Source organism: Pelodiscus sinensis, chromosome 5 (assembly GCF_052426305.1).
Source record: "Pelodiscus sinensis isolate ZL-2025 chromosome 5, ASM5242630v1, whole genome shotgun sequence".
Lineage (NCBI taxonomy): Eukaryota > Metazoa > Chordata > Testudines > Trionychidae > Pelodiscus > Pelodiscus sinensis.
The window spans coordinates 89,731,821-89,803,909 of NC_143056.1; the positions used below are offsets into that span (position 1 = coordinate 89,731,821).

General features: G+C 41.4%; 1 long non-coding RNA gene across 1 annotated transcript; it reads right to left on the reverse strand.

Annotated features, from left to right (window-relative positions):
- Positions 1–3,192: 3,192 nt before the first annotated feature.
- On the reverse strand, positions 3,193–28,163 carry LOC106732090 (uncharacterized). Its single transcript, XR_012903558.2, has 3 exons — positions 27,920–28,163; positions 10,181–10,285; positions 3,193–9,481 (listed from the first exon to the last, which is right to left on the reverse strand). It is a non-coding gene; the product is annotated as an uncharacterized LOC106732090 (long non-coding RNA).
- Positions 28,164–72,089: the final 43,926 nt, after the last annotated feature.

The window sequence follows — 72,089 nt, forward strand, 5'->3', positions numbered from 1 at the left end:
TTTTGAATGGCCCTGAAGAGTAGTCATTTCAAAATAGCAGCACTGGAGCACCCACACTACTGCTATTTCGAAATAAGCGTTAGTCCTCGTGGAAAGCAGGAGTTATTTCGAAATAACCAGCCCCTTATTACAAAATAACGGGCTTGGTAGTGTGGATGCACCACTTGTTATTTTGAAATAAGGGGAATTATTTTGAAATAACTTCCTCGTGTAGACCAGGGCCCCGTGATCTACGTAAACCATCTCCACATGGGGAGTAGCTAACAGCACAGGAGCACGGCCCCCAGAGCTGCAACTTGCTGAGCTGGTGGGGGGAGAGCGGTAGGGAGAGAGGTTTTTTCACACTCCTGAGCCAGAAAACTGTAGCACAGTAAAGTAGGAGTGTAGACATAGCCAGCGTTTCTTGCCATTTTTCAGTCTGCAGAACAGATCAGATGAAAGCATTCTATTTTCATAGCTCTTCCTTCCTCATCGCTCCCAACTTCTCAATTCCCCCACCTTCTCCATAGCTTCCTGTTTCTGGTGAACCTCCAAGAAGATTATAAATTACAGCTGTCATCTACATTTGAAAAATATTACACTTTAACATTTGCTTGCTTAACCATATGTAAAACCTGGGCTATGCACTCTGAACTTGGCAGGATTCTCAAGTCGTACTGAGAAACAGGCACTGCAAGTCTGGATGGGATAGTATAAGGTAGCTTTAAACCACCTTTGCCCCAACCTCCCAGATTATATGCTGCTTAGTGCTGGTCTGGTTTAAGCATGTAAATTAGAGCTACCTGAAGCATTGCTGCTGCTAGTCTCCAGGTAGTACTATGGCAGGGGTAGGGACACCCAACCACATCTCCTTTTTCCTGACCATATTCCTATACCAGCAGCCAACAGGGTAACAGCACACAGAGATTCTCTGTGCCACTCAGATTCATATACACTGTGGGAATCCTCCAGTGGCCAGGTCTTCCAGCTCTAAGGCTATTAAGTCCCACCCTGGAAGCAGCTGGACAGCCACCACCAGCTTCCCCAGGGCTAGGAGCTGGCATCAGCTGAAGGTAGAAAGACGCGTCCCACTCATGCCCCTTACTTCATCACCAGAAAACCAAAGCCTCCATTAACTATCGGCTAGTTAAACTCAACAGTAAATAGCATGGCAATACTCTCTATCTGCAGGAGCGGCCTAGACTAGCTGCCAGCAACTGGCGCCTTAGGCGAACCATGCAATCGGCGCCCCCACCTCCAAACCCCTCAATGATATTGCGCCACCATTTGGCGCCCCTTTACGCCCCATTTAACTTGGTGCCCTAGATGACCGCCTAGTTCACCTATATGGATGGGCCGCCCCTGTCTATCTGCAATCCAGCCATGAAACTGAAAAAAGGATGATGGGTAAATACAAATTAGGAGTGAATTCAGTTGTGCATGGATATCACACAAACAGAAGGGAAGGCTAATCATTGTACAGACATGGACACTGAAGCGGAGAGAAACTGAGCCAAAGCGACACTGAAAATCAGTGTTAGCGCCTAGGTTAGAAATCAGCAGCTCCTAGTCCAGTGCGCAGAGCATGAGGCTGGTTTTTTTTTATTTATACCCCTGGGTATCAGCTTTGGCTTCATATTGTTCTAGAATTCTGAGGGTCAAAAAACTAACAAGGCCAAGGCTTTGGTCTAGGTTTGTGTCAAATTCTCGAGTAAGTCCATTCCTGAAGACAGTCTGGCTTCTGATTTTTCTGAAAATGTGCCCCAGGATGTTGTACTTATGATGAGGAAAACAGGCTTAATTTTCCAAAGATTCAGAAGAGTGATGGGTTTCTGTTATGTGGAAAGTTGTTAATTTTAATCCCAGCAGTTGATACGAAAAGAATTTTAAAAAGAGTTCTGGCATTACCTTTGCTACTGCGCTCAGACTCTTTCTCAAAATATATATAAGAACTTTATATGTCAACCTTGTTAAATTTGTCTTGAAAGGTTAACATTTATTCTTAGCTTGATGTGAAAGGATTGAGGAGATTTTTCTCAAAGCGACAGAGTGATTTCCCACAGCAAGAGGAAAAAATATTTTATTTAACATCACATATCAAAATACTGTTTTGCTTACATGGTGACTCACAAATATAAAAGGAACCTACAGTATCTTTTAATGTGAATGGTTGGCGGAGGGGGGGGGGGGAGGGGGGAGGCTTGGGTGACTTAAAGCAGGTGTTAGTCTTCAATAACAAAATAAGTGGAAATTAGATTGGGGGAGTGCATCTGAAAGGGACAAACACTTTGTCCCTAAATACTGTAGCATTAAAGAAAGGAAGTCATTGACATTCCAACGGAGGCAGGGTTAATCAGTAACGTACCTGATTAGTCTCTCAGTACTCCACTCTGTAACAAAGCCTCCTTTCTGTTATTGTTCAGATCACCAGAACCCATTTGTAAGCGGTGGAGTAGCAGGCATTTGGGATTGATTAAAAGTTTCTATATTGTACAGGACAACATCACTGGGTAAATGCTGGGTGGCAAAAACAGGGTATAGGGCAGTTAGTTGTGTTGGCCCTGATTTAATATGGAAATTATCTCCTCTCAGATCATCACCATGAGACTTGTAATCTCCAGAAGGCTTACCTCATTATTAAAATTGAAGATGACTGAAATCACCTCAGACATCCTCCAGTTTGTCATTATGACTCTCACATGAACTAAGTTAGGATATCCTTTGGATACTGAAGAAATCCTGGAATATTAAAAACAAATCAGTATTCATAAGTCACAAAAACCAGGCAATTTTCTTGTTAGTAAACATGAGTGAAGCTACGGAAAATGTTCTGATTATTGATAACCCCTCCCCATTGGGTTCCTTGTTGCCTTGAAATTTGCATGAAAGTAGAAATAAAACTATTGAAATACACTGTGGCTTAAGATTTTTCTTCAGAGACAACTGATAAATCTGCACAGACTTTCCTTTTTTTTCTCCTGAGGACTTAGGGAGCTTATATTCTCCTTCTGAAGAGAAATCCGAAAACTCTTCCAAAATACAAGTTACGACGGAATTTTTATTTGTGTATGAGGTTTACATAAAAATTTTGGTTTTTCTAAGTAACACAGTAAAGTAGTTGAATTCAAAGTATTTAATGTACCCAGAGAATTTTTATAATTCAGTAGAAGTTCCAACTTTCCCTGGAAGAAGCTTAACACACAACTTGCTGTTTCAGTGTTTAATACTGGTCCTCACAACCCTGTTGCAGACAAAAGAGATATTTACAATTCTTGCAATGTGTTCACAGACCCAAAGATGACAGACCTTCAGATTTAGACACTCTTGATTGACTGTAACCTTTTGCCTTCTCCAGGTATTTCCCAGCACCTTGTAGCTATTAGGCTAGCAAAGCAAAAATGTTTAAAGGACAACAATTTAATCCTTTCCAGTGCATGTATCTGTCTCATTAAAGCATTCTCCTGTAGCAGTGTAATGATACATTAAATGGAATCCATTTCAAGGTAAAATGAGTGCTGCTGATGTCTAACATACTGTTCCTGAGGCCTGGTTTAGGTCCCAGTCCTAGTGCAGCCTAGCACTGAAGTAGATTAAATATCAACCCGGGTCACGTTCTCATGGCCCAGGCACAAGTGCCAACATTCTTCCAATTATTCAAGGCCAAAGAAAGAGCAACCTGCCTGACAGAGTTGTGACACAGCTTGATTAGATTTAGCTTAGAAGCCTGCCGAAAAGGATACTGTGGTATTTAACTCAGATGGGGAAAGGAATGGCATCTCTGTTTAAACGAACAGAAGAAAAGAAAGAGAACATTTATGTCATGAGTGAGTGTGCATATGTTTTAAACTTAAAATGATCATTTCACCATGTTGTGGTCAGTGTATTTCACATAGTTTCACTATAAGAGGCGCTATAGCAGGTCCCTTATTTAAGAAAATTATCTTAAGCATTTAGTGCATCTTTCATCCCATTGGACTTTACAGATTTAATACATTTATCCACCATGGAAATGAAATGACCTCTGAGGGAAGTGCAGCAGCAGGTGAACAGTGCACAATAACATTATATAGCAATCACAGGGGGTCCTAGTTTCCGTCTAGGCCTCCTAGAGCAATGTAAGCAGTAAATGTTACTACTACTACTGCTATGCTATGACTAAGAATGAATGAGGAGAGCAAGTGAAGGAGAATAATATCCCTGCATAGGGAAATTATATGGCAGATTTAGGTAGGCAGAACAGAATTACACAACTGAAAGAAGTCTAGAAACTCCAAATTTGTTAAAGTATGGAGTTTATGATGGTCCCACTGTGGTCAAGAACTGAATTTTGTATCTTATTTAAAAGCCTGCACTTGGGAGAGACATAGTGAATTCTAACATCCTATCCAGGTACTAGTGCAATGCTGACTAAAGGGAGGAAAAGTACCACCAGCACAATAGAGATCTGAAAGACTCTTATTAGCACTGGGTTCCTTCCCACAAAAGGTTATGCCTGAATAAATGTGTTAGTCTTTTGGGTGCCACTTTTAGTTGTCTTTTAGAACTCCTCATTTTTATTAGCACTCGTTGCCTTTTTTTTGTGGGAAATTTTTTTTGAGCAAATTTAATTCCCCCCCCCCCCCCATGCATGCATGCACACACAGAGTATTCACTAAAACAAAAACATTAATAAAAAATTGTAAAAAAAAAAATCAAATTTTTTCCTTGGAACAATGAAAAAAAATCCCCCAAAATTTCCATACAAAATAATTGGATTTTTAAAAATGTTCTCTACCATTTTGTTTGTAAGATAGCACTAGATCACAGCACAAGTTGGTATGGCTGCAGATTTGACATCAGTATTCGCCTTCCTACAATTTGTGCAATTAATCACATTTCTGGGTACAGAGTTTCTCCTCCACAGAATGTGAACAATACAGCAAAAAAGTCAAGGAACTACCCCTCCTAAACAACTCATATTATTCCCTGCAAAAGTAGGACTCACAAATAATTAGCCTATAATATACGCATTACTTCAGATTAAGCCTGATGCATGCAAAGTAGATGAGAGCAGGTTTTATTACACCCAAATTTAGAGCAGTCTATAAAAAAATCACACAATTTAACTATGCTGGTACAGTTAAAGTAGTACAAGTTTCTAGCAGGGGCACAGTTACAAAAGTAAAAATAATGTTATTGATTTAGTTGTTCCCATATGACAGGGCTTTGGAACCTACGGTCCAGGAGCCGGATGCAGCCCCTGGGTTGCCTGAATCTGACCCCTGAGGCTTAGGGCCTCCCCCAGCATTGGGGAGTCTACACTGGCACTCCAATCCCCTCCCCGTCTCTCCGCAGTGCCCAGCCGCTGACTGATTTTTCTGTGGGTCAGCAGCCCCCGACCCAAAAATGTTACCCACCCCTGCCATCTGAGGAGAATAAACTATATGAATGTAAGGCACTTTTATACCAAAATAATTTCCACACAAGTAGCAGAACTTATATAACTCCCCTAACCAAAACATTTCTTTCCCATGGTACAGGAACTCTTTGTAGATCAGGGCTAAGCGGAGATGTAATAAAGCATGGATTAATGTGAAGACCAATCCTCCACCCCTAAAATCTTCCTTCCAGTATTGCTCCAGTCTCTGATCATTCTGTGTTGACTTCATTAAAAACTCAAACAAGAAGAAATAATTTCATAAAGCATTATCCTGGTACAAAAATAGTATTTAGTTATTTTAAAAATCTGTTCAAAGGGGGATAGAAACTGCAGCTAGTCTTTGTGTAATAACATCAGTGTTATCTTCCCCAGTTTCTCACCTATTTTATGATCAGACATGCAGTTTGCCTCACTGGCTAATACCCCTTTCCCCATCCTAATTTGTGGAATGAGCTGTTTTACAATGTGCTGTCAATACCATGTCCATGCATTGTACAATGTCTTTCTCTGCCTGAAGGCTCTTCCATGCTTTCTGATATCAGCTTGCCTTAATTTTGTTTTTGTTCCTATCTTCCTTTTGGTTGTTATGCTAATTTTCCCCCCTCTGGGTTTTATCTGTTCCATTTCAATAGCTTTAAGTACTGATTTCAAATTTTTGTTGCTCGAAGATTGATAGATAGAACTCTTCTGTTTGAGAAAACATGATCAAGGTTGTTGTTGAAAATAGGAGGCTCTGAAACAGTCATTAGTGCCACTGCAAATAGTCCATTTGAAACCAGAGCTTAGGAAACATTCTTTTGTCTGAAATAGGGGGAGAGAGAGTTCATTCTCAGCATTCAGTATCAGTCATTACATTTTTAAGGGTTATTGCGATCCAATAACCCTTTAATCTCCTCTTTGCCTTTTCAGGATTTTTCAGGGGCTTTAGGAGATGTGAATTTTTGCCTCCTGACTATGTTCTGCTATTTTTTTCTGTGTAAGCATCATGTGGAATGTGAAACTCAACCAAGCATACAGTCGAGAGAAGAGCCGCAAAGAGCGGAGGTGCACCAATTTGCAAAACAGGAGGTTCATTTTCATAGTGGAGGGTCCACTGTGCCCTGAAGCTGCCTGTGAAAGGAGCAGCCACATTGGTTACAGTCCACGTTCTCAACTTCATTCAAGCAGAAGAACCCATAAGTCTTGACATTCTGCCCCTGGCAAACTCAGATCCCCTCCCTTGTCCCAAGGCCACTAGGCTAGTATTTAACAAAGCTTAGGGTTAGTTAATGAATGGTTCAAAGAAAGAACATCTTCTCCTTGCTCCCCCTACTAGGCTTCCAAAAGGGCACCGAGGAACATTCAAGGAATTGGATTAAATAATATTGTTATGGTAAATATGTTGAGGTTATAATTATTGATTATTGCCTTCAAACATATCAGTTGATTTATCTGCACAAGTTCTTGCACAAAATCTTGTGGAGCGTCTACACTGCACGTGCATTCTTGCACAAGTAAATTTACAGTAAAACATCAGAAAAGAGGGCTTCTTATGCAAGAGTTATTCCTCTCCCCACAAGGAATAAGCCCTCTTGCACAAGAAGGCAGTGTGGACGGGCAACAGGAGTTTCTTGTGCAAGAAACCCTTCTGGCTAAAATGGCCATCAGAGCTTTCTTGTGCAAGAGAGTGTCCACACGGCCATGGATGCTCTTGCGCAAAAGCACATGGCAGTGTGGACGCGCTTTTGTGCCAGACCTTTTGTGCAAGAACTCTTGTGCAAAACAGTTCTTGTGCAAGGAGCCTGCAATGTAGATGTAGCCATAGAGTTTTATGCAGTGAAAAGGCCCCATCCAACAATCAATCCTTGCTTATTCAAGTAGTCCATTTGGCTGGAATGAGATTATTCATTTGAATATTGGTTGCACAATATCTCTAGTTCCTTTATTTCTTACCGTAATCCATGTTTTATCTTGTGAAGCAAACGGGAACAAGAAATCTCACGCAGCCTGTGACTAGGATTAGCTAAATTGTAAATTGTACAGTTTACTCCCTTCTGAAATAGATTAGTTGCATTTCTGGGCCCACTCTTGCTCTTAGGAATGTTAGTAGGACTTTTGCCAGTTATGTGGCGGGGCTTGTATACTGTCAGTTAAAAGTACATGCACAAAGACGCACATATGCACAAATTCCCTGCGCACGTAAATTTCTGACAGCAAAGATACCTAGTGCCTCACTTTCTGCCAGAGGGGGTGAGCAATGTTGCCTAGGTCCCAATACCAACAAGCTGCTCAGAGCCCTGGTTCATACTTAAGTCCCAACAGGAGTCACAAGCTAGGCATTCCCCCACCTATCTCACCTGCAGGGCCCGATCTGGTAGTTCTTAGAGCATGCCGACTGGGTTGGCTGTCACACAAAAGACAGATGAGGGCAACCAGATCAGGAATGTTTGGTACTGGGGCAGTGGCACTCATGTCCCAGAATATCCACTAGTCCAGACACTCGACTGTGCTGTGAGAAATCAGTTTTCAAAAGCCCTCCTCTGCCTGACTTGGAGCAGGTCAATGTCCTGTTTACTATGTTTACTGGAATTTGGGTAGTCTCCCTTTCTCTGTTTTTTCCTGAGAAAAGGCTGACCTGGCATAGGCACTTGACATTCGTGGCTATGAACACAGAGTGAAGATAGGCACCATTCCAGAGTCATGGGACTAAGATCCACCCCTCGCCACAGTATTTTCTTTTGGATAATTAAAGTGGTTCCTCATTTATCTTGCTGACTTCTGAGAATACTATTCTTGCTCTCCCCATTCATTGCATGGGGAGTCTGGACACCTAATTTAAAGGTTCAGGAGTTCAGTGGGCATGAGGACACCTAAAAGTTAGGCATTGCAATGCCTATGTTCATTTGCAGATTTAGCCCTACAACCTACTGACTTTCAATAGTGCTTCTAAATCATTTAAGCATGTGGAAAATCTCTCCTTGCCATGCCTTTTGTCGTTAGAGGACAGGAAGTAGGTTGTGGTATAAATTGACAGCTAGATTCTCAACAAGTATAAATCAACAAAGCTCTACTGATTTCAGTGGAGTTATGCCAATGAGTATCAGCTCAGCACCTAACTGAGCCCTGATTTTGATCTCCCTCTGGATGTTTGTGTGTATAACTTCACTGGTTTTCAGAAATGCTGGGCACCTACCTACTGCAAATCAGATTCCTTTTAAAATGTCTCAGATTGGGCAACCAAAAGCTGAGGGACTTATTTCACTAATCACTTTTTCAAATCTTAGCTCACCACTGTGAAATCAAAATCAGACCACTAGGGTAAAGTTTTAAAGCACCTAAGTCACAAAGGCTATGTCTAGACAGTGTCGCTATTTTGGAATACTGGAAGTATCCTGAAATAGCTATTCCGCATCTTTAAACGCGCCTATTATTTCAAAATAGATTTTGAAATAATGGGTGCACTATTCTGGCGTTCCTGTAACAGTTGTTCTGCGAGGGTTAAAGGGAGGTTTCGGAATAGCGCTTTATTCGAAATAACTATTTTGAAATGAGATTGAAATAAGATAGGCAATTTGTGTAGCTCAAATTACATATCTTATTTCAACCTGCAGGTGCAGTTTAGATGCACGCATAGGGTAATATCTACAAAGCAAAGAAAAACCCATGGCTGGCCCGTGTTGGCTGACTTGGCCTTGTGCTCTCAGGCTGCAGGGCTATTGCTGTGTTGATGTCTAGGTTCCCGCTGGAGTCCAGAAGTCTATACTGCTGTGAAACAGTCCCACTGCCTGAACCTTACAAGCCTAGGTTGGCTGGAACAGGCTAGCCGTACTGTCGAATCGCTGTTTAGGCATACCCATTGAAGCCTACGTCTCTCTGATCTTCAATGTGACTTAAGATCCAAAATGACTTAGAGACAGTTGAAAATTTTACTTAAAACTTTAGAGAAAGTTTGGATCCAAAGTCCTGTTTCAGGACCATCATAGAGGTGAATCTTCTTATCTCAATCTCAATATTCAGGCTGGGAGGAAAGACTGTTGCCAGTTTGGTCCGTCTCCAAGTCATCCCTCCTCCTCTTTCTTTTTTTGAGGGGTGAAGGGTGGCTAGCTAAAAAAGAAACAAGTTGCAGTAAAAAGGATAATTAGGCAGTGAGAGTTATACACCCTTCAGGCATGCAACTGAAATTCCTCTTAAATAATATCATAGGTAGCAGATATGATAGAAATCTTAGATATCTTAAGGCAGATCTCAATTAGCATAACTTGTCATAGCTGTGTTGACATCACTGGCGTTATAACAATTTATGTTAGGTGAAGATCTGCTCTGCTATTTTTTATCTGGCTCATAACTGACCTCTAGATTGGGGAGGAATAGGGAGAGAGAAATAACTAAGCTAAGTATTTCCAGTCTGTTCCCTCCATCTCTTCCATAGAAGATGTTATAGCCCAAAGAAAGCCTCCTCAGTTGATGAGTTTGGTTTTAAATGGAAAATACTTTGTTTGGATGAAATCCAGAAGGAAAAATACTAAACCCTTGTAACTCTGTTTGGAAATACCATTGAAATGCATACATTAGAAAAGAGACTGTAGCATGTTTAGCTTTTGGTAGGAGGCTGTGTTAATTATCTCATCTGATGATGAATGTCCTTTGAATTTTAACATGATACAGAAAATATTGAATGGAATGTTTACAGCAGAGAAAATGTTTAAAAGAAACCCCAGAGCAACTAGAAGGCTGGTTTAATAGTTACATTAAATTTATATAGGCAAATGAATTTGAATATTATATTTATGAGAATGTACATACCCCTGCTATGCCTGCTGATTTGCTTCTCCAATATGCAATTATTGGAAGCTTTCCCAGTGGTCAATAGGTTGGATTTCAGTTCTTGTACAGGGTATTAGAGAAAGTCTGTTTAAATAACAGAAGAAATGACCATGGCTGAGCGGAACATAATAGTAACGGCACTAATGGTAAGTAATTTAACACTATTTGCTGCTCAGTTCAGAAACTCAATGGAATTTAAGTGAATGCTTAAAGCTAAGCACATGGCTTTGGCTCTGAGCCTGTGTGTACATTTACTGAATCAGGGCCTTTGTCTCACGTTGACTTTTTTCCCTTAGGTGCGTAACCTAATTGAGCTAACGTTTTTGATTCATGTACCAAAAAATAAATAAAAGTATGTTGAATAATTATACAATTATTATTTAAATGATTATTTTTAACAAACTTGGGGCCAGACTGTGATTTTCTATTTCCCATTTACTCATACAAGCCATTCCATTAAAGTCAATGGAACTGCATCTGTGAGTAGCTGCTCACCAAAAGGAGCAAGGAGCTCACACTCTGGCCTATACGTGTGATATAATGATTATTAGCAGCAGCACTGCATAATAGTTATGGATGAGATAGCGATATCTTATTCACAGTTAGAAGTACCCAAACTTGTGAATAGCCCCATTGATTTCATTAGGCCTTCATATGGAAAAAAATGCAATTAAGTGTGCATAAGGTTCCTGTGTATAGAGGTGGCTGACAGTTTTTTGAATTTTTTCTGAAGAATATTCCTGCCTCCGCCCTTATAACCAACTAAATATTCTGATTCAGGAAAGCATCCTTATTTGGGAAAGGTGCTTCAGCACATGCTCAATTCCCATTGTGTAAGTGCTTTCCTGAAGTGGGACACTAGATATTTTCCTGTGTCTCGGTAGAAAACTTTAGGTAAGATAGATCTCCTCAGCAGTAGTTGCATGCACATTTTATTATCCTATTTGCTAATAAAAGCACATTGAAGTCAGGCCACAGTGCTATCACAGAATGAGCTTGTCATCGGTACCAAGAACTTTTGGAAAATCTATGTCTGTCAAACTAAAATTTCCCTATAGTTTCAGAGGGATATATTCCCTTTCCTTTCTGACATAAATGACTTGTAGCATTACTGCATACTACTAAAAAACTACAATCTCTTTCACCCCCTCCAAAAAAAGATTGCTGTATTTTAGTAGTTGGTGTAGTAATTGACATTCCCACAGCCTCCCAAATCCATTCTTTCCATTTCCTTTACTCTGATTGCCCATCTCTCTCATCCCTGTTCCAACTTTTTCAAGTATTCACCCCCAGCTGCCCTATCCATTCTCTAGAGCTGTCTCCTGCAGTGGATTTCCCACACAAGGGCTTGAGCTAGCTAGAGTATCTACAATTCTTAATGAATTCAAACAAAGATGTGGATGCTTGGTACCACAGATGATGAGATCACAAGGCTCTGAAATATGGCATTCTGGGCAGCTGCCTGTCTACTCTAAAACAGATCCTGAAAAAAAAACCCAAACAGTCACTAATGCAGTAAAATGCTCTTATTTGCTGATGTAACAGCATAGGGATGTCTGCCAAGAGTTGCGGACCTTACATGTGGTCCTTTGATAAATATCTTTGTGTGTGTTTAGTATTAACAAAAGTATTACCATCTGTTTACCTTGCACAAATACACATTGCATTTTTGCAAAAATCCTAGCTTGCATTGCATAAGCTAAGCTAGGCATTGTATCCATCAGAATGGGTGACAACGGTTTAAATCAAGTGGGCCATGTTTCAGTGTGTTGTTCATAAAACTAGGTCATGGGATAAATGTACTTCTGGAACACAGCTTTATACTAATTTTCCCAGTAAGATGCATCATAAATATTAACTGTCCTGAACACATACACACAGACTCATGGCTTTGGCTATGAGCCCATCACGTGGAAGCTAGAGAATGAGCTCTGACTTAAGGAAGTGAGAATGCGATGAACTCTGAGTTATCATCAGCAATGGATTCTTTACTGCCTCAAGCTCTGTCAGTCAAATACAAACACAACTTTTAACTGGGGAAGAACTCAGCCTACAAGTCCTTACTCACATGAGTAGTCCTACTGACTATAATAAGATTGTTCTGCATCAGAAAGAATTATTTGCATTACGGATGTAAAATTGCAGTTAATTGTCTAGTTGAGAAGTGGATGGAATTTCCATTGACTACTCAACTAGTTGATAGGCACTTCAACATTCCTCCTTTGAAATGCTCCAGCGAGGGCTCTTGTATGTTTCAGAGGAGGAATGGGGAACTCCACATACAGCCTGGGGCCAGTGGAAAGTCCTGCTGACTCTGGGCTGCATGCAGGTGCCTGCTTTGAAATGTACAAGAGTCCCCAGCAGGAGCTCTTGTGCATTTCAAAGCCATGGAGCCTGGGGTCAGAGGGGGACTCCCCATGCCACGGTCTATGGGGGACTGCTCAGCAGAACCCACAATCACATGGGGACTCCCCAGCTGACCCCGGGTTCTTGGGAAATGTCGCACGGAGGGGATCATCTGGGGAATCCCCAGCTGACCCCAGACTCCATGGTTGCCCCTTTGAAACATAGAGGTGGCATTTCAAAGGGGCATCCACCACACGGCTGATCCTGGATTCAGCTGTGCGATGATGCCCCTTTGAAATGCCAAAGCAGCATTTTAAAGGGGCAGTGCCATGAAGCCCGAGGGCAGCTGAGGACTCCCCAGCTGATCCTGGGCTTCGTGTGGCATTTCCCCAGAATCCAGGGTCAATTGGGAACTCCAGCTGACTCCGGGGTCCATGGCACTTCAGGTTTTAAAGGGGCAGAGCCGTGGATCTGCTGTACGGTGGCTGCCCCTTTGAAATGCCGCCTTAGAGTTTCAAAGTGGCAGCATCGCACAGTTGATCGCTGGCTCACCTGTGTGGTGCTGCCACTTTGAAGTATCCCTCCCTCCCCCACTTTGCTGCCTCTATCTCATAGAGGCATGATGAAGCAATTACTTTGAGCCAGGTCTGAAGCTGGTATAAATTGGTGTAGTTTCATTAACTTAAATGTGGCTTTTCCAATCTCACCAGTTCTATTCATAGAGCCCTGCACAGATACAAAATTTGTATCCACATCTACAACCATATCTGCAAAAATGAGCCGCAGCTATTAGCATTAATATCTGCAGATGCAGCTATCTATGGATATCCATTGCTATCTATTCATGGTCAGCACTATTGTGCTATCATCCCAGAATAGGGCATTTTTTGACTCAGCAGATATGTTTGTAAAATATGCGGAGGGAGTGTTCACAAGGGATCTTGTATCAGTCTTGCCACTTACTGTTGTGGCACAAGAATTTTACAGTAAGTATCTTACTCTCTCAGCTCTCATGCTATGTCCTGCCTGACTCAAAGGAGAAACTACCAGAAATCCACTGAGAAAGTCTGTCTCAGTATTTTTCTTCTATTGTTTTCTAAGTGTTTTACCAAGACAGGTGAGCATAAGTATCTTTATTTTACAGACTATAGCACTCGTATAGTCTGTAACCGAGCCAATGAAAGAACCAAGAATGGAACCCCGATCTTCTGAATCTCTGCCACTGGACCTTGCTATATATTGTTTGAAGTTTACGACCCATATTCAGAATAACATTTAAGTATATGCTTAGCTTTTAAGCATGTGCTTTCCTGAATCATGATAATAATGCAATTTTTTAGATGATTATCCAAATCAAACCTAGATTTCATTTAAACTTATAAAGGTGGAGGAAGTTCAGATTGAGTGCGTCTGTTTTGCCCTTCAGCCATCCTGTTGTGCCTAAGTGTTACAGTCACAGCTCTGAAAAGTTTCTAGTTATTGCAGTCAAATTAAGCAATGTTAATGGAATCTTACCAAAAAGTATAAATGTTCAGTGCCAAACGTCACCCAATTTGACTGAACTTTCAAAATACACCCGCATTTCCAATTTCACTTTCCCAGATTTCTATTATATTGTTAAAACCCAATTTATAGTGGAATAAATCTTAGAAGACGGCTCACATTTCATTGGGTAATGTTACTGTGTACTTGTGAAACCCTACATTTAGCTAACCAGTAGCAAGGACCGCTGACAGGGGAGGAGTGGGAGGAAGGACTGCAATGGGGACAACTGACCAGGAGCAGGCAGCAGCAGCAGAAGCCCAGAGCCCTTTAAATTACTGCTGGAGCCCCAGGGGAAGGGGGGCACTGAAGGGCTGGCAGAAGGAGACAAACTCAGCCCTATCCCTTCCACTTGAGGCCTCAGTCCTTCTGACACATTACCCAGGGGCTCAGCACCCTGTTGGCCTCCCGCCAATGCCTGTATAGTATCATCTATTTTCTTAATAATAACAATCAATTCTTCTTTATTACTTACATTTGGAATACCCAATCAAGTCTCATTCCTCTCCTAATTTTCTCCCCCAACTTCTTAGGTGTTTTATTGACCCAACAATCCTATCTCCCTAGCTTCTGTAATGACGTACACTTCCATTTCTCTTACCTGACCATCTTAACATTATTTTTTCACTTGAGTTTTAAAGTTGGTGAAATGCCTGAAACTGATACTTGATTATAATGAGTAGAGTGATGATTACTTTATTATGTGGATAAGCATGACTATCATTAGAGATTAGAGAAATTCTTGGAATTTGAGATTTTACATGCTCATCATATTATTTAGGATAATCCACAAGACCAGTTTGAGTTTGTCAACCTTTTTTTTTTTTTTTTTTGGTAATTTAAACTCTGATTTTTTTCCATGAGTAATTCATCTTTTGAAATTCCTCCTTCAACATATTGTTATGATTCAAGTGAAACTTGTTTTATATATTGGAAAGAGAACATCTCTCAGCTGGAATAAACTGGGACCCTTTAACTGGTATGTATTCTGGCTTGATCTAATTCTTTGTTGAGCTATTTCCTGTGCATTTCCAGTGAGGTCAAACAGATTGCACAAGGTGTAATTTAGTATAGATTATGTTCCCATTTGTTTCTTCAGATTTTTTTTTCTGTCTTACCCATCTCTTCATTTTTCAGTTTCTAGATTTGTTCTTCATGGTGCCTGTTCTATGCTCCATTCTTGTACAGCTCTGATTGCACTGTTTTGTCTTTTTCCCTCTATGCTTCTCCCCTATAACTTCTTCAAAGTAGTTTGCAAACCCAATTATATTTGAGTCAAGGTTTAAAATCAACAGTGATACCGAACAGAGCTTTTTCTGTATTCCATGTGTAAACTGTACTTCCGACAGATCCCATTCATTCATAAATCATCCTCAGTCCACTCCATGCGAAAGCCTCTTCAGTATTTATCCTGTTGTCCTGAAGAAGAGTTTGGGTGGAACTTTCCTATATTTGGTCCATACGAGATGAAAAGGATGTGATAGTCTTAATCCGGTCTGTTTATCCAATAGATGTACTCTATTGGATAAAGAAAACTACCAGGGATATTTTACAACATTTTTTAGTTATTATTAGTCAGACTTACTAGAAAACAAGCCTAAATAAGATAAACTTTAAAACGACAAATAGTCTGGTAGCACTTTATAGACTAACAAAACATGCAGATGGTATCATGAGCTTTCATGGGCACAACCCAGTTCTTCAGATGACCCTCATGATACCATCTACATGTTTTATTAGTCTATAAAGTGCTACCAGACTATTTGTTATTTTTAAAATTTATCCCGTACAGACTAACTCGGCTACCCCCTGAAGCTTCTAACTAGCAGGGACAAACACACCAGCAGGACTGGCCACTATAAAAACACATCCCAGAACGTGTTGGGCCACTGAGCTGCCAGCTCTAGTAAAGTCTCTGATTTTTTTGGTCAGAACTTTCATGTAGCACTTTTTATACCAAAGGATCTTGGATTGTTTTAAAACTGACACATTCCACTCTAAAAATATCACCTCTAAGGTGCAGTGCCTCTGGCAAGATGGGCAGCTTCAGTTTTACTGGACAACAGAGCAGATATCTTGGCCAAAGACACCAAGATAAAATCTAACCTTTTGGAAAGTCCCCTGGGCAAGTCAGTGTTTTTAGGCTTTGTTCAGAATACACACACACACACACAAAATAAATGGGATGGTAACTAATTTATCAGCCACAGAATGTAGAAAAGCTGAGTCAAACCAGCTGTCACTCATGACAATCTAACTATTCCTGATGCTTACACCTCTTAAAGCCACGGATGAAAGCAGGGTCTTATTGGTACTCAGGGTCACTGTACTCGGGGACCTCTCAGGCAAAGGGAGTGGGGGAGACACTGGGCAGAAAGGGTGGGGATGGGGGGGCCAGTTGCCCCCAGCCAGCCCTTCAGTGTTGTTTGGCCCTTGCCCCCTGTGGCTCTAGCTGCTGCTGCATCACCAGGACTCAGATCAGTTGCCTCTCCTTCCCCTACCCCCACCGAATTGGCAGCCCTGCCGGCATGGTCATCAGCTGTGTACCAGCACATACTGATAGCCACTTTCTTTCAAGTTTGCCATACCAGCTCACTTTCACCTCTGATTAAAGCATCCCTCCCAGCTAATATCTGCGACTTGATTACTGTTCTAAAGGTATTGCCAACCTTAATATACCAAGGATCTGCATCTAGGACAGATTTCACCTGACAAGTGTGTAAACAAGCTTTGTACAGCATGACCATTTTACAGTGCTGTACATCCCTGCTCTAGAGAGGTTGCTGAATAACCTGAGACTGCCTAATTTCTCTTTTTCTCCCTCTTTTTCTTATATAACATCTACAGATACAAATTCATGGGAGCCCACTTATCGTGAACTCAGATATATTGAAATCTCATACAATCACATGCAGGTCCTGAATAGTTTCCCTTGTACTGTCATGTACACATGGCAATTCCAGTTATCATCATGACCTTTTCCACACAGGGGCTTAAGAATGCACCTAATTGTAAACTCCTGAGTACTCCCACTGAAGCCAAAGGGACTACTCATGAAGTTAAAGTTAGATTTAGATTCTATTCTGAATTGGGGCCAGGATAAGTTATACTGAAAATAAGTTACTTCATGATAAGACATTCTTACTCTGCAAATAGACGGAAAGAAAAACAAAGACAATGTCAATTTAAAAGCTATAACCAAATACTCGGGTTAAGAAAATCGGTGTGGCTCTACTTCCATCGACTTCAGTGGAGCCACACTGATTTACACCAGTTCAGGATGTGGCCCACCATTTTCTTGTTGATATAGTTCTTTTAACACAAGCATGATGAATATTTTCACAAAGGCAAAAGCAGCTTGAAAGCCTTTCTAGGTGAACAGGGAAGAAAAGGAAGTTGTAGCACCAACAGCCATTATTTTATCTCGGGTTTTACTACAATTAAAAAGGATCTGGAGTGTGCTGCTATCCTGACCATATACTTTTACATTTTTAGCCTTGGAAAACATACAGACTCTGGCTCCTTGTGTCAGAGTAAGGGCCTCCACACATTGTCCTTGCTTTACACTTTTTGATCCTGTTCATAAATGTTACCCTGTGCAGCTCCATGCATCAAAGGAGCACTTGTACACACTGGGATCTATTTCAGCCCTTAGGCAATGAGACCAAAAGACCCGTCTCATAAATTCTAATTCAAAAGTTTTTAGTTATCAAGAGGAAGTTTCCAATTGCTCTCTCACATGTGGGAAAATATGTAAGCTACTGAGAGGACCTTTTGTCTGGGACTTTAATGGGTGCAATTTGCAAAGGGGGAGTGCAAAGGTTCTAATATGCAGTGTGCACAGACAGTAAGCAGGCACATACTTGGTATTTAATGAAATTCCATGAATCATTAGCCATACAATAACCATGGGGTTCTATAAATCACCTGCAAAGATTTTTCGGCCAATAAGTTGAACAGCACAGTGGCAAAGTAGAACACCTAAATGAGTCTGGGAAGCAGGAGGAAGGAAAAGAGAACGATAAAATGAGGGGCCACACAATGTATTATCCTTTAGCTACCCTGCCAATCCAAAATTAAATCCTGTTGTTTTAACTTGTTGGCTTTACGGGAAAACAAGGCAATAAAACAAAATTTGTCCTAATAAAAAAACATTAAGATCTTGAAAAAAGAAAGTGTATCATGAAGATCCCATGTATTTTAGACAACTGACCTGGAAAACAAAACTCTGGAAATGCTAATTATAGCTTTTTTTTTTTTTAATTCACCCTTCTGATAGAGCAGATCTTCTAGAATTCCTTTCTAGAATACAAAACAAACTCAATTCATTCTCATTAGTGGGAGTGCAATTGTTATTTATAAGACATTTTGCCTGATCTTTTAAAGTGAAAATCCTGTGTATGTTCAATTCTGGGAATATATTCACTTGTACCTAATTTGACAGCACTACATTGTCACTCATTTTATTCAAGCAAGAGATACTCGTCTGTGTTTTTAAAAGATGTAATGGGCCAGATTCTCTGCTACAGCCAAGATCCATTTCGGCTGGTCACAGATCTCTGATTCTCTGCCAGGCTTGGCTCTAGCCCAGCACAATACAGTGCAGCTTAGTAGCACCTAACCTAAATCAGATCACAGTAGTCCCTCCCAGAGGGATCCCCAATTAGGAATAAATGGAATGCGGCAGCACTCACCTCTCTTGTCCCCCTTGTACTCCCTAAAGTCACTGTTGATGTACAAGCTGGCAATTGACAGAAACACCCCATTCTGAGGGAATTCCCCCTATTCAGTCCTATTTGCATTGCTTGAAATGGCCTTATTTGCGAGTGTTTGCTTCCAATTCATCCCACTGCTAAGTTTCTCATTACCGTTCACCTACTTGGAGATGTAGCATTTTACAAAAGTAGACTCTTCAGACTTTTTCCCCTTCAAAGCTAATCAAATATACTCCTCACTAGGGATGTTAGATAGCGTGCAATTGAATAGTCGTGTAACCGCATGACATTTTAGCAGTTACATGAATATTTGATAATCCACGGAGATGGGGCCAGCAGCCAGTGTGCTCCCAGGAACCATGGCTAGAGAGCTCTCTGTCATCTCAATCTCCCCGCAGACAGGGGCCATTGCCGTGAAGCATCCTCCTCTCCTCCCCTCCTCATGCTGCTGCTTCTAGGCAGCAGTGTGGGGGTGAGCAGGCAGATCCTGCCCCCACCCACCTCTGTAGGAGGCAGCAAAGGGGGGGAGGGAGGCAGCAAGGGAAGGGCAGGTGGATCCGCAGAGCTTAAAAGCTGGCTTCCAGCATGTATTGGCTCCTACCTTCCCCCCTCACCCTCTGCACTGCTGCACCTGTATCACTGTCTGATACAGAGGCAGTGGGGGGGGGGGGGGCGCTTTTATTCGACAGGATTAACTGATAAGCCCAGTTTTATCAGTTGTGTAGTTGTCTACATGTTAACATCCCTACTCTTCACCTATGTCAATGCAGAAGCAGACGTACAAAGATAACTAAACCTGGCAACAATTCAACATACCATCCAGGTCTGCCAACAGATGAGAGGGGGCATTGAAGAGCTGATGGAGCGGGCTAGCCCCCAGTCCCACCCCTTCTGGGAGCTTGTAGGCTACACCTTGCCCAGGGGACTGGTAATTCTGTCAGTCCCCCATATCATCTTAAATGTAAACCTAAAGTTACCATACTGGGACAGGGACTGCACATCGTAGATGTCAGTGATCGTTAGCATTGTGGACAAAAATTACCCTCAAGACAAGTTCAGAGTGACAGTAGGGACAAAATTGGCTCTGTGGATAAAATGTTCAAAAGCACTGATGTGACTTTCCAGTTAGACTTAGACTCACAAGTGTCTAATTCACTTTTGAAAATGGCATTCAGGCTGGCAAATTGCTTAGTTGTTTTTGAAGATTATACTCTGTTAGCCTAAGAAAGAAGCCCAGGATGGCCCTTGCATTAGCGAAGGGAATAAACTTGAGTCACTGGTAGTTGCAGAAAAATGGCAGCATGATTGAAAGGCAGCTACATACAAGTGAACAACTTTCCCTGCACCACACACAAACTCATTAAAGCAGACTGAGGATATTAAAAACGGAGGCCCGAGTTAGGGATCAGCCCTTCTCATCAAAGGTACTTGAAGCAGTATTAACTCATTTTCCACATTTTGTGATTTGCTAGTCCGCACCCCTCCCTTCTCTTTGAAAAGGGGTCACTGAATGCAGCCAAAATCCATCAGATAGTAGCAATACTACAATCAAGGTGGTATTTAGTCTACATTGCATGGGAGGGGAACAAGGGGGAGAGAATAAAGGAGATAATAAGGGGGCACAATGATAATCCACTTACCTTGAAGTGCCAGCATGGCAATCTAGATCTAATATGTTTGATGGTTGCTGCCAGTTATTTCCTCATGATCATTTGTTCACATCACAATAAAACCACCACACAGCATGCTTGCCTGTCTCTACCCACAAGAGGCCCCAGTATTAAAACAGCAGGGAGGTTGCAGGTAAAGAATCCAAGTAAATTAGCAGACTTGTATGCATATAGTGCCTGCCTGCACTGTGCCAGTATCTAGGCTATGTTTTAGTTTTCTTTCAAATCCATCAATTTGAAAATTGAGCACATAAAAGCTATCAGATATTGCCGATACTATGTGGCGAAACCTGAAAAGCCTTTTGTCATAGTCATTTTCTTAGATAAAAGTGAAATGGTTAGCAATAAAAGAGCATACCCACCAGTGAGATTTCTACCTGGAGAGCTATCAAAAAGCTCACTGTGAAAAAATGACATGATAAATATTATTGTTAACTCATGCAATATATTTTCAAACCAGAGATTTTAAAAACAATCTTACGTGTAGCATTGTGTGAAACCGTGATAGAACTGTTATGCAATTCAGATGTAGAGCGTTTACACTTAAGTTATACTTAACTTTGTATAATGAAATTGAAAATGGGTATTTGACCAACAAATTTGCACCCGTTTGCTTTTTTTAGTGTTTATATTTGCTCAAAATTCTGCCCATTCTTGAGAAGTTTTTGAATTTGATATTCAAAATTTGAATTTTAATGTGCTTATGATGGGGAAAATAACCATTTCATTGAATGTAGTAGACAAAACCATTTTTCTAATCCCTCTTAAACAAGAGATAAATGTACTTATAGTTTTAGCATTTATGGTAGTATAGCGTAGAGCAGAAAAATAACTACCTCTCTTGGTAGTTGGTATCAAATTGCTATTTTTATGAGCCATAAGGTAATGATTAGGAAGCTTAGACCTAAAAGCCTGTTTACCACCCTAAAATATGCTGCTTTTTACTTTTCCCAAGTTTTAGTATTCTGCTTCTGAGCATCGATGCAGGACATAACATTTACAATCAAAATCATTAGTGGTGTAGTGTAATCTCTAGTCAGTATGTTTCCATTTCTTACTGTTGTATAGGAATGTTTGTATGTGGTTTACACAAGCATGTGTGCTCATGTGTGTCCTCCTAAATTGATGGCCTGAAATAACACCCAAGATCCAAGCATCTCATGTTGGAAAGGGAGTTCTGTCCCAGATCTAAAGTTTGCAGCTGTCATTTTGATAGAGAGCTAAACTAAATCCCTGGAGGCAAACCCTTTCTCCCTACAAAATTTGTGAAAGTTTGCATGCAGATCTAGCGGGGCCCATTTTTATTTTTCACTCTTCAAGATTCCTTGCCCACTGAATCTGACTATGTAAAAACTTGAACAGTAATGAGAGGTGTTTTCTCTGACGATACAAATTTTTTTAGTTAACCAAATATAAAGCACAACAGGGTATTTATTTTTATTAATACAAAGAAAGGCTGGAGTCACAACAAGATAACTATTTCTGCAATGTTTGAGGGCACAAGAAGGTAAGACAATCTACATGCATTTTTCTCAAAAAAATACATAAACCCACCCTATACACTATTCCCAGGCCCAACAAGCAGTGTTCCCTCTAAGCTGCAGGGCAGCACAGCTTCACAGGTGATTAATCAGCCCTGCCCAGTCAATCAGCTCTGTTCATGGAGCCCTGAGCTTCTGACTGGGTGGGGCCGAGTAATCACCTGTGAAGCTGTGCTGCCCCAGGACTTAGAGAGAAAACTGCCAACAAGTACAATTAGCCAAAAGGCTCTGGCCTTATCTCTGGAGTTCACTTCTTTCTCAATTTGTCCAGTCTTAATTACGTCAACACTTCCTCTTGAAGGTGTACAGGGTCAGCCAACTACAAGAATGCATAAAGCTTTGTGAGGTATGGGGTAAGAATATTAGGAAGCCTCCTGTTCAGAAACGGGGATTTTTGTGTTCATATCTCTCTTGTTTGTGAAGTTAGAAATATTAAGTGGGAATCTGTTTTATTAGTCCAGGTATACTAGTAAAAGCCATTAGTGATACTTTAGGAACTAAATGGCTCAGTGGTCAAGTCAATGATCTATGAATGTTTTCTTGTAAGCCCAAACTGTGGTTGGTCCTAGAAAAACATGTGATCATAGCACCTGGTGCTGGACTCCATTTTGGATCTGGTATTTTTCCATGGGAATGGAGAGTCTAAGCAAATGGTTGTTACCCTGGGGAAAGTCTATTTAAGGAATGGAAAGCAATCAGGATTTTGTCTTTAGTTGCCTTTTGAAATTGCCTTCCCACTTTAAGAGGATACACATGAAGAAACCTGAAAACAAAGAACTCTAAAGACACAGACAGCTGTAGACACAAGCCAGAGAAAAAAAATTAACTCTGCCTTGAAGCATTTTATCAGAAACAGGGACAAGGGGTGAGGAATATACTTTGCAGGTAAGAGGTTTCTTAATGTATTCGGCTTAGATGGTGTGTTTTCTTTATTTTGGCTTAGTAACTTATTTTGATCTGTCTGTTTTCATTTACAAACACTTAAATCCTACTTTTTATACTTAATACAAATACTTTTATTTATCATCAAGTCCACTATAAATAATTGTTACTGGGGGGTGGATGGGAGAGCAACCACTGTGAATATTTCTTTTTTCATCAATGAAGAGGGAGAACTTATAAGCTTTCTCTGTGTAAAACTTTTATAAAACTAAGTCAGATTTATTGGGGGATTGGTCCTCTTTGGGGATTGTGTTCCTAGGTATTGTCAATGTCCTTGTAGCTGAGCTCTCCCCTAGCTGACTTGGTTCGGCACCTGTGTTGTTCAGCAGTGGGGCTGTTGCTCCAACTCTCTGCTTTGGCTGGAGGACTCTCTGCTTTGGCTGGAGGAGACCAGAGTTTCTGATCCAGCAGGAGAGAGTGGTGGGATACCCTAGAAAGCAGGTTGGCGGTCTCAGTGTTGTGACCAGCACAGGGGTGACAATTCCAAGGAGACCCGTGATCCATTCATCACAGCTTGCTTGTCTGTTCATATATTTTTGAATTAAAAGGCTACTTTAAGAAATGCCTCGATAGCAGTGACTAAACAGGGCATGTTTTCTCTTTAGATAACTTTTTTGATGGTTCAAGGACATAAAATCATGCTGCAGCATGGGATATTTAAACTTAAGTCTAGATTTGAGTTTCTACTCTCTAGCTGTGCTTATATGGGTTATAGTCCTGTCTCTATACAGTCATCTCTATGACAGAACTTTATCATATTGACTAGAATTGTGAGCCATCAAGTCAGTTGACATGATGCTGATCATGACCGATTGGCCAATGTTGACTACAACAAATACAATACAGTATCATGATTACACTTTGATTAAGCTAGGCTTTAATCACTGTTAGCTGATGTGCTGAATGCAATTTCTCTTGGCCTATACTGGTTCACAGTTGCGTTCAACACTGAGTAATGTAGATAAGCATTTTCGGGTCAGTGCACAGCATTTCCCTGACTGTCAACAGCTGGTAGGAGCAGTTATATGAAGGAAAAATTTACCCATCCTCTGAGCAAGAGATAAGCTGCTGTATTGTAATTATAATTATGGGGATGGGGGAAAGAAAAAATATGCCAATCATGAAAGGGTGCACGGAAAACCACAGACTCTTTCCAACCTAAACACTGTGGCAAATGAAAAAGTCTTAATTAGAGAACTGGTAGGCATAGAAAAAGAGCCCATCCTAAATGAATTGTGGTGTGATGAGCATAAAGAAAATGCTTTTTAAAAAGTTCTTTGACTCCCACTGAGTGCTTGTTTCTTAGACTTCCTTGCCTAATAATGTGAGCATTTAAATGGCCCCAACTCCCAAGTAACTAGGCTTTGAAGTTAGCACCTCATTGAGGTATAGAGTTCATACGTTTGCTACTCCTATTATTAGGCTGGAAACCATTTTCTGCATGGCTAGCTTAACAGAGCAACAGAACATTGATTTGTATAGGGATTGAGAAGGCTGTCCACACAAAGGAAAGGGCTACAAACTTCATTTATGTGAACAGAACCTTGCAATTAATAGAAAAGAGCAAAAGTCTGGGAAGTCCTTTAAATTGCACAATTAGAAATATTTCTCATACTTGTGATATTTGCAACGGGTAGGCCCATAACCAAAGATTTCTAAAATAAGACCTTATTGGGGAAATGAAATTATGATGAAGTGCTGTAGCAAAATGATGACCATTCATAACGGAATGTTAGTTTAAATTATTGTTACTATTATTACTACTAATAATAATTTATGTTTGTATTTGCAGTATAGGAGATCCTAAAGATGCCAACCAAGACTAGGGCCACACTTTGTTTCACACACAGCCAGAGACAATTCCTGTCTTGAAAAGTACATAATTTAAACAGAAAACACAGACAAGAAAGTATTATTATTTTACAGTTTTGGAATTAAGGCATAGAGAAATAATGTGAGTTAACCATGATCACACTGGGAATCTGTGGTTTAGCTAGGAAATGAACTTAGATCTGAGACCCTATGCCTTGACCACAGGATCATTTTTCTTCTGTAAATATATCAGATGATGCAAGATGATGCAAATAAAGTTTTAGAAATTATGTTCTTGTTGATCTCATCATCATAACAGCTTCCAAGTTTATTTCTATCATAACTATTGTTTACAAACTCTCAATTTTATAAGAAACTGGGAGGCAGGATTGGGAGTTTTATCTCCCGCTTTACCAGTGACACGTTCACTAAATAGGACAAATCAAGTAATAGCTCTGTGTCTCAATTTTCCAACTGAAAAATGGGTCTAAAAATACAGACCCTACAGAAATGTAATTAATGGACCACATTCCATTCTCATGTGTACTGGTAGAGTAACTCCAGATTAGCACCATTGTAGGTAACAGCAGATTGCAGGCAAGTGTTTATAGTTTCCTATCCCTTGACATATGACAGTGTAGGAACACAATTATTATCAGTTTATACTCTTGTGAAAACTAGAGAGTTTTTATATATATAGGCAACAGATTCCTATGGTACAAATAGTTTTCTTTCTAAATTAGCCTACTTATGGTTTGAAAAGTCATTTGAAGGCAATTTCATATGTTTTTATTAACTCACTGAGAGGAGTGAATCACCATTTCCACAGAAGTCAGCTGAAGTGTTAATAACCTATGTTCATGTTACAGAAATAAAAGTAATAGATTTCAGAATGGCTGTAATGGGGGAAAACAGTTCCATAAGCTTGGTGGTCCCGTATCCAAAATTTCATGGTGTATTGGATGGCCATGCATGTTTAAAAATAGTTTATTTTTATTAAATTTTTTCAAATATGTAACATTATGTCATAGATTACCACAGACTATTATCCCATCATGAAACTGAAATTACAAAAAAATCCCTCAAGACTAGAATATACTCAGTCACTTTTCATGCAATAGAACAACATCGTTGTCTCCCTCATCGTTACCTCTGACCCCACACCAGTAATATGGTTGGAAAGAGGGATTAGTCCCTATTATAATTGTTTTCAGTTCATCCTTTGACATATTAAAAACACCTTTCATTCATAGCAAATAAAGGTGAAATTCTATATCAGGGCAACTTGATGAAACCTTAGACCAGTGTTTCATGGGGACTCAGACAAGGTGATCTAATGGTCCTTTGTGATCTTAAAATCTGTGAATCTATGCATCTTGTACTCCCTTCTTCTCTTGCATAACAATACAAAAGAAAACTTTACAAGCACACCTTTTGTTTAGGGACTTGCATTGCTTTCCAACATAATGAGGAGTCATTGTTGACTGTTACAAAAGACAAACAAACAAACAAAAAGGTCTGATCCTGCATTGACCTTAATACACATGGACCTATTTGCTCATAAATGGTGGAACTTTATTGAAATCAATAAGGCTCTACTAAGGTATTGAACTCCCTTTAGGATCAGGACTGTAGCCCATGTGTACAATAAGGAAATTTGCATTAGTGTAACTTCCATGTATTTATTTTCACAATAACCCTGTGAGGTAGGAGAGTGCTAATATTCCAGTCTTTTTTATCCAGGTCTATTAAATCATGACAGTTGTTGAGAAAGTGAATAAGGAAACATTATTTACTTGTTCCCACAACATAAGAACTTGGGGTCACCAAATGAAACTAATGGATAGCAGGTTTAAAACAAAGGAAGTTTTTCTTCACGCAACCCACAGTTGATCCGTGGAACTCCTTGCCAGAGGATGTTGTGAAAACCAGGACTTTAACGGGGTTCAAAAAAAAAACCTAGATAAATTCATGGAGGATAGTTCCATCAATGCTTATTAGTCAAGATGGATAGGAATGGTGTCCTTAACCTCTATATGTCAGGGGCTGGGTATGGGTGACCGGAGAAGAATCTCTTAGGTTTCATCTAGACAACACAGCTCTGTTGACAGAGAGATGTAGATTAGGCACGTCAAAATTGCTAATGAGGCAGGGATTTAAATATCCCGCACTTCATTAGCATAAACATGGCCACCACATTTTTTTCAAAACTGAGCTTTTTTTTAAAAAAAGGGCAGTCTAGATGGGGATTTGTCAAAAAATATACCCTTTTTCAACAGATCCTGTATTCCTCAAAAAATGAGGTTTATAGGATCTGTAGAAAAAGGGTTTATTTTTCGACAGATCCCCCTCTAGACTGCCTTTTTTTTTTAAAAAAGCTCCATGTTGAAAAAAAAGCGGTGGCCATGTTTATGCTAATTAAGCATGGGTTATTTAAATCCCTGCCTCATTAGCAATTTCGACATGCCTAATCTACATCTCTCTGTTGACAGAGAGGTGTAGTCTAGACACAGCCTCCATGGTTACCTGTTCTGTTCACTCTGTCTGGGGCACCTGGCATTGGCCACTGTTGGAAGACAGGATACTGTGCTAGATGGTCTGATCCAGTATGGTTGTTCTTATGTACAGAGGTGGAAACAAAGAATAAGTGATTTGCTCAGGGTTACACAAGAAACTTATGGGAGACTAAGGACTTGGACTCTTTCTGAAGTCTTACCTCATCTAGTGGGTATGAAGTGCTACCTTTCACATTTCATACTCAAAGGGAATTAAAATTAACCACACTTTTAAACCAAAAGGCCACAAATCAGTCTTTTCTCGTTATATAGTTTTCTTCCCAACAGATTGCTAAGATATCCATGCATACCTTTGTGATCCTCTATGAAGAAATTATCTCAGTTGTATCCACTCTAACCAGATATTTATTATTCATAGCTCATTTCCCCAACATCTTGAATAGTAACATGTCCATCATTTCTTTTACCTCCATGTGTTCATGTTCCCTCATAGCCTCCTTTTAATCTTAAAGGAAAAATTCCTTTAATCTTAAAGGAAAAATTCTCGTGATCTAATAGATAATAACAATAGATCTAATAGATAATACTTACTATATGTAATTCCATAAAATGCCTTTAAATGCAGTATACTTACAGTCCCACTTGTCCGGGATATTAGAAAGAAAAGATGGATGAGGTAATCTTTTATTGAACAAATGAGACACAAGCTTCTGAGCCTCACAGTGTTCTTCAGGTCTGGGAAATGTACTCCAAGCATCACAGCTAAATGCAAGGTGAAACAGATTGTTTAGCAGAAGTAAGTAGTTAGCACATATTCTAAGGGACCATTCAAGCCACAATTCTGATGTTTTCTATGTTTCTGTTCTGACTTACTATGATTCTCATCTTCTTTTAGCTCCTCCTCCCATGCTTTCACTTTACCATCTGCTTGGAAATGCATTCCTTCTTCTAAATACCATGTGCACACCCTTAAACAGGGATGCCAACGAGGAGGAGGAGGGTGAATTGCCCACGTGTCTGGTGATTTAAAAGGCAGCAGGAGCAACATTGCTGCCAGAGCCCCATGTGGAACAGGCCAGGCAACATTGAAGGACTGGCTGGGGGACAAAGAGGGGTAATTCCAGCCACATCCCTTCCACCTGAGGCTCCACTCCTTCTAGGGTCCCATAGCCATTCCCCCAATCTTGCCCAGGGGCCTGGCAATTCTGTCTGCAGCCCTGCCCTCAGCTTCTGCAATTTTCTCCTCAGAACACATTTCTTACCGCTTGAGTTCACTGTTAGGATTCACTTTACTTCATCCACCTAACATCATACCTGGTCACAAATCCTTATATAATCATTATCTTTCTAAGGTCATGTCTATACTATGCAGCTTTTAGTGATAAGGCTGTGTCAATACAGCTCTGTCGCTGAAAGTCAGGCGGGATAAATGCTGTTTGTCAGCACTTTTGCAGACAAAATACTTCTACCCTCCACCAATGGCATTCGTTTGTCTGCAGAAGAGTGCTCCTGACAACAAAGCAGCATTTACACTTGCACTTGCCACGGCAAAACTTTTGTTGTTTGGGAATAAGCAGGGGTAGGGGTGGTAAGCACCTGAGAATGATAAAAGGTTTGTTGTTCAATTTGCAAGTGTAGAACAACAAACTATCCAATTTGAAAGCAAGAGAGCTCAACAATAGTAGCCCATTGATCTCATACTCATGTTTTCACACTAAATGGGCTTCTTTTATGTTTGCAAAACCACGAGGCACACCTATGGCACCATGTGAATGATATAAGTAATACAATTTGCAGCTGTACAAGTCTGTGGGATTGAACTGATGTAATGAGGAGCAGTATATGGGCTTATTGACTGAAGCATCAATACAGCTCACTCCCTTCAGTAACATGACCAAAGGAAGTTCAATAACTATTCTGGAAAAAAAAAAGTTGGTGCCTTCCACATCTGCTGAGCTTGCACATTGCAGGGTCGATGGAGGATCAACTCTTCTCATGGTTCCAGTCCCTCCGAAAGCAGAGTCACGTGGTATTTGAACAAAAGACATTATTGAGCTTCTGGAGGCAGAACACTGACATCTATGTTTTAAAGTCTATTTGAAACTTTAGATTTTTTGGGGTCAGTAGCCTCTCCAACCCCTCCGTTCATTTTGTTGGTACCTCTTGGGGAGGGAGGGACAACAGGACAGTTCTTTTTGAAACCTGGAGAAATTCAGACTCCCAGAACTGACAATTACTCCATGCAGAAAAGTTCCAAGATGTGTACATTTTAGACCACATCTCATATCAAATATATTTACTTAAAGAGCACCAACCCCACTGAAGCAATGTTTAAAAGCAACAATATTTTCAACCAAAATGCTCTGAATCCTCTACTCTTTATATCTTTTCCTTCCTAACAGAGCAGATTGCTAAGATATCCATGCATACATTTTTATTTAGAATTTTGCAAACCTGGGAATATTTGTTATACTTGGATGCCAGACTTCACAACATCAAATCTTGGCCTCACCAAATAATTCAGGCAGGGAAAAGCAGGCTAAAGAAAAAGATTTTAACCTTGATTCTTTTCTTGCTTATTTTGGTATCAATCAGGAATTTCTCCTTTGATAGCCAAGGTGATACACCAGCGTGAAACTAGGATAGATGAAAGGAGAATCACCTCCTTTGATAAGATACAAATAGATTTGTCATCATCACAACAAAAGCTGAAAGAGTTGAATAAGAATTTGATAAAAATAGAATATCCTTCAAAAATTGAAGGAACATGAAGCATCTCTCAATTAAAGAATATCTAGAAGATTCTGATTTGCTTAAGGAAAGTCTGATACAAAGCCCACTGCAAACGATGAAAACAAAAGACTCCCGTTAAATTGAACTGGCTTTGGATCAGTCCCCAGAGGTCTATTCCTGCAAAATAGCTAGCAACCCCATCTACCGTTAACTTAAACTACCAGTGGAAAATGGCCAAAACTTCATGGGTGTTTAGAGGCAATAAGGAAATTGGACACTGAAAGCCCTCCTGATCATATTTATCATGTTGTCAGGAGCGTACAACTTCCTTTGCCTTTTGTGACTAAGAGCAGGATTTTGCCCTAAGGAATATAGGAGACGCACCTCAAAAATCTTGATTACCATAGAAATGTAGGGTTGGGAGAGATCTTAAGAGGTCATCTAGTCCAGCTATCCATGCTGAGCTGGGACCAAGAACACTTAGACCACCCCTGACAGTTGTTCTCTGATCTGTTCTCAATACCCTCCAATGATGAGGATTCCACAATCTCCCTTGTAACCTTATTCCAGAGCTTAATTATCCTTATTCTTAGAGAGCTTTTCCAATGTCTAATTTAAATCTCCCTTGCTGCAGATTAAGCCCATTACTCCTTGTCCAACCTTCAGTCAACACAGAGAACAACTGATCACTGTCTTCTTTATAACAGATCTTGACATATTTGAAGATTGTTACAAGGTTCTCCTTCAGTATTTGTTTCTCAGGACTAAACACACTCAGATTTTTAAATCTGTCCTCATAAGTCAGGCTTTCCTAAACCTTTTATGATGTTTGTTGTTCTCCTGTAGACTCCCTCCAACTGTGCACATTTTTCTAAAGTCTGGTGCCTCAAACTGGACACAATATTCCAATGAAGGCATCACTGGTGCTGAGTACAGCAGGAAAATTACCTCCAGTATCTTGCAAAAACTCCCATCAACACATCCCAGAATTATATTAGTCCTTTTTGCAACTCCATCACATTGTTGGCTCATATTCAATTCAATCTGTGATCAACTATAACCCCCCAATCCTTTTCTGCAGCACTACTGCCTACCCAGTTATTCTCCATTTTGTATTTGTGATTTGATTTTTCCTTCTTAAGTGCAGTACTTTTGACTTTGAATTTCATTTTGATTTCTGACATTCTCTGCTTTGGAAAAGTCATTCTGAATTCAAATCCTGTCCTTCAAAGAGTTCACAACCTTTTCCAGCTGTGTGACATCTGCAAATTTTATAAACATACTGTCCACTCGATTATCAAAGTTGGCAATGACAATGTTGAATGATACTGGACCCAAGACTGACTTCTGAGAGGCTCTCAAATATGATTAATATGTTTGAATATTAATCATATTCTTCAGATATGGGTTTTCAACTAGTTTGTACCCTCCTCTAGAACAATTTCATCTTGACTACATTTCCCTAGATTGCCTATGAAAGTGTCAAGTGCAACTTTATTAAAAACCTTACTAAAATCAAGAGAAATCAAGACTAATGCTTTGCCCATATCCAGTGACATTGTCAAACAAAGAAATAAGGCTTATATGGAATGATTGGTTCTTGACAAATCTATGTTGGCTATTACTTATCACCCTATTGTCTTTTAAGTGCTTACAAATTCATTGCATAATAATTTTTCCAGTATCTTTCCTCCTTTTTCCCTTTGTAAAAGATAGGTCCAATATTTGCCCTTCTCCAGCCTTCAAAAGTTTCACCCTTCTTCCATTGATTTTCAAAGATAATTGCAAATAGTTCTAAATTTGCTTCAGGTTAAGTACCCTTGGATGAATTTCACCAGGCCCTGTCCAGATGAATACGTCTAATTAGTCTAATATTTTTTATCCTGTTATCTCCCTATTTTGGCTTGTGTTCCTTCTACATTATTGTTAATATTAATTGTGTTAAGCAGCTGGTCACAATTAACATTTTCAGTGAAGACTGAAGCAAAATAGGCATTAAACAGTTCAGTCTTTTGATGTCATCTATAGATCTCCTTCCTCACTAAGTAGTGGACCTACATATTCCTTTGCCTGTCTTATGCTTGCTGGCAGTGTACTTATAGAACCTCTTCATATTGTCTTTTATATCCCTTTATAGAGGTCACTGATTTTGTCCCTACATTCTTGTGCTATTCTTTTTGTATTCGTCCTTAGGAATTTGTCCGTGTTTCCACTTTTTTGTGGGATTTCTTTTTCGGCTTTCAGATTATTAAAATGCTTCGGGTGCACCCATATTGTCCTCTTACTCTGATTATTATCAATAATATTCTTCAAAAGACTTTTAGCCATGATCATATTAAAAACAAAGACAGATGTAATGAGCGAAAAATATTAATGTGGTGTCATTTCAGCAGATCCAAGAAAAATCTCTTCAGAATCTCTGTTTCAGTGCTTTTGTGGTCACAAAATAGTATCCAAATACCTCATAAACACACATTAATTTTTCTTTGCAACATCTTGGCATGGAAGGGAAGTGTCACTATGCCCCCCTCACAAAGGGAGAACTGAGGCACAGAAAAACATCTCTATTTTGGTAAGATTACACATGGTAGAGTAGGGAACTGAACCTAGTTCTTGCGAATCTCAGCCAAATGTCATAATCACAAAGCCATACTTCCTGTCTAATAAGGCTGCTACTAAGGTCTGCTCAATACACCAAAACTTTGTTGTATCACTTTAACAATGTCATTTTGTATATTTAAAACAGTACAGCACATTCCCACCTTTCCTTCAATGGATGAAATCAGAACAGTATAAAGATATAGCTTATTCCCTTCCACAACAGACATTGTCCTGCTCTAATTATTTCAGTAAAAATAACACCCCTAATTGCATTAGTTAAATCAGCAAAAACTGTATGTAGCCTACGCCTTTGTTTTATTAGTTTATCTCATAACTTTATTTTGCACAATCACATTATCTCCAGTGCCTCCTACTGTTCCGAGCTGCACTAAACTGTAGTGAATGCAAGGCTCAATTAAACCACATGAACAAAAGGAGAACACAAATTAAGTGAAATTAAATACGTTGGCCAAGCTGCTTTTTTGGACTAAGCACCTCTGTTGTATACATGTGAGAAAGGACAGTCCAACCACAACTCCTCCAGATTCTTTAGATGCACACACCCAATGATGTGCATTTGTGAATATTTTCCACATTTATGTCTGCTAACCAATGTAACCAGTTTTTACTTGTTTAATTACTGCTGAAGAAAGAGGAACTGTCAGTGCTTTAAGAGTTATGCCAAAGCACTGGGTGAGTTCTCTGATTCATACGCTGCATGGCTACAGAATCCAAGACCCAGCATCAGGAATGTCAGGCAGTAAAAGAAGAGGAGGAAGAAGTGGCAGCAGGAGCCAAACTCTACCACATTCTTTTTAAAGTCTAACGCTCATGTTAAATTAATGCCATTCCTTATTTTCCCTTTAGGTTAGCTTTTATAACTGGTGAATTAGCAAAGATGCTAGTACATGAGGATCAAGGAGTGATCAAGGAAAATGAAATAAGGTAATATTGAAGTTTCAGTAGCTGATTACAATAGACAGTGGAAAGGATCAGTATCTACAAAGAAAATAAGATATAGTAAAATTCTTCATCTTAATCATAAGACAAAACTGTCTGAGATCTGCACCACATCTCCATGTATCTAAAAGTAAAAAATGTATTTCTATAGCTAGGAGTAATCATGCTTACAGATGTATCTAATCATTTCTTAATCCACACAGCTAATGATAGAACAGCACTTACAGTTTACAGAGGTGAATTTCCAATGTGATGATCTTAAGCATTTCTGGAGATATAAAATTCCACCTGTCATTTAGTCCTAATTCTTGCTTTGCCATTGCCCTTGGTAAGTCTTGATCAACTAATTTAACCTCTCTGACTCAGTTTCCCAATCTGGATAATGCAGATAATATTTACCTATGCCACAGAAGACTTTTAAAGATTAATTAGAACCCATATAAAATCTCAGGCAAGTTGGAGAAAGACAGATGCAAAAATGCCATCAGGATTTTTTCATGTTATAGTCATTACATCATGCATTTTGGAATGCAGGAATGTTGGGCAGGAACAGGCAGGTACTTTGGCCTGTGCTCTACAATGAACAACAGACTAACTCAGATGTCTAAAGCACTAATCAGAAGCCCCTCATTGCCTCTCTCTTGGAATGTAGGACTCTCAGACCTCGTCTACACTAACCCCTGATATCAGTCTAATCAACAGAACTTCAGCTCTTCAAATAACCTAGGTGAAGTCAATGTACTTACCATGGTGTCTTTTGTGTGATAAGGTAGGAAGGAGCTGCTCTCCGGTTGATTCTGGTTACTCTTCTTATCCTGGTGGAGTACCAGCATCAATGGGGAAGTGCTCACAGATCGATTCATTCATGGCGGACGTGATAAATCAACAGCCAGTAGATTGACTGTGGCAGCGTTGATCCACTGTGTAATGGAGGCAAGCTCTCAGCTCTGGCAAGTACAAGTGTGACTGTTTTATACTTGGAGAAACTGAGGCACCCAGTGTATATCTATACAAGAATGAAAACCCCTTGCTTGAGGGGCTAGGGCTGCGGGGCTGTTTCATTAATGTGTAGACTGCTGGGTGTGGACTAGAGCCCAAGCTCTGGGACCCTTCCACCTGTAGGCTTCTAGAGCCCTGGCACCAACTCAATTCTGCAGTGAAACAGTCCAAGTCAGCTGGTGCAGGCCATCTGTGGGGTTTTGTTTGCTGTGTAGCCATGTCCACATAGGCTCAGGCACCTGCCCATTGCAAGGGGATTAAATCTGAGACTAAAACTCTGAGCTTCCTGTCTAGGAGTCCGGTGCTTAAATTACTGGCCAACCACCTCTCTAAATATCCACTCATGATATTAAGAATCCCCACATATGATATGGGGTCTCAAGCCCATCACCCTGTCATTAAGGACCTGATTCTATTCTCATCTACTCTGACGTATATAAGGAATAGCCCCATAAACTACTATTGAGAGTATATATCTATTTGTTGTCTTTTGTTTTATACTTATAGGCTACGTCTACACTGGCCCCTTCTCCGGAAGAGGCATGCTAATTTCCAACTTTGGAATAGGGAAATCCGTGGGGGATTTAAATATCCCCCGCGGGATTTAAATAAACATGTCCGCCGCTTTTTTTCCGGCTTGGGGAAAAGCCGGAAAAAAGTGTCTAGACTGGCGCGATCCTCCGGAATAAAGCCCTTTTCCGGAGGATCTCTTATTCCTACCTGAAAGTAGGCGCGATCCTCCGGAATAAAGCCCTTTTCCGGAGGATCTCTTATTCCTACCTGAAAGTAGGAATAAGAGATCCTCCGGAAAAGGGCTTTATTCCGGAGGATCGCGCCAGTCTAGACGCTTTTTTCCGGCTTTTCCCCAAGCCGGAAAAAAAGCGGCGGACATGTTTATTTAAATCCCGCGGGGGATATTTAAATCCCCTGCGGATTTCCCTATTCCAAAATTGGAAATTAGCATGCCTCTTCCGGAGAAGGGGCCAGTGTAGACGTAGCCATACTGTAAGCTCTGTGGGGCAGAGATTACCTTTGTGTGTTTGTACAACACCTACCACAGTGGGGCCTTGGCCAAGACAGGAACTCTTACATATTACAATATACAAATAATAATAATAAACTTGAAAAAAGTTGCACTCATGTAAAAACAGTGTTAAAGCAGAGAAATATTTGGTTCTACATTTTTTGTGCTCTACCAGCTAAACTAGACAGTCTAGTGTAGTTTATTTTATGCTGTACTAACATGTATATAGAGTAATGGCTGAAGCAAGAAGCTACTTTAAAATATAGCCATGATTCAAGGAGGAACAAGAGAGACAGTGTTAAGATACGTTTGTTATTAAGGTTTACATTCCTCAGACGGCATAGATGGTATAAGTACTGGTTTCCAGGAGCCAGGTCCTGAATTTAGGTCTGGAATTATTCAGGATCCAGGATAACTCGATTGGAATCAATTATTCCAGGCTTTCCCTTTATAACTGAAATTAGAAAATCGCCTTTGCTACACATTGCTGCCTATCACATATGCACAAGTGGGATGTGGCTGCGTTTAGTACAGTAATATTATTGTTTATTATTTCTCTTGAGGTTGTGTCTAACCCGGTTTCTCTACTATTATATAAACACCGTATAAACCAAAAGCACAAAGACAGTCCTTGTCTTGTCCCAAATACCTCAAATTTTAAGATTTAGGCAAAAAGTGATGGGTGAATACAAACAAAAGAAAGGATAGAGGAGAAATAGTATAGAGATCTCAGTAGACACGAATGTTTACCTGTCTAACCAGTAATGGCAGATTTAGAGGATCTAACCTGTGAGAGACAGGCACCGAAAACATAATGCTTCCCAGACAGTGCAGGCAATGTGAGGTCTACACAGAGAGCATACCGGTTTCTACATAGTATAAAAAGATCACTATCAGCAGGGATTGAGGATTACATAAATTCTATCACATGGAAAGCCATGCACAGGACAATGACCATTGAGGGGACCGCTGATGGAGATCCAGCACATTTTCTGCTCAGTGTGTATCAGTTTCTGAAGGTTCTGCGTGAGGCTTGAAACAATTTCAACTGCTAAATGTAAACAAGGCTTTCAGATCGTCCCGTGATGTTGGGATGTCAAGACCAAAGGAGATCCGTTTACACAAGTAAAATGAATATTTAAATAAAAAACAGCCACCATCAATTTTTTTTTAAAAAAAAGATGCTGTTTTGGTTAATGCAACAGACTGCGTTTCTGCCAACAAAGGCAGTTTCTGATCAGGACACGCCGTGTTTTCCCCTGGAGATTTTGCAGTCAGGGTGGTCCTCCATGAGGGACGGGAAGGGGCTTGGTTAACATTCCACATCTTTCATATATGCAGGCTGGTAAATGTAAGGCATTACAGCTGTGCAGTTTGTCACCTAAAACTAAGCTGAAAGGATTCAAAACACATAAGACCCACAGGAATAAGACCCAGTCACTGTCAACACCTTTTATTCTACCTCCATATTATAATCAAACATATTTCATTTTATTTATGAAACAAAGCTTTCATAGACAAGGCTTAGGGTGTGTCTAGACTACATGCCTCCTTCGACGGAGGCATGTAGATTAGCCAGATCGGAAGAGGGAAATGAAGCCGCGATTAAAATAATCGCGGCTTCATTTAAATTTAAATGGCTGCCCCGATCTGCCGATCAGCTGTTTGTCGGCAGATCGGGGGAGTCTGGACGCGATGCCCCGACAAAGAAGCCTTTCTTCATCGACACAGGTAAGCCTCGTGAAACCAGGCTTACCTGTGTCGATGAAGAAAGGCTTCTTTGTCGGGGCATCGCGTCCAGACTCCCCCGATCTGCCGACAAACAGCTGATCGGCAGATCGGGGCAGCCATTTAAATTTAAATGAAGCCGCGATTATTTTAATCGCGGCTTCATTTCCCTCTTCCGATCTGGCTAATCTACATGCCTCCGTCGAAGGAGGCATGTAGTCTAGACACACCCTTAGTAAATTGAGATGGAACAGGGAGGGTAGGATAGAACAAAATTATCCTAAATCATTTATGATTTGTCTTGAAAATGACTAAAAAAAGATTGGCCCCTCCCCGACCTTAGGCATTGTGAGTATACATAGTAAGAAAGAGCCCTTGTAGTAGAGTTCACATTTTGTACCACTGAAGTCAATGCCAATTAAAGACAGTTTTGTCATTGACTAGGAGCAGGAGCAGGTCTTTAGACTTAAAACCATGTGATGGCCAGCAAAACCAATGGCACAAGGGTCTGACCAACTGTGGAGCCAATGGATTTCAATTAGGGTTGCCAGGTGTCCAGTATTGGCCTGAACAGTCCGATATTTGCGGCTTCTGTCCGGTTAAAAAAACAGAAAATACTGGACATTGTTCAACCAATTTTTTTCCTGCCATGTTCAGTATTTTTTTTAAACTATCTGGCAACCCTATTTTCAATGTGACCAAATACGAGTTCAATTCAGAAAAGCACCCTTATTCAGTTAGGGTATGTCTACGCTACAGCACTATTTTGAATTAACTTAATTCGAAATAGTTAATTCGAATTAAGCTAATTCGAAATAATGCATCTATACACAAAAACTATTTTGAAATAGCGTTTTGCTATTTCAAAATAGCACATCCACACTGAGTGGACCCTGAACCGAAGTTAAGGCTGGCTGGAACCAGTGTTGGTAGGGCATCAGGTTAGGACTTGAGTGTGTGGGGCTGCTGCCTGAGGCTTAACAGAGCTCTGTGCTTAAAGGGACCCTACCCCCACCCTGGACAGACAGTTCTCAGGGTTCCCCGCTTGCTTGTCTACCTCGATGAGGGACAGCAAAGCAGTCCTGTCTTGGAGTACCCTGAGTGCCCACACTCGGGATAACACAGCACTCAGCCACATGGAGCCAGAGCTGCCCCATGGCATGCCGGTGCATCTCGTGGGGTCGGTGCCATCAGCCCGGCTGCACTTGCTGCAGGCTGCCATCTTGGGTACGGGGGTCCATCAGGGGGCTGTCAGGATCCAGGAGGCCCTGAGGGAGGGCGTCCACCACGAGGAGCCCTCAGAGCCCTCAGAGCCTCCCTGGTCCTCCCCACTTGAGGCTCGTGCCCCATTCCTCCCTCATGTCCTTCCACTTACCCCTCCCTAGCCCCGCTTCCTGATGTCAAATAAAAGACACGTATGTTCAAAAATAGAAACTGGGTTTATTGAACAAAACTGGGGGGCGGGGGACGATGAGCCTCTGCGGAGACTTTGAAAAGGAGGTGGGAGAGGGGAAGAGAGAGGAGGGGAGAGGGAAACCTGGGATGAGGGAGCTGTAAGGGAGAAGCAAGGGGAAGAAGTGGGAGGGGAAGCTCAGGGCTCAGGTTTGGGGGTCTCGCCGGACCAACCTGACTTTCATGCAAACCTGCGCCTGTGTTCACATGTGGCCTGTGGTGGACAGGCTGGAAGCTATCCTACCATAGACGGCCGAGTTCCTCCGTCTAGGGCTGAGATCATGGAAGTTGGGGGCATCCCCCCCAAACCTGAATAAGGTCCATGATCTCCACCCTGGACCAGGAAGTTTCCCACCTTTTCCAGCCCGTCAGGCTGCTGGGGGCTGGCAGACTGCTCCTGGGGAGCAGTGGAGGGCTGGCTGCCAGTGGCTTGCTGGGTCATGTTTTGGGGCCACTGGATCAGGGCTGTTATTTCGAATTAACTTTGTAGTGTAGACATACCCTTAGGGTTTAAGTTCAGCACATGCTTAAATGCTTTCCTGGATCCAGGTCTATGTGAGTAACTGCTCTCCACTCGGAAAAGTGTGGGCTGCATATCTAGACCTTCCCACTCACTCCTATTCCACATTCAAACACACAGGGAAGGATGAACTATAGAGTACAGGCACTTATGTGTAGCCAGCACTTAGGAAGGTCTTGAGCAAATGTAGTAATCTAGCTAGCTCAAATAGCAAACAAATAAGGGAAAGTGCTCACCCTCTTGCTTACAGGAATCAGTCAGATATCACCTTACATATTGTCAGGTGATTTAGAAACCTGGCATGTTGGAAATTATACTTCTCTCTTTAAAAGGTGGAAGCAGAAGATAATGATAATATTTAGTAGGTATCCCTTCCAAGGGACTAGCTATTATTTCTTTCTTTATTAATATCATCATTAATGACTAATATTTTTATCCAGGATAGAGCAGGAACTTGGACTTGATTGTCAGGGTTTTGCATACAGGATCCTTACGTAACATGATGTAACTTTATTTCTGTTATTAAATCTAAATGGATCCAGCAATCCTTGTGCTTTTGATGTGCAGTTAGTGGCACTTCACAAATAAAGCTGTGAAAGGAAGATGAATTTTCCAGCTCATTCAAAAAGGTAATCATTAAAGGACAAATAATGTCACATTTACTCACACTCAGTACTTTATCCCATGAGAAAGCCTACTAAAAACCAAATGAGACTATTTGTATAATTAAAGTACTGAATGTGACTGAAAGTGAAAGAATTTGGCTTTTCATCTTAAACCATTTTCTTGAGCTGCTGTCCCAAAACTATCATATATTATACCAAATTTTTGACTCTCAGGAGGACTTCATGGATGTTGTTAATCTTCAAGGGAGAGTCCACACTGCACCATAGGTTGAAATAAGATGTGCAATTTAAGCTATGGAAATTGTGTCTCTTATTTCGTTCTTATTTTGAAATAGCTTATTTTGTAATTTGGCGGTGTCTACACAGCACCAAATTTTGAAATAACCCAGTATTCTGAAATGTCCCTTACTCCTTGTGGAATAAGGGTTACAGGGACATTGGAATAGTGAGCCCGTTATATTTTGAAATAACAGGCTTGCTGTTAAGACTTGGGATAGCTATTTCGAGATACCTCTGGTATCCCAAAATAGCGCTGCAGTGTAGACATACCACAAATGATGGCCATTTCCCCCTCACAAGAACAGCAGTGCTGGAACTTGCACCTGTTGTTCCAAAATCCACACTTCTTTACCATTAGCGCTAAAAGAAGATTTCTTCTAGAGGTTATCAGCATAGGGTTTAGATTACATGTCTGAATGCTTCACAGAATTTGTTAGGACAGCAATTTGAGGCTTAACTGTATCACATGTGGACATACCCAAGGTGGCTTTGATCTACTTATTCAAATAACAGCAGTGAAGCTGTGGCACTTGCACACTAGGGAGAACAGTATCTTTGGGGATTTGGGGAACAGTATCTTTAAGTGGCTTTCCTTTAGAGTAGTGATAGGCAATCCAGGCTAGTGAACAGGCTGCATGAGTGGACCTCTTTCATCTCAGTGGGCTGCAAGGTTGATGTAACGAAGACTGTCTCCTGGGATAGGGAGACCATCAGAACCAGTGGACTCTGGTAACCCTTTATATCATCAGCAGGAAACAAAATGTTTTGTGGGCCACACATAGAACCCCAATGGGCCTCATGTGGAAGTCTGGAAATAGACTGCAGAAGTCCCTATTCTGTTATACAGAAGCAGTTGGAATGAGTCACTGAATAAAGAGGATCTCTCACAAGCTTCTTGGGCCCAGAGCGATTACTGAACATCACAGCCAGTTAAATATCTCCCTCTGTTTCAGTTAGATATTATGTACGTTCTTTTACTTCACCTACTGCTGTGGTATATAGCTATGAATCTATGACGAAGAGTGAGGTAAAAGCTCACCATTGGGGCATCTAATTGGTTGTAGCTACATGGATAGAAAGATAGCTAGATACTAAATTATAAGAAGACATGTGTGCACACTCTCTCTAATATGTGATCATGTAATTAAAGACTTATAAGGTATATTTTGATACAGTTAAATATATATCTAAAACTACATTAAAGAAACATAAGGTCTCAAAGTCAACTCAAAAGTTAAGAGATGCCTTATGATTATGATTGCCTTTGCAACTTTAATTCAGCCTCTTGCTCTGATGCTTTGTGATATACAGGCAGTCCCCGGGTTACGTACAAGATAGGGACTGTAGGTTTGTTCTTAAGTTGAATCTGTATGTAAGTCGGAACTGGCGTCCAGATTCAGCCGCTTCTGAAACTGATCAGTTTCAACAGCGGCTGAATCTGGACGCCAGTTCTGACTTACATACAGATTCAACTTAAGAACCCCAGGCATCCCCAAGTCAGCTGCTGCTGAAACTGATCAGCGGCTGATTCCAGGAAGCCCGGAGCAGGGGCTTCCTGTAGTCAGCCACTGGTCAGTTTCAGCAGCGGCTGACTTGGGGACGCCTGGGGCAGAGCAGCTGGGGTGCTGCTGGGTTGGTCCAGTAGCGCCGCCGCTCCTCGGCACTACTGGACCAACCCAGCAGCACCCAAGCTGCTCTGCCCCAGGCATCTTGATTCAGCCGCTGCTGAAACTGACCAGCAGTGGCTGAATCAGGACGCCTGGGGCAGAGCAGCTGGGGTGCTGCCGGGTTGGTCCAGTAGTGCCCAGAGTGGCGCTACGGGATCAACCGGCAGCGCCCCAGCTGCTGTACCACAGGCGTCCGGCGCAAAGCCGCCGAGCACGGGGGCAGCGGGACAGCCCAGACGCGCCGTGGCTGTCCTGCTGCCCTCGGGCTCCGCGGCTTTGCTCTGCTTTGCTCCCCATCCCCCTAGTCTGCAGAACGCGTCTGGGCTGCCCGCGGCTTTGCTCTGCTTTGCTCCCCGTCCCCCTGGTCTGCAGAACGCGTCTGGGTTGCCCGCGGCTTTGCTCTGCTTTGCTCCCCGCCCCCCTGGTCTGCAGACCAGGGGGACGGGGAGCAAAGCAGAGCAAAGCCGCAGAGCACGCGGGCAGCAGACAGCCCAGACGCGTCTGGGCTGTCCGCTGCCCGTGTGTTCCGCCGCTTTGCTCCCCATCCCCCTGGTCTGCAGTCCAGGGGGACGGGGAGCAAAGCAGAGCAAAGCCGCAGAGCACGCGGGCAGCAGACAGCCCAGACGCGTCTGGGCTGTCCGCTGCCCGCGTGTTCCGCTGCTTTGCTTCCTCTCCCTGGTCTGCTGGAGACCAGGGAGAGGGCCCCGTTCGTAACTGCGGATCCGACGTAAGTTGGATCCGCGTAACTCAGGGACTGCCTGTAGTCTTTATTGACATGTTCATCTCTCTCCCCCCCCCAAAGGACTCACGTCCCAATCTACCCTCAGCTCCAGGTTCCATTCTTCCCCAACTCCCCTCCTTAAAAGCTTGTCCGAGGCCTCCCTCTCACCCCAGCATGCTGTCTTTCGACTCAGCATCCCACCAATGCCTTATCTCTGTGATGTGGCTGCAAAAGCCGACACGCATCTGGATGTGTCATTATAACACAACACCTGCCCTTTTACAAATCTTTTATCAGTTTCTCCAATAAGTGCTCAAAATCTTTGTTACAACTTCTGAACTGCTGAAAATTAATACCAAATTAAAATATGGTGTAATTTTGTAATTAATCTGAAAATATATAAAATAATAGATTAGTCCACTTAAAAGCCTGATTCATAATTGTGGTGATTACAGAAGTGTACAAATACAACAAGCAACATATTGCCTTGAGGTAAACAACTGTCTCGGTATAACACACATATATCATAAAGTCAGTGGATCTGAAGACATTACTGTTTAGGAAAACTGCTCAAGAGGCAATAGATAATATCTAAGACAATGGTTTTCAACCTTTTTTTCATTTCTAGACCCCTAAAAATTTCAAATGAAGGTGTGGACTCCCGCCCCCCTCAGGGATCTGCGAACTGCAGGATGAAAACGAATCATATAGGAAATAGAGCACAGATTAAAAACATAAGATGGGGAGTTTCAAATGTTATTAAATGTGGAAATGATTTATATATCCTTGCAAAAAAAGAAGGAACCCCCACCCTCTGAAATTCCATTACAGTTGTGTTCTGGTTGAAATAGTTTCTTCAGTTGTATAATAGCATCTAGACAAATCTTAGAAATCCATTTGGAATTCTTTAGAATAACAATCAATCAGAATATAGAGAAACTTTAGTCAATCAAAGTTCCCTCTTTCTTTCCTTCTCAGATGTTTCAGGGCTTTAACAGTTTTCTAACCACCTATATGTGAGTTCTGGTCTGCAGATGAATTGAGACATTTGTTATCCTGCAAAACTGGTAGTCCCGTACCCAATTACATGTAAATTAGGGAGAAAAGTGGGGTGGTCTCAAAATACAAGCAAAATGCAAAAGGAGAGAGGGTGACTAGCAAAGTAGAAAGTCCTTAGGCCAATAAAAGCCCAGCTAACCTGGTATTTATGCTAGTTATGAAAATGATCAGAAGAAAAGGAACTATCTGATGAGAAAAAACAAAAGGGCCCATCCAAGAATAGGAAAGAGACCTGTTATAAAAATAGGCTATGTCTACACTAGAAAGATTTGGCAATAAAAGTAATGTCAACATGCAAAAGTCACCAAGAAGAAAGTCGCCCAATCATGTTTACCCTGCAACCCTCTGTTGACATATGGCCACATTTTTAGCTCCCCCATTGACAGAAAGAGCAAAGCAATATGTGTATGTATCCCACGGTGCCTGGCTTCACCTTCAGTCACTAGGCACTTTGGGAACATGTAACATTGCACAAGGCATTTTGGAAATGTGAAAAACATCTCATCAGCCACCTCTTTGCTTCAATTAGAAGGGTTTTTTTTCTATGGTGTTTCAGGTGCTTGAGGACCAAATGGGCATTTCACAGACATAAATATGGGATGGTTTGGAAAGGTGCATGATGCACACATCTTCAAGAACAGTGGCATATACAGAAAGCTGCAGACAGGGACTTTCTTTCCAGACTACAAAATTACAATGTGGGATGTGGAAATGCCCATAGTGATACTCGGTAACCTGTCTTATCCCTTACAGCTTTGGTTTATGAAACCTTACATGGGTCACCTAGACAACAATCAGGATTGTTTAAACAACAGGATAAGTTAGTTCTGCATGGTTGTTGAATGTGCCTTTGGCAGATTGAAAGGGAGATGGAGGTGTCTCTTATATCCCCAGGGTGGTGGCCACATGCTGTTGTTTACGTAATTTGTGTGAGATTAAGGGTGAGACATTTTCTAATGGGTGGATAACTGAGGCTCAGGGCCTGGGTGCACAGTTTGAACAGCCAAACACTCTGGATGTCAGAAGAGACCATAAGGTGGCTGTGGCGAAGTGGTTCCCATCACCCCTCGCTTCTCGCACCCCCAGTCCTTGTCCCCTTTTGTCCGCCTTCGAGCCGCCGGGTTGTCGGCCCCCCGGGTATTCGTCCCTCGCCCGCACACACGGGACGCCGGGGTCGGAATGTCCTCACCCGGGCTCGGCCCCCTTTGGTCCTCAGGAGTGTCGGCCGCTGGGCTCCACTCCTGGCAATGGTCCCCAAGCCGCCAGGTCTGGATACCCCATCCCGGGGCAGGTCTGCGGTCCTTGGTCGCTCCGACCGGAGCCGGCTGGCCGTTACTCCGCTGGGGCTGCCTGTGGGGAAGCAGAGAACTCCGCCAGCTCATGTCCCTTCCTGGCTCTCTCCCCCCTCTCTCTCACTCCCGCCGCTCTTTTGAACTGGCACACTGGGGGCGTCCTCCCCCAACGCGCTGCCACCGCCCGTGCCTCCCGCGGTCCTACTGCCCGCTGCGGGTGGCTGGGGCGCAGCCGCGGTTCCCCGCTCGGCTGCGAGTGCGCTCTGCCCTCCGGCCGCTGAACGGCCGGCTTCCTCTGGGCTCTCCGCTGACTCCCTGCCGTGCGCTGCCCTGGGGCTGCGGCTGTCAGTGTGGGGAACGTCTTCCCCGTCACAGTGGCCATCAATATCAGGGAGGCTCTGAGGAACCACTTTGACAAAGAGGGGCGCTGCCTTTTGCATGTTTGCGGTTGTTTTCCTGCCTCATTCCACTTCTATTCCTGAGCAAGGCTTTTCCATGAAACCAAGGGGTGTTATAGGCTTTCACAGGTCCCAGAGTGATGGGATTGTGTAACCCAAAATAAACTCATTGAATCCTGCATCAATTTTGCTTTTATTGATCACTGCAAATCACAGTCACACACCAAGGGTGAATGCTTGCTGATAAGAGAGTGTAAGGGTTAGGGGAAAACCTCACAACCGTGTTAGTGTTTACAGTCAAAAGCTATAGCTGCTGTTACAGGGAGTGGAGTGTATTAGTAAAACACCATTTCCAAATAGTGAAAAGGAGTAAGTGGGTGCAGAGAGAGGATAGCTAGATACAGAATTTTGCATGTGCTTCCATGGAGGCCTTTCCCATTTCTGCATGTTAATTGGAGACTTCAGAATCTCAGTTTGATCTTCCATGAATTTTAGCATAAGCTCAGTGGCTTCTTTTATATTTTTCTTCTCCCTGACCCACTTTTCCTCCCTTTTTTTTGATCCGGAGTCAACGAATGTTGTGAAACATCCTTCACTAGGTCCTCTCTTGTCCTATGTGTTCTTTTCCTGAGCTGATGGAGCCTGTGAGAGGGGGAGCATGTCTCACTTCTCAAGGTCTGCTCTGAAAAAGCAACTGTTAAAAATAGAGTGACTGTTCTATTCCTGATAAAGATTGGAACATTTCAGTGGGGGTATGTCTACACTTGCCCCCAGTTCGAACGAGGGAGGCAAATGAAGCATACAAAAGTTGCAAATAAAGCACGGGATTTAAATATCCTGTGCTTGATTTGCATATTCGCGTCCAGTCACCATTTTAAAATGCCGATTGCCCAATTTAACTTGCAGCGTGTAGACGCGGTAGTCCGATTTAAAACCCTTCCCTTGAATTAACTGTTACTCCTCATTGCATGTGTAGACAGTTAATTCGAGGGAAGGGTTTTAAATTGGACTACCATGTCTACACGCGGCAAGTTAAATCAGGCGACCGGCATTTTAAAATGGCGACCAGCCGCGAATATGCTAATCAAGCATGGGATATTTAAATCCCGCGCTTGATTTGCAACTTCGGTATGCTTCATTTGCCTCCCTAGTTCGAACTGGGGCAAGTGTAGACATACCCTAACATGCGCCGTTCTGAACACAACCTGCCACTTCCTCTATTACCCTGGAGACAAATGAAGATCTTTCCAAACATTCTGAACATGGTGATTTTTAAAGGGGAGGGAAGGTGGCAGGAAGGTTGTGCATTTAGGCACAAGAAAAGTACAGCCCTCACTTGTACAGCAGGTGTACATGAAAAATATTCTCATAATCCCCCACCTGTCCACAGGCTGCCATAACTCTAGCTGCTCTTTCCCTACCAAAGGTTAACAGGCAAACCTGGACTCTGCTTCAAGCTGTGAGTGGGGGCGCCCTGCCCTTTATGCAACCCAACTCTGTGCCACTGTGGTACTGGAAGCACAGTTTGGCTACATCTACACTGCAGGCTTTTTGCGCAAGAATGGCTGTTCTTGCACAAAAACTCGCGGAGCGTCTACACTGCACACCTGTTCTTGCGCAAGTAAATTTACAGTAAAGCATCAGAGGAGAGGGTTTCTTGCACAAGAGTTATTCCTCTCCCCACAAGGAATAAGCCCTCTTGCACAAGAAGGCAGTGTGGATGGGCAACAAGGGGTTCTTGCACAAGAAACCCCTATGGCTAAAATGGCCATCAGAGCTTTCTTGTACAAGAGAGCATCCACACTGCCACAGATGCTCTTGCGCAAAAGCACATGGCAGTGTGGATGCACTTTTGCGCAATACCTTTTGCGCAAGAACTCTTGTGCAAAACAGTGCTTGTGCAAGAAGCCTGCAGTGTAGATGTAGCCCTAGAGTAATGGTTTGGTAGAGTTTTGCCCAACGGCGGATGGGAAACAGCAGCCCTGCCATGGAATCTGTGTGAGAAAATTAATAAGTATCTCAGGAAAAGCAACAGTATCTCCTTGCAATATTGTATTTGTATCTCTGTGTGCATCGATGTCCTGTTCGGACATAATGCAGAGCAAGGCACTGCTTGACCAGCTCACAGAAATACAGCCACTGGTGTCCTCCCTCCCATTCCCTTCTCCCTTGCAATAGAGCAACTTACCCTGCATTCTTCCCCTTCCTTCATGCTCCACATTGAGCTGCTGTTGAGGCTCAGCATGAGCCTTGGGATTTGAGAACAGCTCCTGGCTGCCTATCACTGCAGGTGATCCTGTAGTAAGCCCCTCCTCCTTGTCTGCCTACACCTCTTCATCAAAAGCTTGTTCCTCCGAGTTGAGTCCTGTTTCTGCTGACTCTGTGTCATTGGAAGTATCCATTGGGTTCTTGGCTTTGGACATGGAGTCCCCATCCAGGATTGCATTCATTTCTTTATAAAAATGTCATGTCTTGGGTGCAGCACAAGACCAGTGATTTGCCTCTTTCACCTATTTGTACATCTGCTAAAGTTCCTTAGTGTCGCTCATACCTCTTTTCAAACAGGACTCGAGAATTGTGACTGTATGTGTCCAAGTTCCTGTGGGTCGCTCACAGTTGTGATTAGACTGATTTGTCACTCCCACACACTGATAAGATCTAAAATCTGTGTGCTGCTCCAAGCAGGAGAGTGTCTTGAGTGATAGCAACTCCTGATTGCCTGAGAAGATGCCATGATGAGCCAACCAGCAGGAAATAGATTTTAAAGTTCCCAGGCTAGCAGGGGGAAGGGCGCATATCTGTTTATCTGGCTGCAGAGCAGTAGAGTTCAAAGCACTGGCCAGAGTGGCTAATTGGGCAGTGTGGGTAACATCCTGGAGTTCAACTCCTCAAAAAAAGCTTCCTATAGTATACACTGCATGATTGTTGAGGTAGGGGGAGATGGAAGATTTTTGTTGCTGAAACTGGGTGTTTTTTCACAACTTTTGTTACATTGCAGTGTGAATGTTCTCTGGGTTTTGTCACCAAAAAAGGTTTTTGGGAGACCAAACTTACCAAAGTAAACATGCCTCAAGGCTTTGTCTACACTGGCAATTGAGCAACAAAGCTTTTGTTGTTCACTGGTGTTTAATCCCCGCATCCCCCTCTCCCTCTGGATGACAAAAGCTTTGTGGCCCCAAGTACTAGGCTACGTTTACACTATCAAGATTTTGTTGACAAAAACTGCCTTATTCTCACTGCAATATGAGTTTAGTTGGGAAAACCATTCAGTTTTGGCCACAAAAAACTTCCCCTCATGAGAGAATTTTTTCTTTTCCCCACCCTTTATTGTCGACAAAGAGCCAGTGTGGACTCTGCTGTTTGTTTTGTTGACAGAACTGGCTTCCGCCAGTATCCCACAGTATCCCATAATGCTTTCCTGCCCTGATGCCATTGCTCAGTGTTGTGATCTTTGCTGCCCTCCAGGCATGTGCCCCTCCCCTTCCAAAGCTCCTGGAAGTATCTGACCGCTGAGTGAGCTGCGTGAACAAAAAGCAAATCATTGGAATGCTCCTGTTCTACCGTGCACCAGGAACACAGCAGCAGGCAGACTGTTGCCGCACAGAAAGAGGGGCAGGCTACTGTGCTGCTTTGACTTTCCCCAAGAGCTCAAAGAACTAATCATGGTGCCGTTCCCAGCAGCTGAGAAGGCTGTAGGAGAACTTGGAGGGAATCCCAAAATGCGCCAGGATCAGCTCTGCCTTCCCAGCACACTGCGCTGTGGGATACATACCCACAGTGCATTGCTCACACTGTCAGTCATGGTATCCCTAGTATGGGCAAGCTCTGTTGACAGAGGAACCAAGTGTAAATACCCTCTAGTGATTTTTGTTTTGTTGACTTTTGGAAGTCGATATTAAATTTTGTCGACAAAACTTGGTAGTGTAGACATATCTCTAGTGTAAACAATGCTTTGTTGGCAGGAGTGCGCTCCTGCCAACAAAGCAAACACTGCTCGTAGGAGGTGGAAGCATTTTGTTGGTAAAAGTGTCGACAAACGGTGATTCTTAGTGACCTGGTTGTGTCAACACAGCCTGATGCTAAAAGCTGTGTAGTGTAGATATATCTAAGACTTCAACCTTGCATTGAGAACCATGAAAGCTTGACTTCAACAGATCTGTGAGGCTGCCTCTGTGATTTTCTATGCAAAGCTGGGATCTAAGGCTCTGATTGTGCAAAGATTTATGCAGATGCATAACTTTATGTGCAAAAGTAGCCCCACTGATCTCAAGTCTCTGCAGCAACAGGGCTCAAGACAACAGCTTTAAACCCCTTCAAAAGCATTGCAATGTTATTTGTATTATATATATCCAGTTCTTACTTTTTTCTGTGGCACTTAATACACCATCATCATTCAAAATCTATTCATCTGGCCTCACACTCTTTATTATGTAAACCAGTAAACTACATAAAACTTAGTTGATTTTCTTATCAATAGTGCTACCTCAATAAACTAAACTGGAAATATAGGTTTGTCCAAGTGAGGGTTTCCCCCTCTGAATAGCACATTCTTAAAAGCTAACAAAAGAATATTTTACTTCCCGTATTTATTGAGATTCTTAAAAATGTTGTGTTCCCTAAATCAAATAAACCTGTATATTAAATATATCCCCAAAGGAAATACACATCAAATGAAGATTTCCTTACACTGTTATCTCCCTACAGATTGTGGGACTCTAATAAGATTTAACCTTCAGCTAAATGAACTGATCTGAAATGGTAATACATACTGATAAAACTGTTTCAAGCAAACAGGTTTGGTTCATAATTTTTTAACAGGCTGGCTATTTTAGTTTTTCTTTTTTCCTGACTTATTGCAGGCTTCAGACAGTGATGTAGATGATGTGGTGAAAGCACTAAACAAAAACCCCCTAAAGTCAAGACAAGGGAAGTGGTCACTCCACCAGGTCATTTTCCTGTAAGACTTTGTGACAGCTGGAGAAAATTAACCAAAATATCTGCATTCCAGAGAGTAACAAAAAAAAAGGGGGGGGGGATCAAATGTCTTGTGGAAAACTATAGGAACTGCAACAGCATTTTCTACACCACCTTTTTAGATCTGGTTTCTTGACAAAATGCAATGGAAGTAAGGGGATATTTTCAAAGGCACAAGAAGCACGCAGGCACCCAACTCCTCTTAAAAGTCAGTGAGAATTGGGTATATAAGTCCCATGTGTGTATTTGAACAGATTAATTAAGTAGGATCTGTCATCCCATATTAGGAGGTGGACTTCTCAGGAAAGCCCAATATCAAAATCTTTATTAACTTTTGAAACTTTTATGAAATATTCATGCCTACAAAAAACAGGGTGAGTAGAATTCTGCAATAAATATTTTCACTTTAATATTGCAGAATCTTTGGTTTCTGTATTCACATCTCAGCAAAGCTGGCTGCAAGACAATGGTTCAGTTTCACCACAAATTTTGAAGTTTTGACATTTGTTTTCCTTCCTTCATACTTAAAGAAACAACAACAACAAAAACCTTTCAGATATTTTCACAAGATGGAAATATGTTGAAACATCAATTTTTTTAATCAAAAGCATTTTGTTTCTGAGATCTCTCTCTCTTTCTCTCAGTCTGGGTTTTCCATTCCCATTGATTTGCTGATATGCTTCTGGTTTCATTTCACACAAATTCACAAAACCAATAACAAATAATAAAGACTATTTGAAACAGTCTTTTGAAATGAATGAGAGACCATTTTGTGTTGGGAATGAATGAATGAATGAATGAGAGACCATCACATGCCTCTTTGAACTAACAAGGCATACTGATGTGAATCTGCAGATAGGAGTTTAGAAACTGACTGAATCCTAAATATGTCACAGAGAGGAGACGTCAGCCAGCTACACCCACAGACAGAGCTACACCTTGGGAACACACATTTATCACACAAAAGAACGCATTCATGCGGCCAGATATTGGGGGGAAATTTCTGAAAGAGCTGTGTTCTCCTTTGTACATCTAATTGAGGGCCAAATTTCCAAAAGTATTCCAGAACCCCCCAATTGTAACACATGCCAGATTTTCTTCTGGTAAACTAGCTGCTTATTTAGGTCTGCTATTTAGAAAATCTTGCACTAGTTGTGGTGCTGATTCTTTCTGAACTTCTAACCACAGAAAATATATATGCTAGCTAGAAAATAGAGTGTGTGTGAGAGAGATCGTGTATCTAATGTGGCAGATTATATGCAAATGGAAGAGCAACAATTGCCTGCTATCAATCAGGGACTGCTATTGCAATATGACTTAGAAATCTCCCTTCAGGGAAAATTTTACAATCATCATGCAAGATTTTTAGCAGCACTGATGATTCAAGATAGTATAAAAATGAAAAATAATCCAGCTATAGTTTTGTAGAATAAATTCAAACAGTATCTCATTCCTGACTACATTCATAAGCACTCCAGAATTTCCCTCCCTTAGCGGCTGGATTACCACAATATATCCTTCAAAGACTGACCACCTCATTCTGTCTCTCTTGTCTACAGAAACCACAATATCCCTGTTCTCTCTTTGAAGAAATATTCTCATGCAGCTTATTTATTTTGTGTGAGCAAAGAAAAAACTTTTTTTCTAATTAGGAAAGACAGGTTTATTTTCTTCCAGAAATTTATTTTGACTTGTTCATTCCCTTCTTTCCCCTTTTCATTACAAATAATGTTTGCTTCTTCACGCAGGAATAGAGATCAGCATAACACTATGAAGAAAAAAGAAAAATGTATTGGAGAGGCTACTACTTTATGTGAGGATCTAATTCCAACATTCTTAAGTTGTCACTTAAGTTCCATCACGCTTAAGTTGATGCTTAAGTGGTCAAATAGGGAAAGGCAAAATGCTTAAGATACAATAAAAATGGCCTGAACTGCGATCTTAATCTCTAAGGCTATGTCAACACTTCAGTGCTATTTTGAGATACCAGAGATATCCTGAAATAGCTATTCCATGTCTTCTGAGTGCATCCATTATTTCAAAATATAATGGGCTTGCTATTCTGTTGTCCCTGAAACCTCATTCCACGAGGAGTTAGGGATGTTTCGGAATAGCGATTTATTTCAAAATAAGTGCTGTGTAGACAGTGCCAAATTTTGAAACAAACTATTTCAAAACTAACTTGAAATAAGCTACGCAATTTGTATAGCTCAAATTGCATAGCTTATGTCATGCTCCGGGTGTATTGTAGATGCACCCTACCTGAACGATCCTTATAATCACAAAGTTTGCACTATTTTTTAAAGAATGTTTCATGCTAGCACACTTTAGCACTTCCTGGTTTGGTTTTTAAAAATGGGATCAGAAGCAGAAGTTTAAAATACCAGGAGAAGCCTTATTGTAATGTGATATCATGCTCAATTCTTACCTCTCAGATATAGTAAATAAGATCACACAGGCTTGGATAAGCATCTGAACATTTGGGTCATTTTCCAACCTCAAATGCTCAAAATTATTTCATAATTAATACTTTAATAAGAGCCTTTTTCTTAATTCATGATCCCTTTAAGCTCCTACAACATCTAGCCTTCCCCCCTATATTTATGTATACAGTATATAGCTCCCCATTGCTATGTCTAGATATTATTGAAAGGATCATGCTACGTTTGCTTGAACACTTTTTATGTGCATTTTCTGTGCCATTACAGTTCATAAGATAGAGAAAGAAACATAATTTGGGAGACCAGCATTTGTCATATTTACACTACAGTATTTTTATTGTGGTTATTTTTATTAATTTTAAAAAGCTGTAAATATAGTGTACTTGCATCACATTCCCTGTGGTTGCTTTTATATAGGGGTAAAAGTAAACAGACCTTGTTCAGGCAAGTTACACAGAAGTTCGACAGATTTCTCCCCATAGGCTGCAGAGATGGACTATCCTGGCTGTAAGTGCGATGTATAGGTTGTAGCATTCTGCAAGGCTGCTGTTCTTTATATGAACCCCAAATATACTCTGAAGTATGGAAAACCATTAAGGCTATACTATCCTCTCATCCCTGATTGATACTCTCAGCAATGCAAATAATCTACTGAAAAATATTTACATCTAACTCAATGGGAGGAGGAACACATACCCTACTGAAGTGAAAAGTTACAGGGCCTAATTTGCCATTCCTCTATTTTATAATGTCTTCAGGGGAGTCAAAGGGGTTGAAAAGTATAAGAGGCTTGAGAATCAGACCTACTAAATGTAACCTAAGGATGCATTTTTAAATCAGAGCAAACATGAAAAGGGGGAATGTTTATAGAAAAAGTCTTTCCCCACTTCCTGTGAAATGTCAGATGGTCATATAGTATTTAGATACAACATTTGGTAAAATTCTTTTTAATTTTTTAAACGTTGCTACACAAAAACATATGCAAGTCATTCATATTATTTACAAATTAGTTCTGTATTTGAAAATATTCCAAGACTTTCCCAGGCAATATAATTTCCAAAGAATTGAATGCTGGCATTCAGAAATCATACTTTAGAATTGGTAACCAATGTATTCTAATAGCAAAAAGACACATATTTAATGTCAAATATTTATATTAATAATCAGATTCATGTATTGGATGTTGAATAGATTTCTTTGACTGAATTGTGGAGACTGAGTTTGAAGCTTTGTCTGTGTGTGAACTATAAAGTCAATTATACGAATTTTAATTGGTTTAACAATTAAACCAAATTGGTAAAATAATACTGGGTTGGGGTATTTTTGTTGTTATTATATGTTTGTTAATTTTTACTGTATTAGGCTACCTCTGCTTGAAATTACTTCCAGTATTTTAAAATGCTTCTTGTGCTTCATCATGAAATGAAAGGATAAATACTGTAATCCCGTATTTGCTATATCATTTTCTGCTGCCATTAAAGTGAATGGGTTCTAAGAACTTTGACTTCATAGGCCTGATTGCTCAATGCCTTGGGTCAGCATTTGCCATCTCTGCATTGTAGGTGCTGTCATTGGTGTTCTGCACTCACTAGGCACTCAAATTGCTAGGTATAAATAACTATACAAGGCAAGGCCCATCCCTTCTGCTATACAAAGTATACAGTTGTATAGGGCACCACAAAATTTGGGACACCACGTTGCCTCACATTCCAGGGTGTCTTAGCCAGGTACGTGCCACGTATGTGGCAGCGCTGACGCCAGCAGCCAGCCCCATCCCACAACCATGCCTCCAATGGGCTGCAACCAACTGGGAGGGGTGGGACTGCTCTGCACTCACCCATGGGAAGCAGAGCAACCCAGCCAGGGGAGCGAAGCAAACTTGAATTGCCTTGCTCCACTTGCCCTGCCACTGCAGGTCAGTGTGGGGTGGGGACCTTTGTTGCTGGCCTCAGCTAGTCCCCCAGGCCACATCATTTTGGGGAGGTAGAAGAGGCGGGAAAAGTATGGAGAAGGTCAGGGAGGGACAGAGTCGCAAGGAGAGATGGGGCCTAGAGTGGAGGGGGTTGTTCTGGCCCTTCCCCAGCCTGAGGTGGAGATCATATGGCTGGTGGCTCCCCTACCCCTCTTCACCGGTCGAATGAGAGGCATCAGTTGTCTGTGGGTAAGAACACTTGTCCTTATTTGCATGATTAGGGCAAGAAGGGAGCATAAGTCACTGCCATGTACAATTTGCCTGTATCACTGATCTGATGCTGTGTGGAAAGTAGATTCTGCAGAGCCTCTACTCCTTCCTATAAGCAAGGAGGCAAGCAGAGAGAGGAGGGGGTGGGCTAGGTTGGAACCTTGGCTAGTCAGCAAAACCAAGCCAGCATGAGTGTGAACAGCATGTGAACAGTACCCCATAAAGGGCTACATAGTTTGCTTTTCTCCTGGAGCAATGGGGAACCATGAAAGCACAATTCCATCCTGGGGCCATTCTTAGAGTGATTTTTTGTACACTGCACCTTAAACAAGGCTATAAATTAGATCTCGTCTAGCCCTCTCTGAACTGGTAAATCAGGCAACTGTTTGCCAGAATAAATCCTATAATTCACACCCACGTTTTACTGTACCCGTAACTGATTGCAAGAGCCACATTAGAAGCTAGTTTCAAGGCCCTTTCCCAGTTCAGTCTTCAAATATTTTCTTCTGATGTGTGTGTGTGTGGATTTGATTTGGCCAGAGTGCACAGACCCCCTAATTTCCAGTCAACACACCCACAGAGAAAACATATTCTGTTTGAACACTTGGCGACTCCATTGGTCAGAAAAAGCCATCTCTGTTAAAGGCATCTCGCTATTGTGCTTGTTTGGCTAATAGTTTGTCTGATATGTATGAGGGGGGCTAGGTATTTGCACCCTGAGTAATTAGAGGGTTTTCAGACTAAAGACTTAAGAATTTTATTAATCAGAATTAATACAAAACACTTAATATTCATTCATATGAACTGTATGTGAATTGGCAGAAGGTAATGGTGCATTTTTTACATTATCCTGCCCTTCAATATTTTATCAACGTTTCTGAATTTCTATTATCTGCATTTGCCTCCAGTTCCCCCCCTCCCCACGCATCCCCCAATTTAATCAATATAATAAGGGGACCAATGTTTTGATAATGCATCAAAAGCAGCACTGCTCTTCAAAGGGCATCTTTTTCACTCAATCTCTTCTCTAAAGACAGTGACATTAGTTTTGTAAATTAATAAACAGGCCAGCATCTGAGGACTGCATGAAGCCTCCATCACCCCTTATTGTGCTTTCTCTTCTGACCCCACTTTCCAGTGCAGGGCCCTCATCTCAACAACAATGCCCTGAAAGCCTGTGTGGCACTCTGGGATCACACTTGAAAAGGCCTTTGGCTGAGGCTGGCTTTCAAGAAGGGGGGACAATTGGCAAGAGGCCTGTGGCTATTCATGCAGAACAGGCAGTGAAAAATGCCTGAAGTCAGTTTCAGGGGTGGGCAATGCCCAAAAAAGAAAGCCCACATAATGTGAATGGCTGCTGCTAGGAGACTAAACCTAAAGGCATGCTACTAGCAGGCCTCCATGTGCCGACATCAATGGGCTCATCCTATCCCTATTAGGGGCCTAAAATGATGGAGAAACATGAGAAGGGACTATAAGCAGGAAAGGAAAATAATGCTAAAATACACAACGCCCAGTGCTTATATTGTTGTACTAAACCCTCAGGAGAAAGAAATAATATTTTTCCTTTTTGTTCATAATTGGTAAATCGGTTACAAAATCTAATAAGCAAAATAATTAAGACCCACCTTCGTTTCCAAATCCGTTTTCATCGTGGACATAATTAAGAGTGATTATCAATATGTATCTGAGAAACCAACCCTAATTTAGTGCCATCCCTAGGCTTGATCTTGGATCAGTGCCTATCCTCTCGGGTATAAGTCCGTTTAGGCTGCAAACCCAACAGCAGTGCTCTGAGAGAAATAGGAGTTCTAAATGTGACTATTGCACTATGCTCGCTGTAATCAGTCAATTGGATATTATAATACTAGCAGACTTAACTGGCTCTGCTCAAGTCCTTAACTGTAGTAATGACAGGGGTGATATTTTTTTCTTTTTTTGAGAGTGGGGGATTACAAGGAAAATGTACATGCTGTATTGTATCGGAGAGAGGGCTGGGTATGAAGGGGCTAAGGGCACAGGGTCAGGGCTGGGAGGTGTGGAAGAGGATCAGGGAAGCGGTAGGGATACAGGAGTCAGGGAAGGGGTTTGGTTGGGGGGGCTCAGGGCACAGGGTGGGATGCAGAAGTCAGGGCAGGGCTTTCAGTATGAAGGAGCAGGAGTCAGAAAGAGAGGGGGGGCTCAGAGTAAGGGGTAGGGATACAGGAGTGAGGGCAGGAAGTTGGGAAGGTTGGGGAGGCTGAAGGCAGGAGGTGGAGAGTGCTGGAGTGAGGGCAGGGGCTGAGGCTCAGGGCACAGGGTTTGGTGTGTGCGTGGGGGGTACAGGGCACAGGGTGGGTGCAGAAGTAAGTGCAAGGAGTTGGGTGTGGGAGATGCAGGAGTCAGGGCAGAAGATGGGAGGTGCAGAACTCAGGGGAGTGGGCTTAGGGCAGGGGGTTGGAGGTGGCTTACCAGGGCCAACTGTGGGGGCAAATGTGCTATTTCTCTGTTGGTGGCTCCTCCCTGGGGGCGAGGGCAGCATTCCAAGGGGGCCAAGGCTGTAGGGGCCAGCCCCAACCTCCAGCTTATTGGGGAAGGGATGGTCCCAAGCTCCAGCTGCCTCCCCCCTGCCCTGTAGCTTGTTTAGGGGAGTGGGTCTTTAAGAGCTGGCCCCAGCCTATAGCTACCCCTGCAGCATCCAGCTTGTCTAGTGGGAACCTCTGGGGGCCAACCCTGGCCTCCAGCTGCCTCCATGCATTGCAGCTGCTCTGTGGGGGAGGGGTCTCTGGAGGCTGGCCCCATGCTGTAGCTGCCCCACCCCCTGCCCTGCAGGGAGGCAGAGCTCAAGGGACCAGACCTGGCCTCCAGTAGTCCCCCAGCTGCTCTGCTGCTGGTCGGGGGGCAGACGGGATTCTAGGGGGCCTCCCTTGGTGGGGCAGGCTGTGCTGCCAAGCCCTGGGGTGGTCCAGAACTGTTTGGGGGCAGGGTGGCCACTTACCTGGTACAGTGGCTGGCCATGTAGAGCCCTGAGGAGCTGACCACTCTCCTGCTTGTGCATCAGTCCCCAGAGATCACACTGCAGTATAGCTGCCTCTGAACTGTCCCCTCCCTTTCCACATTATGGAAAGCAATCCCATTGTAGTCACTTCCCATTTTCCTGGCACAACCAAACCCCAAACTTACTTTAAGTCAGGAGAAGACTGCACACCAACTTTGGTGGTCCTAGTTCTTATCATTTAGAAGGAGTCCTTGAACTAATGGACCTGCAGACAGACAGATATACAAACTCTTAGATAGATAGATAGGCCGTGTCCAGACTCAGGGGTTTTTTCGGGAAAAGTAGCCTTTTCCCGAAAAAACTTCCCCTGCGTCCAGACTCAAGCCGCTTTCTTTCAAAATTATTTCGAAAGAACGCGGCTTTTCTTTCGATGGCGGAAACCTCAATTTACGAGGAAGAACGCCTTCTTTAGAAAGAAGGCGTTCTTCAATGTAAAGAGGCCGTCTTCGAAAGAGAGCATCCAGACTCGCTGGGTGCTCTCTTTCGAAAAAGCGGATTTCTCTTTCGAAAGATCCGCCTGCAGTCTAGACGCGATCTTTCGAAAGAGGCTCTTTCGAAAGATGCTTTCGAAAGAGCCTCTTTCGAAAGAAGCCTGCAGTCTAGACATAGCGATAGATAGATAGATAGATAGATAGATAGATAGATAGATAGATAGATAGATAGATAGATAGATAGATAGATAGGAGTTGGTTTGTAGTGTGGAACAAGCACAGAGAAAAATTCCAAAATGTTCAAAAAGATAACACAATACAATTTATCAGAAAAAGTATCAATGTTCAATTCATATTTTTCCTATTGTAAAAAGAAAAAATGGCACAAACATCATATGCAATCATCAGCATTTCGTACAGAATCAGAAATAGTGAAAACCCCTGAGAGCGACTTGACGTGGTCAGTCTACAAGATAAGAAATCCTCGTTTCCCTCATGCTTAATTCAAGCAGTATTCTACAAAGCAACAGAACAATGTATTAAAAGTAATCAGTTCCCTTCTACCCCCATTTTCTTCATATCCTTCCACTTCATTGCAGAGTTTGGCTGTTGTCTTCTTAAAAGCTTTTTAAAAAGGTTAAATCATAATGTCTAGTCAGATTTGGGCTTATTTTCTAGGTATGAGCTCAGGATTTTTTAAAAAAGTGATCATATTATTCGGTTTACGGTTACTCTGATTTATTTCACGTGATGTTGTTTATTATGTATAGCGGGGAATGCTCTGGAAATACCCCCCATCACTTCTCTGCAATATGAATTGTCAATATTTTCCCAATCAGGCAGCATATTTTCTCCTCCCCTCTTCTGCATGGGCCAGTTTGTCACCTATTCAGCTAAGAGGAAGAAGACTTTCTTTATTGCTCTGTTCAGCTCAGCTCAGATTGTGAATTCAGCCAGGGAAAGAAGGCTCCACCTCACTCTCTACTGCCAGCAAGTGGGGCAACAGAGGTAGGTAGAAGGAGGATTCCTGGCTTTTCCTTGTTTACTCACTGGCTAGAGTAGCCCCTGGACACATAGGAGGGGAGTAAGGCGCACCGTTAAAAGGGATGAAGTAATTTATGGGGCAGGGAAGGAGGAAATCAAGGAAGAATTATGGATGTTCCTGGGCAGGGTACAAATCTTAAATCAAGATCGATTTTACAGTTACAACAAAACCATTTTTTCTGTGGATTGCATTAATTGCCAGATATATAATGAAAAGCTATTTAGGTCTGTGGCCGCAATGCATTTCTGTGCCTTCCCTAGTATTTAAGAATTTTCCAGAAAATGTTTGATTACAGCAGGTAAGCCTGTATCTCATTTTATTTTCTATTTGTATTGATTGGTACCAACTTCTGCAACCAAAACTTGAAGCAATTCAACAAAATCATGAGAAAATATCAAGATAACTTTGATTTTATAAATTAAAAAAAAAAATGGCCACAGATAAGTCCAAGTACAATTAAACTATTGCACCCCTTTCCTGAAGAAAAGTTGTAGCCATGTAGTTGGGACCCAGTTATTAATGTTCTCTGATGTCTCTGAGTCTACTGACTGTGTTGGGCCTTGGCATTTAAACTATCTGGAAAGAGGACACCAAGAGGGTGTTTACATCGAAGATGAACATTCCTAAATCAGTTAGTTCAGAATAGGAAGCCTAGTCCAAACTACCTAGTTCGTGCCGCGTGTAGCCTCGAGGCACGGAGTCCGAACTAGCAGACATTTAAAAATGGCGGCGCCCGGCAACATGCAAATGAAGCCCGGGAAATTCAAATCCCGGGCTTCATTTGCAACTCCGGTTGACTACATTACCACCCTAGTAAATGTCAAGGGAGGGATTTTAGAAATCACTTGGGTACAGTGGGAGTTAGGTACCTAAATACTTAGGAGGATCTGAGCCTTTATGTTAGCCTAAGTCTCCTGACCACTGCAGACAATGAGAATTTTATTTCAGATAGACTGGGACTAGAATATGGTGCTAAACACTTTTGAACATCCCATCCTTAACTAGTCTGACGTTTTCAAGTGTTACAAAGGATGCATTTGCTCTTTGCCTTAAGTAGGGGCTAAATCTTATGCTTTATGAAGTCATTGAAATTAAATGGGATAGCCAGTAGATACTGGAATTCACAAGAAAAACATTCAAATGTTTAATTTTTGACCAGCGTTCAATATTTTGTTGTTGATTTCAGTGAGAGCAGGCCCTCAGTATTGTGAGAACTGCCCTCTGAGATTTAAAATAATATCTCTCTTGTAGATTTCCTTTTGAGAAAATCCTGAAAGGAGAAAAAGGAAAACAATTAAAGGACTGTCTATCCTACTAATACAGGGCTACTCAACACGCAGCCCGTGGCCTGTTTGTTTGAGGACCACGGTGCAGTGTGGGTTTATGTGGGGCTTAACACACGGCCTGTGGATGAGATCCTTTGAACATGGCCTCCACTGGGAACATGCTCCACAACAGCAAGTCAATATAATGGTCTTCTGGTAGTTAATTTCCTGGACTGCCCTTGCTCATTAAAAGCGCTGTCATATGGGTTGAAATCGGGTGAATATTGCATTTTATTAATATCAGCAGAACTGACTTAAATGGGGCCTGTGTGTTGTGTAGTCTTGTCTTAATCTTTGTATTCATGCCCAGCAGTGTGAAAGCTATTTGCATATATATTTGCATGTATACGCAGCCACACTTAAGTTGCAGCCCTCGGCATGTGCTGTGAGTATCACTGTGGCCCCCCAGAGCTTCCAAAGTTGAGTAGCCCTGTATTAATACATCAGAATTTTACTGCAGATCTCTCCTCCAGCTAATATGTTGCATTTCAAGAATGAGATACAAAACAAGGAAGTTTGTGTAGGTACATTTTTTGAAACAAACATTTCAAGTTTTTTTCCTTGTGTAATCCACTGCTTACCAAATATCCCCTTATATTTACATGCCAAGGAACCTGCTTAATCTCACCAAGAAGAAATAAGATTAAACTACAATAAGAATTGCGTGGGTGCACACACAAGGTTATATGGATGATTATTGACTTACTTTTTTTAAAAAAATGTACTGTGTTCAGTATTAACCCAGCTGCTTATTCTATTTAATTTTCATTCACTATTTTCTACTGCCAAGGGATTTTGCATACTTAAGTCTCAAATCCTGATTCCTAACAATCATTTGACTCTGCAGAAACCAAGATTGTTTGGAGAGCGCAGAAGTTACACATGGATTCCTTGGCTAGGCTACAGGGGCTTCTCTTACATGTGACTCCCAGACTTCATCACCCCCATAAAACAAACTACTATAGATCTCAGCCTCTTGGCCAAGGCCCATAAGCCTGATTTTCACATAACCTGCTGTTTCTGTGCCACTGAAAATACAAAGGCAAAACAATGAGTCTAAATTGTTATCAGGTTTGTCCCTTCTCCTCTCTTTTTTAGAATTCCAAATAGCATTCTCTAAACACATCAGAGCAGCAACCAGAGTCAAGCAGCAAGAGAAAAATGAGACTATCCTCCTAACACATAAACAATTAGTCAGCACCTGCTCTCTGTCCTGAAATCAGAAAGAGGGATGATTTTGAATTAGAAAACAAGCATCCACATGAGACTTAACTTGGGTTTTAAAACTCGTGGATGCACTCCCAAGCCTGTTTAGAAAGCAAACTGGGGAAATCTGGATTTACTAGATTAGGCCACTGCTGAAACAGAAGTAGTACTGCTAGAGAAGGATATTGCTGGGTTAATGCATCAGGCTGGGAGTCTGGAGACCTGAGCTCAGTTTTCAGTGCTGCCTTAGACTACCTGTGTGACCTTTAGCAATTCATTTAATTGCTTTGGGTCTCAGTTTCCTCTGTAAAGCAGATATAATAATAGTCCCTCATCTGTTCTTGTTTACCTTGTAAATTCTTTGAGGGAAGGACTGTATTTTACTAAATGTTTGAGGGCTTAGCAGACAGGCTCTGATCACACTTGAGGCCTCTAGGTGCTACTACAATACAAATACCAATGCTTTCATACAAGCGTTCTTCGCTCCAGTAATATTACTTTTCAATACTTATCACTAAGGGGCTAATCAGCCGGCAATCTTTGTTAGGTAATCAATCTTCCTACTTAGACAGCACAGCCACTCCACCCTAACTGCAGTATAACACTGGATATACTTTTCAGGTAGTGTTTCTATCAGCTCAGCAATAGAAAGGGTGCACTAGTACTATCAGTATATTATGGGTACTGGTAAGAGTAGTAGTGGATTTTATTTTACAGCACATTCTGTAAAAAATATTCCCAAGAATTCATGTCACTTGTATCCGTATTGTACAACCCCAGTGATACATACATATTATCCTTTTGTTTGGAAGTTGGCTATGTAGACTGTCAGTCACTGCCACTTGTTACTACACTTGTATCTCAATATGGGTTTGACAAATGTCATATCATATTTCTGCCCTGGGCTGTCCCTAGGAGTCAGCAGGCCCTAGGGCAACCTCCCTCAGTGTCCCAGATGTCGATCCAGGCCAACTCCCCTCAGTTGGCCCCACCCCTGCTCTGCTTCTGCTCTCTTCTACCCCACCTTCACTCCACTCCAGACCCCACTCCTGCTCTGGTCCTGCTCCACCCTCCCCCACCCTGCTCTGTCCCCTCCCACCTCTTTGCCCAAAGTCCCCTCCCAGGCAGCAGGGGCTCTGGTGAAGCAGAGCACAGCGGGCTGGGAGGGTGTGGCAAGGCGGGGCAGAGTGCAGTGAAGAAGGCTGCTGGGTCACACCAGCTCCTGCCATGGCAGTGAGTGGGAGATCACTCCTGCTGCTGCCCTATGTCACACCACCAGGTAATCCTCTGGGCTACTCAGAACCCCATTCATAGGACAGTTGAGGCAGCTGACGTGGAGCCCCTCCCCCCCCAAATCGCAGGGCTGGAGGCAGCCTCCCCAAACCATCCAATGGACTGGACGGCTCTGTCTCTACCAACACAATCATAGAAATTTGTCATGCTTGATTTGGCCATTTCTTGCTGAAATCTCATCACTTTTAGTTTTCTGTACTTGGTTACAGATTTGGGGAAAAAAACCAACCCTGAGATAACCTTCATGACAAAGGGAAAATAATAAAAAGGCAACTCTGCAATAAGAGTTCTACGCCCACAGGACCCAACTAAATTATATTCATTGTCATGAAGTCAGTGGAAGTTTTGCCTCACTAAGGAAAGTACAATTAGTCCTACAATTTCACCAAACTGAGTAAGAGGGTACTAGGGTAATGGCAAATCTTCATTAGAGAAAGCAGTGCACTCTGGTGAACAGAAGACGAGAAACAAATTACAGGGCATCCAAAATAAGTGGTAGTTTTTGAAACTCTTCTGGATGTATTGCTATGTTGGCAGATACTGAATAGTATGGCTGTCTAATCCCTGCAGGTATGTCTACATTGCATTCCTCCTTTGAGAGAGGAATGCAAATACAGACAAACAAAATTGCAAATGAAGCACGGATTTGAATTTCCTGCACTTCATTTGTATAATCACGGCTGGCCGCTTTTCTGAAATACCTTATTATAATACACGGGATTATTTAAAAAAGAAACCCTTCCTTCGAAATAACCCCCAAACCTCATTTTTAAGGAGTAAGGGTTATTTTGAAGGAAGAGTTTCTTTTCGAAATAACCTTGTTTTTTTCTTGAAATAGGATATTTCAGAAAAGCGGCCAGCCGTGATTATGCAAACGAAGCACAGGAAATTCAAATCCGTGCTTCATTTGTGATTTCGTTTGTCTGCATTTGCATTCCTCTTTCGAAGGAGGAATGCAATGTAGACATACCCTGCCAGTATAATCCCCTTGCCAGTTATGGAGAAGGTTGAATAATCTGATAGTGCTGCAAGTCTCAGCTGGAAGAGGTTTGTAAATTGTGGCTCAAGCACTAACATCATTTAAGAAATGGTATTCCTAAATCAGTGGCAACTTTCAAGCATTTTGGACTTGGGCCTGCTCCTACTCTGAGGTCTTGATTCAGGAAGCTTATTCTCCAATAAATCTGTTAGTCTATAAGGTGCCACAGGACTTCTTGTTGTCTATAAAGTCAATAGGTCTATTCACATGCTTAACGTTAGGTGTGTGCTTAAGCAGCCACCTGAGGCAGGGTCTCAATCAGGAGCAGGAACAGCCTGGGGTGAAGTTAGTTCTCTTCCTCCCTCACTGTTTCTTCTCTCTCTCTGCCTCTCAAACAACTAGAAGAAATCCCTACCCATACTGCCCCTGCTCTAGCTGTCATTTATGGACCTGGCAAGAACAGAATCCAACACCTTCATGCCCAACACATGAAGCTAGCTGTACTTGTTCCACTTGCTGGTTTGATTTCAGTCACTTGGTCCTGATGGCTGTGCACAGGTGCCCACAGAATGCCACAACACAACAGAGGAATTATATTTTTTAAATCTTCTCACAGCTTATCTTTTTTTGCTCCAGGTTCCTTTCTTTGTGCTTTCTCTTATCTCATTTTAAAAGTGGATGAAACAATATGCAATCTATCTGCAGATGAGTGCCGTGAATCTTTGATGTCTTTTTTTGTAATGAACTAAGCAGTTGAAGAAATTCCTTTTGAAAACTGAAGACAACTGGAATTCCCATTTGCTCTTTGTGGCAAAAGGAAAATTTTATGTTAAGCCTAAATTAGCGCCAGAGCACCTAGTATTTTAAATATTTTTCTTTCTCCTGTGATAGATTTCATTTAACATTTGCCAGCATGAGCTGTTCAGAATTTATCTTTGCAGAAGAAACTTTTCAAGTTTTCTTTAAGAGCTCTATACTAATTTAAAATGTGCTTTTGAGATACATGATAACAGTTCTGTTATTTTTTTTATGCAGTATATACCTTCCCTATGTTCTCCCTTCTTGTAGACTTACATCATTTAAAATTGTTTTCCAACTCCTTTCTTATATATCAGTTTAGAAAGTTCATATTGGTCAAGTGGTATTTATGGTTGGAGTAGATACCTATATTAAAATGGTTCAGATACTATATAATTGAATATTACTCAGTTCTGCTTTCAGCTAGGTACATTTCTTTCCTTTAATCCTGGTGGATTAAAACAAGAACAATTCAAAAGACCAATAGTTACATTAAAGATCTGAATTTGACACCCTTCCCTCACATTGTGTAGGAATTTATCCCGACTAATCCCATTGACTTCAATGGGACTATTTATCTTATTTATAAAGTAAGATACTATTCAGAGTTAATGTATCAAAATCTGACCCCCCTAGAGGCTCTGCCTCCCTTGTTGTCAAGGTACCAACAGTTAAAATGAGAGCTAATTAATAGGATGGATTTAAAGGTTAGCAAGACTAGCAAATGCTAACTCAAGCCATCTTTATGTTGGGACCTTCCAGATTCTTTACCTGATTAGGGGGCATGTGAGGTTTTAATGGAGGTCTTCAACACTGCAACCACCAGTTCTTTTGCCAGCATGGGGTTGTCCATAAATCTGTACTTGTTACACAAGCCTTCTCTGCTGTCCCTAGCTTCTGTGCATCTCTGGGCTTCTTCCTTTCCATACTCTTCTCCCTAAATCCCATTGATTCCATAGATGACTCCCTCAACTCTATTCTCCTCTCCATCTTTGACTCTTTTCCCCTCCTTTCCATTGATGTATCAGTCCCACTAAGCCACATCCGCAGATCATGCCACATCCCCATCTTTTTTTTAAATTGTGGTTTGTGGACCACTTTAATTGTGTTCTTTCTCTTTGGGTGTTTGGTGGCCTGTGTCAGGAGAAGAGAAGGCAAGAAGAAAAACCTTGCTTTATAGCTATTTACAGGAAACCCCCGAGTTGCGACCCCTCCCGCACTTACAACTATTTTTTGAAGTGCAGATGGGGCTGAAACACCCCGACTTACATCCTCGGCCCGCATTTACAATGACACACGGTGCCTATCATCAACGAGGGTTCAAGTTGCGACGCCCCCCCCCCCCGGCTTGCGATGCTTCCCTGGGAACCAATCGCGTCGCAAGTCGGAGGTCGTCTGTATTTATTTTTAATTTTTAATTATTATTTTCAATTGTATACTTAATATATATTATAGGGGAGCACTGGGGGAGAGGGATTCAGACATGCTCTGTATTGGTCTCTTTCTGTATCCATTGACAGAGTTAAAATATATAGAGTCTGATGTTCTCTATGATACAACTGATGAGTTCTATCAGGATATAGCATTGGCATGTATTTCAAAGATGTGGCCAAATAATGCTGGAAGTTTTGGTGGCCTAATTCAGGAAATAGAGGAGATTGAGCTATAATCTCTCTATCGGCTACATAAATAGTCCCCCACAAGGCAAAATGATTCTAAAAGTGAAGATGGCCTTCTGGGGGCAAACTATTTAGTTTGGGAACTAATAATCTTTGATCTAATCTGATCTTGATGATCAAATGCCATCAGTACTCATTGATGGAAATTAAAGGGATAGGTGACATGGGAGAATTACTAATCTATGTTATAGAGGGATGAACTGTGTTATTGATCAGAGTTTTTCTTACCTAATTGCCAGATATTCAACATTAAACTAGTTACAATCACTATCACAACTGATGCATTTTTCTCATTTCATGTCTCAAAGCTAGAAATAGATACATAGAGCCAACTTCATCTATTATCTTAGCAGGCATAAATCCACTGATTTCAAGTAAGCTGGATTTGTCTGTACTATGGCTGAGCATTGTCCTACAATGTCCTATAAACTGGCAATTTACTATCCCATGCCAAACAGACTCATTCATTTCAAAAGGCTTGGCTTAGGTAAGTAATTTAGCACTAATTTCAGCCAATGCCATTGTCTGATGGAGATCTAACAAACATGCAGAAGCAGCAATTATTAATGCAGCTGCAAGGGTACTTTACATTGTTGTAGGACTTCCATATTCATACTTGAGAAACAGAAAATTTGTCACCATGATCCGGCCATCGTAACAAATTTGCCTTTTATATAATGTAATACTTACCGCTTACAACATACCAGGTCTATTCTAGATTCCCTCTGTTGACTGAATCCAGAATGGTAGTACACAAACCAGGCAAATGGCAAGTTGGACGCTAACAGACAGCTAGGCAAAGGGTAAGGTAGCACAGGCGTATGATCATGTTAACCACAATATGGACAGAGACACTCTTCTAGGCAGTGGCAGGTCATATATAGCCTCATTCTCAAGCTCTGGAAAGCAAAACAAACATAGTCCAAATGCTGTGGAACAAGCTTAGGCCCATAAAGTCCAGACTCAATGAAACAGAGCACAGAGCAAACATAGTCCAAAAGCAGTGGAAAGCAAACTCAGGAAAATAAACTCTAGACTCTGTGAAACAGCGCACAGATAGACACACTCCAAGCACAAGTAGAAAAGCAAACAGAGACAAATATAGTCTAAACTTAATGAAGCAGATAAATGAAACAGAAGCTGTCTCCAAGCAAAATCTGAGCAACTTAGCCCAAATACTCCTAGCTACAGGAACAAGGGTCTTCTTGAAGCTAGTCATAGAAAGTTGCAACCTCTCCATGGTGTAAACGGCTCTTAATTCTTATATCCTTCATCTGTTCTACTCATGTCCAGGCTTGGTAGAATGGTAATCTTCATTCTTCAGTGGAAGCCACATTATCTGCTGAATCAACAACCTTCACATTCTTGCTTTTTATGTGGCTCAGTCATACTTAGTCACCTCAGAAATTTAAATATATTCTGGTTATTTCAAGGAAACCTTAGCATGGCAAAAAGTAATCTTTGGAACACACACACACACACACACACATTCAATACTAGCAAGTAATCATCACACCAATGTCATCTATTAAGGAATCATGGAACATTCGGGTGAGTCTGCCTGGTAATTGTATCTGTATGATGTTTTTACTGGTGGTGATATGAAAAACAAACCAAACCAAACAAAAAACACAGCATAACTATTGTTCAATACATTGAGGCAGATGTATGATCAGTGTGTGCAGTAAAGTTCTGCATATGTTCCTCTTGTAATGTCTACATTACAGATTTTTTTCAGAAAAACGACATTTTTAAAAAAAACTTCACTTACATCCCCACTGCAGTTGTGTTCTTTTGGAAAAAAATTTGAAAGAACACAGGGTTTTTTCCAACATTAGTAAACCTCTTTCTATGAGGAAGAAACCTTTTTCCAAAAGAGCGCTTTGTGTGTGGACGGGGAAGAGGGAGTTCTTTCAAAAGGAGAGGAAAGAGGAAAAAGCACAGGTGCCCTGGTGGCCACTCCGTCCATAGAAATCACAGCTGAAATGCGAGATAGCATCCATTCAGTGTAGATGCTCTCTTTTGAAAAAGCAGATCGCTTTTTTGATGCACTTTGGCAGGGTGGATGCTCTCTTTCAGAATAAGTTTTTTTGGAAGATCTCTTCCGGAAAAGCTTCTTCCAAAAGAAACCTGTGGTCTAGATGAAGCCTAGCTGACATCAAGTATTATTCCTGGAAGTCTGATCTGTCTGAGTGATCATAAGTGAGATATATGCAGAGAGTGAAAACATTCCTATAGAGCAGGGGCAGGAACCATTTTTTGTTCGGGGGCTGCTAACCCACAGAAAAATCAGTCGAAGGCCACACACTCCTCGTATTCCCCTGGCACACTAGAGCATAGGGTGGCCCAGTCTAATATATGTTTTGTTCTCCAGCCCTGTGGGTGGATGGCTGGGAGCTGGAGCACTAACACAAGCTCTTCAATGGGGAGGATCCCTGAGCCTCAGAGGCCAGATCCAGGCAAGCCAGGGGCTGCATCTGGTCCCATGCCTGAGGTTTTCCACCCCTGCTAGAGAGCTTAGTTGCTTGGAGTTCTATGCATTCATTCCCTTGATTCAAAAGGTAAGTATTTTTATCCACCTGCATCTTAGGTCTTAGAAGCCCTTGCATGCCTTCTCTTACAACATTCTTTGTGTAAAGGAGGGTCACATCTGATGCCAGTAAAAACAATGATGACTTTTCATGAAATTCAATTACTAGCTTCACCTACCAGATTATTATTATTTCTGAGGTTTCTCTCATGATAATTTTGTCAGTTTGCACTTGATTTACAACTTCTTAGCTATGCCAACAGTAACACACTAGATTAAATTGGGGTGACTTTATGAGGTATATGCACTGTTAGTTGTCTACATTGAAAGAAAATGCAAAGCCAAACAAGCTAAAAAAAATTCATTATATGTATAAATACTTTTTCCAGCAGATGTCAGGGTGGAAACTTCATTGCTAATTTTATTTTCTATGTTTATTTATTGCAGAGTGCAATATCCCCTTTTATCATCCCTTTTATATCTTTTCTAGGTAATGCCCTAAGTACTCTGTAGCAAGCTAGAGATACAGTCTGTGGAGAGACCAGTTTTCTGCAGAATTCTAGAGCTGAATTCTATGACAAATTGGCAATTTTGCTTCAGCTTCAAGAAATTCAAAATGAGGTTTTCTACTGACTCAAATATGAGGTGCCAGACCCTCAGTGTATGTAAACTGACATAGCTCCATTGAAGTAATTTGAGCTATGCCAATTTATATTCATGGAGGACTTGATCCACTAATAGTAATAGAATCAGTATACAGTACAATATTGCTTATGCTGCTAATCTTAATATTAAATTCAATTTACTTTGCTCTACTAGTGGAATAATGGTTAAAATCATTATATTCTCTCTAGCTGAAAGGAATTTTATAGCTGATATAAAATAAATATGTTAACTAACATGCAGAAAGCAAACGTTCCAATATTCTTTCTTTCTTTCTTTCTTTCTTTCTTTCTTTCTTTCTTTCTTTCTTTCTTTCTTTCTTTCTTTCTTTCTTTCTTTCTTTCTTTCTTTCTTTCTTTCTTTCTTTCTACTAAACTAATCATTCTTATTCATTCTTCAGAACAAATGTTAGGTGCCATAATGTTTTGGATAAGTTGCTAATAATGCGTAGGATTTTTTTTGAAGATTCCAAAAAGACAGATTTTATTGAAAACAGAAGGAAAACTAGAACTGCTTTCCTGTTTTCTCTATTTTTTTAATTTTTTTATTTCAAGGGATAACTCTGGGTCTTTGAATAGGAGTCAAGCTACAATTAACATGCAGTTCTCTTCTGAATCAGTTAATCTTCTGGTTGTGTTATTTCCTTCGTTCGAGAAACATCTCTTAAAGCTATTCATTGAAATTCAGGACTGACCAATTAAAATGTTATTACTCCTGGTTTTACATTCTCAGAAGGGAAAAAAACCCATGTGAGACTTAGTCATACTTAGTCATCTCAAAATCCTCTGTGTTTGACATTAGGTTTATGTTTATGAACCCTAATTCTAAAAATATTTTATGGAAATGTGTTTGTTTTAATAAGAAAACTGGATCATAAACCTGAAGTTTTTGTGTGACATGGCAAGCCAAACTGTCTGCACCCCAGCGGTAGCTAAATCTTACTAAGTTGCACACATGGCCCAATCCTACAAAAGCATGCGAAATAATGCCTGCAAAAAATATGACTTCTTTCCGCTGCCCTGGATTTGATTGGGAAATAAGAGCACTTGCCATGTCAGAGAAGACTTAACAATCAGGCCTGTTAGAACATAGTGAAAAGAGGCATTCAAAGCAGAAGACAATATTTTTCTCCAGTGAAGCTGCTTTTTTAAGATACGTCTTCATCAGGAACTTGCTTCCCTAATTCTTCAGGGCCTGGTCACATGAAGCACGGAGCTCCCAATAAAGTAAACTGACAGGGCTCTCCGCACCTCATCTGAGGCTCAGCTCCTCAAAGATATTTAGGTTCCCAGCTCCCATAGAAATCAACTTAAATATCTTTGACGAGTTGGACCTCAGTGCCAAAGAATCTTAGACCTATTGTTTTGAAAAATAAGCCAGCAAGTCACGAAAGGGCAAAACAAAAAACTGCATTCTCCAGTATATGATCTACCAGAGCGACATGCAGCAGTCTAATTTTGGATGAGAAGATGTTGGATTTTTCAGCTGAATTGTTGAGAGCTCTCACATAAAATACCTTTTTGTGTGTGCGTGCACATGCACAAAAGTCTCAGTGACCCTATATTTCACTCTCATTTGCATTTTATCACCATCTGGTAGACACTGGTCCATTTGTTTAGTTTGTGCATACACATTGGCACAGTATTTTGCTTGATGAAGGCCCTCAAGTTATGTGGTAAAAAGAATAAGACAACAAGTAAGACCAAAAAGAAGAAGGCAGTGATCACACAGCCTAGAAAAAACTAAAACCAGATTTGTTCACCCAAATATCTTTTTGCTTTGGTATTAAAACAGTGCCCTTGACTATTTATATACTGTTCCAATTTGCTATAACAAGTATAAATGGACAGCATTTTCATCAGCTAGAAATACATAAAATAAATTACATTAATTAACAAATAGAAAGATTCCATAAATGAACTAGAAACTATGGGCAAAACTGAGTCCCATTTTGACTATTGTGCTGTTAAGTCCATTTAAACCAGAGTTGACTTTGGCCCCTAGAATTCTGGAGCAGCTGTGAAGTTCTGCAGATAGTTTATATAAGCCTGACTGAGTTTATGCTTGTAGAGTACTAAGTGGTTAGAGGGATACTGCATACTGAACTCTTGCCTCTTTGGGGGGAAAGTATAATAAGCTGTCATTTTTGTATGTGCATAGAT